Source organism: Sorex araneus, chromosome 4 (assembly GCF_027595985.1).
Source record: "Sorex araneus isolate mSorAra2 chromosome 4, mSorAra2.pri, whole genome shotgun sequence".
NCBI lineage: Eukaryota > Metazoa > Chordata > Mammalia > Eulipotyphla > Soricidae > Sorex > Sorex araneus.
In genome coordinates, this window is record NC_073305.1 from 193,301,216 (window position 1) to 193,369,700 (window position 68,485).

The 68,485-nt window shown below is 52.7% G+C and overlaps 5 protein-coding genes and 1 long non-coding RNA gene across 12 annotated transcripts in view; 2 read left to right on the top strand and 4 right to left on the bottom strand.

Annotated features, from left to right (window-relative positions):
• Positions 1–2,118: 2,118 nt before the first annotated feature.
• Positions 2,119–5,970, bottom strand: LOC129404214 (uncharacterized). The gene is made up of 2 exons (XR_008629766.1): positions 2,756–5,970; positions 2,119–2,445 (listed from the first exon to the last, which is right to left on the bottom strand). It is a non-coding gene; the product is annotated as an uncharacterized LOC129404214 (long non-coding RNA).
• Positions 5,971–9,946: 3,976 nt separating this feature from the next.
• On the bottom strand, positions 9,947–27,616 carry RBAK (RB associated KRAB zinc finger). Of its 4 annotated transcripts, XM_055135062.1 has the most exons (6): positions 27,362–27,616; positions 24,081–24,251; positions 16,876–16,934; positions 13,301–13,427; positions 12,983–13,078; positions 9,947–12,367 (listed from the first exon to the last, which is right to left on the bottom strand). In XM_055135062.1, the coding sequence occupies exons 3-6, from the start codon at positions 16,888–16,890 to the stop codon at positions 10,467–10,469; spliced, it is 2,139 nt and encodes a 712-aa protein (XP_054991037.1). In that variant the 5' UTR covers positions 16,891–16,934; positions 24,081–24,251; positions 27,362–27,616; the 3' UTR covers positions 9,947–10,466. The 4 variants fall into 4 exon arrangements, with proteins under 4 accessions (XP_054991037.1, XP_054991036.1, XP_054991035.1 ...); XM_055135061.1 differs by lacking the exon at positions 24,081–24,251; XM_055135060.1 differs by lacking the exons at positions 24,081–24,251; positions 27,362–27,616 and adding an exon at positions 17,651–18,317.
• On the top strand, positions 20,276–25,089 carry LOC129404204 (speedy protein E4-like). The gene is made up of 6 exons (XM_055134942.1): positions 20,276–22,675; positions 22,806–23,417; positions 23,709–23,767; positions 24,078–24,163; positions 24,300–24,468; positions 24,558–25,089. The coding sequence occupies exons 1-6, from the start codon at positions 22,486–22,488 to the stop codon at positions 24,615–24,617; spliced, it is 1,176 nt and encodes a 391-aa protein (XP_054990917.1). The 5' UTR covers positions 20,276–22,485; the 3' UTR covers positions 24,618–25,089.
• A 107-nt stretch (positions 27,617–27,723) lies between the features above and the next one.
• Positions 27,724–33,737, top strand: ZNF12 (zinc finger protein 12). 4 transcript variants are annotated; one of them, XM_055135331.1, is made up of 5 exons: positions 27,724–27,895; positions 28,521–28,627; positions 29,350–29,476; positions 29,733–29,831; positions 31,582–33,737. In XM_055135331.1, the coding sequence occupies exons 2-5, from the start codon at positions 28,568–28,570 to the stop codon at positions 33,429–33,431; spliced, it is 2,136 nt and encodes a 711-aa protein (XP_054991306.1). In that variant the 5' UTR covers positions 27,724–27,895; positions 28,521–28,567; the 3' UTR covers positions 33,432–33,737. The 4 variants fall into 4 exon arrangements, with proteins under 4 accessions (XP_054991306.1, XP_054991307.1, XP_054991308.1 ...); XM_055135332.1 differs by having other exon boundaries at positions 29,736–29,831; XM_055135333.1 differs by having other exon boundaries at positions 28,521–28,582.
• A 7,242-nt stretch (positions 33,738–40,979) lies between these two features.
• LOC129404233 (zinc finger protein 33B-like) lies at positions 40,980–43,485 on the bottom strand. Its single transcript, XM_055135349.1, is given in 5 exon segments — positions 40,980–41,619; positions 41,621–42,103; positions 42,196–42,206; positions 42,294–42,621; positions 42,623–43,485. Coding segments are annotated over 5 exon segments (1,206 nt in total). The 5' UTR covers positions 42,824–43,485; the 3' UTR covers positions 40,980–41,436.
• Positions 43,486–59,174: 15,689 nt separating this feature from the next.
• The window catches only part of ZNF316 (zinc finger protein 316), a 9,475-nt gene continuing 164 nt past the window's right edge, over positions 59,175–68,485 (bottom strand). Inside the window, exons 2-6 of the mRNA XM_055135329.1 lie at positions 64,128–64,388; positions 63,929–64,050; positions 63,732–63,858; positions 63,519–63,632; positions 59,175–61,555 (exon numbers count right to left, since the gene is read on the bottom strand). Coding sequence (XP_054991304.1) covers positions 59,241–61,555; positions 63,519–63,632; positions 63,732–63,858; positions 63,929–64,050; positions 64,128–64,368 — 2,919 coding nt within the window. The 5' untranslated portion in view covers positions 64,369–64,388 and the 3' untranslated portion in view covers positions 59,175–59,240. The remainder of the gene's footprint in view (positions 61,556–63,518; positions 63,633–63,731; positions 63,859–63,928; positions 64,051–64,127; positions 64,389–68,485) is intronic.

Below are 68,485 nucleotides of genomic sequence, written 5' to 3' on the forward strand. Positions count from 1 at the left end.
ACCAACCACATCCTGCCCTGTCACCTTCTCAACAGATTTTTATGGTTTTTTTATTTGAAATTTTTTTTTTCTTTTTGGGTCACACCCAGCGATGCACAGAGGTCACTCCTGGCTCATGCACTCAGGAATCACCCCTGGCGGTGCTCAGGGGACCATATGGGATGCTGGGATTCAAACCCGGGTCGGCCGCATGCAAGGCATACGCCCTACCCGCTGTGCTATCGCTCCAGCCCCTATTTGAAAAACTTACAATAGCTGTATAAAGATTTTTGTCTTGTAAGTTCGACATCTGGGATTTCTTAAGATTGGCTTCTATTGCTTGCTTTTTCAGGTTTGGTTTTGTTATGTTGTATTTTGGGGGCACACCCTGCAGGGCTCAGGACTTACTACTGACTCTGCTCTGGGATCATTCCTGGCAAGCCTGGGGGCAGCAAATGGGTGCCAGGGTTCAAACCTGAGTCAGCTGTGTGCGAGGCCGTGCCCTACCCACTGCACTATCGCTCTGGCTCCAGTGTTTTATCTTCTATGCATGGGCCAGCCGTGCCTCTTTTCTGCAGACACAGAGGTGCGTGTGTGTGTACTCGTGGGCACATTTACAATACAGTGTGGAAACTGGGACTCAGAGCCCCTCCCGGCTCCTCACAGTCGGGGGTTCACTGTTGGCCTGGGCACTGATTTTCTCCAAGTCCTGTTAAGTTTCTTTGGTGTGTGACGCTGCTGCTGTGTGGTCGTAGTTTCCAGCTAATCACTGCACAGAGCTTTCCTTACGTGCCTTAAAGTGCTGTCTTCCAGCTTTGTCATGGGGCCCCCTCAGTAGCTCAAACTTACCAGCTCTGCCCGGGCCTTCACCTCCTGCTTGTCCAGACTCGGGGTTGGCCAGGTGGCAGCGAGCACTATCTCAGGCGTCTCCTGTGGAAGAGCATTACCTTCTGGATCCCCAGGAACATGCCAGAACCGTTGAAAACCGTAAAAGCTTCTCATAGCCCAACTTCCCTTTCTCATCTTCCCGCTGGTCTCCTTCCCCTCTCCTGATAGCTCTGATTGTGCCATGCGGTGGCTGCCTGCGGCAAAGAATCTGTGCAAAGAATCCCCGTGGAGGCGCTTTCCTAGGCTTTGCAGGTGAGTGTGAAGACTGCTGTCCTCCAGCGGCTATCAGAGTGCTGGCTTTCCAGGTCTGGCACCTGCTGCTCGGGAAACACAGCCCACACTTGGCCTCCAGGGGGCGGGGCTATGCTCTGACCCCCAAGAGTGAGCCCCTGCTGCCTTCAGCCTCCGACCCCCCCCCCCTCCCCTGATGGCTCAGAGCTTTCCCTGGCAGGTGTGAGCCAGTGTGGATAGCGCCAAGTTGGCGCCATCAAAAGGAGCTTCTGAGTTATGGCAGGGAGTGGCTGTGGGGGACCTGGGAGGCCCCTGGACAAGGAGGAACCAGGACAGAAGCGGGGCACCGTCATCCCTCCATCCTGGGGGGACCCAGGTGGCGTGTTTCTGATTGGCAGCAAAAGCAATGCAGGTGTGGGGGTGTGGAGGGTTTTGCTGAAAACCAGACTGCAGGGGAGACGCAAACAGCCCTTGCCATGAGACCCATGGACACCGAATCGTCGGTGACAAAATCTGTCATGGTGGTTAAAATGTCCTGACTTTATCAGCACAGGGCACAGAGCGATTCAGCAGCCGCAACCTCCGAACCCTTTCCTGAGAGGAGAGGAAGGAAGGGTGGCGGCAGTGGGGCAGGGGGCTTCCAGGGCTGATCATTCCAGCAATGATCAGAGAGGGGCCTGGAGGGTGGGGGAAGGTAAACTCGGTTGAGCGCCTACCCTTACCCCAAGAACAATCTTACTGCCTGCTGGGACAGCAAGATTTTGAATAATCCCTCCTGGTGGCAGTAGCCCTATGGAAGCCTGGAGCTGGGCAGCCGGGCACCCCGCTGGAGGCCACTAGGTGTGGGATAACCAGGCAGACAGGAGGTGTGCGGGAGCTAGAGCCAGAACCTCCCATGGGCAAGACACACACCAGGTCCTGAGCCTGGGAACTTGGAGATGGTCAGGTACTAAGAAAAGCACCTCTTTCTCGGGTGGACCTGGTTTGGGGGCTTTCTCCCCCTGAAGAAAACCGCACAACTGCTACAGAAGAACTTTATTTCCAAATTGAGCCAGGGTGAGGGCTGGTGATGGGGAACCTGGGGTGCACAGCCAGAACTGTGGGTCCTGGCCCTCGTCTCTGCAGCTGGGAAGGGATAGGGAGAGGTTTCAGGGTAGGGCTTGGGGGCCCAGGAGCCCTGGACTGGCCCTCTGGAGGAGCCTGTGCTCTCAGTGCATCTCACGGAGCCGCTGGTCCTCCCATCCGGCTTCCTGGCCCGGCAGCCACGTTAGGAGCCGGGTGGGCAGCCAGAGTGAGGGGGCTGCTCCGCGGCTCCCCACAGACCGGCGTCTCCTCCAGTTTGGACACCTGCGGGGAGAGAAATAGTTTGGGCCCTAGGGGTGGCACTGCAGTGCCCTATGCAGAGAGGGTGCCCCTGGACCCCGGAAGCTTCTGGGGACTCGAAGACGGACCCCAAACACACCCCACCCCACCCCCGCCCAGGCCACAGACACAGTTTGTCCTTCCAGGGGGCCTCTGCCCCTCTGGCCTGTCTCTGTGTTCACCCGCTTCTTTCTGCTGCCTCTGTCTCCCGGTGGGGGCCCGCTCTTTTCCGGGGTGCCTCCGACCTCTCTTCGGGCTCCCTCCTCCTCCCGAAGCGGGGCGGGCGAGGGGTTACCTTGGAGGAGGGTCTCCAGGCTGTCCACGAGTCGGGCATCCCGGATGGGCGCGGCGGTAGCCGAGGGCAGGGGCGCGGCCGGGAGCAGCAGCAGCAGCAGGACCAAGGCGGCGCTCATGGCGGGGCAGGCAGGGGGCTGGAGGGCGCAGGCGGGGAGGTTCGGGGTCTCAGCCTCCGTCTCCGCGCCGCCCACCGGGCTTTTTCCCTCTCGTCCCCCTCCAGCTTCCCCGCGCCCAGGCCTGTCTCTCCTCACCTTCCCGATGGCCTGCTGTATTCTCCTGTGTCCGCTCACTGACCGGTCAACCTCAGCACCACAAGGACCGTTAGAGACAAACACGTGGATCTGAGTGGATGCTCGTGGAGGGACGCGCTCTCGAGCTCCAGGCGAGCCGCACGACTGACCACGCCCCCAGCCAAGCCACGCCCACGACTGTTACCCTGTACGCGCCACAATGGCCACACCCCGGGACAGGCCACGCCCCCACATTAAGCCACGTCCAACCCAAGGCAAATCGCACGTGCTGGCCACGCCCACTGCCCCTGGGTCGCCTCCTTATTGAACAGGGTTCCTAGATGGCTGAAAAACTGGAGAGAAGGGGCTGGAGAGATATCACAGCGGGTAGGGCGTTTGCCTTGCACGCAGCCGACCTGGGTTCAAATCCCAGCATCCCATATGGTCCCCTGAGCATGGCCAGGGGTAATTCCTGAGTGCAGAGCCAGGAGTAACCCCTGTGCATTGCCAGGTGTGACCCAAAAAGCAAAAAAAAAAAAAAAAAAGAAAGAAAGAAAGAAAAAAGAAAAACTGGAGAGAATTCATTATCGGTGTATTGGTTCTTTAGAAAAGCTTTCAAAACAAATCTTATTTGCTTTTGGGCGACACCCAGCGATACTCAGGGCTTACTCCTGGCTCTGCGCTCAGGGATCACTCCTGGTGAGTTCTGGGGATCATATAGGATGCCCAGAATGATTGAACCCATAAGGCCCCATGCAAGGCAAGTGCCTGGCCCGCTGTACTTTTTCTCTGGCCCAGCTTTCAAATTGTTATCTTCCATAGTCGTATGTTTCACTCTCATGACTGAAGAGACATTTCCATATCTCTCCTGTTTGAAATACCAATACTTTTGAGTTTGCTTTTTTTTCACATGTCTGAAATTGTCATTTCCCTTGCTTTCGTGGTTTGCCTTACTTTGAAGAATCCTGGATATTGCTGAAATCACCATTTGATGCTCTTTGTGCTGTTCTCTTTAGACTTGCTGAAGCCTTTTGTTACCCAGTAATTCCCAACTCATCAACCATGGCAGAACTAATCCATTGAATTTGTGTGAACACTGAATATTCCTCTTCTTTTTTTACAAGAAAATTTCCCCTAGGGAAACTTTATTCATGGTACTACTTATTTCCCTCCTCAAATAACAGACCAAGATTTCTGTCTTCATAATAAAAGATGAAGCTAGAACTGTGTCATTTTTCCCTTTCAATTTGTATGTCCTCCCAGTTCAAAATGCTGCATCTTTTAACAGCGCACATTTTCTTGATCTGCAGTTAGGCTCGAAGCATTCAAGCCTCAACACAATCTACTTTGTAGTTTTAATCTTTTCTGGAAAAATTGTTAAGTCTGCTCAAACCACTCCATAGCCACTCTGCTTCCTGTCCTAATGCCACTTTCCCTGGGCTTACAGAGAATCCTTGCCTTTTCCTGCACTATGTGATTTTGTGGAGGTAACGCGTGCCACATTTCTTTGAAAAGTCAGCAGGTTTTCAGTAGTTTACTAGCAAGAATGGTATTCGCGAGGAAAGAATATTCCTCTTTCTTTCAGTGTACTTATATGCCCCTTATCTATTCTCATTTGAGGTGTTGGTTTAGCACAGTGGTTGCCGATGCTCTTTGTTGTTTTTTGGGTGCCACACCTGGTGATGAGTAAGCCAGACTCCTGGCTCTGCACTCAGGAATTACTCCTGGTACAGTGCTTGAGGGACCCGATGGGATGCCAGGGATGAAACCCAGGCCAGCTGTGCACCTGCAAACACCCTCCCCATTGTCTTATCACTGCAGCCCTCTGTTCTACACAGCTTTGCTTGACCTCATAGCAACAAGCAGGCAGTCGAACAAGCATGTCTCCGAGTCCATCCAACTCTTCAGCAAGACCGACTCAGTTCAATCCAAGTGAGGGACGAGGGACCGAGCCCATTAAGTTCACTCCACTAAGGAACAAAGTCTGTCCTCACAGTGCCTCGTATCGGCCTTTCCTCTCTCTAAGCCGTGTATTTCTAATTTTCACGATGCAAAATCTTAATCTGTTCCTTCTGCTGTTACCAAACGGATGCTCACATGTAAAAGAATGAGCTGAAGACTTGAGAAGTATAATGTCACAAAATCAATCTCATAGTTGTTAACTGCAACGACAGGGTAAGATGTCCCCCAAATCAGCACTGTGAAAATCCACTGAACAAGACTCAAAATGTTTCCACACCTGTTCTTTATATTGGAGAGACAGTTCGGACTCATGAATATGACAGACCCATTTCAGTATGCAAAAGGGGAGGAAGATCTATCACAATTATAGTGTGTCACTTTCCAACATTGACTTAAAATGTACACTTTTAAAGTCACAGTGTAGGAAATCTTAGTTGCCATAAAAAAGATGTGAACTGTTTATGTTCTGAGAAATGTGTCACTAGATGCCTTCTGCATTGAATGAGCGCGTATAAACACACAGCCATAAACAGCAGACTGCCGTACACTCAGGCTGTGGGGCACAGACCACTGGCATCACTCCTCTCAGACATGGGGACCATCATTGGCTCAAACATTCAGGGACACAGAGCTGTACTCAAAACAGTGGTTTTTACCTTTTCCCACTTGCTGTTAAATATCACTGCTCCCCAACATCTCCACAAAAAAGTAAGCAAACTCTTGTCTCCCTTTCAGAACCATACCTAGACACCTACAAAAGTAAGGCAGACCTATTGTACAAAAACTGCAGACCATTTATTTTTAAAAACTTTGTAAGTTTCGGGAGCTGGAGTGATAGCACAGCGGCTAGTGTGTTTGCCTTGTGCGCAGCCAACCCGGCTTCGATTCTCAGCATCCCATATGGTCCCCTGAGCACCGCCAGGAGTGATTCCTGAGTGCAGAGCCAGGAGCAACTCCTGAGCATCGCCGGGTGTGACCCAAAAAGAAAAAAAAAAAAACCTTTGTAAGTTTCTTTCTTACCCAGCAATGCTCAGGAGTTACTCCTGGCTCTGAATTCAGGAATTACTCCTGGTGGTGCTCAGGGAACCATATGGGATGCTGGGAATCGATCCCGGGTCGACTGCATGCAAGATAAACGCCCTACTTGCTGTGCCATCGCTCCAGCCCTGTAAGTTTGCACATGGAGAAACACAGATATCTTAAGTGCACACAGGACTCAGATACTCAGCACCCAGAGTTAAAGAGACTGGCATCAGATAAATACTCTCCCTTGGCCAAGCTAACTCCTTGCCTGATTTCTAACTTCATGCAGACAAGTTTTGCGTTTTCCTATACTTTGCAGGCCTGGAATCACACACATTTTTGTCTGAATTCATCACTTCACTATTATGAACTTGAGCTGCAGCTGCATGTATTTCTAGTTCATTCTCTCACGGCATTACAACATCCTGTCATGTAAACGTGATACCTTGGCCCGTTCTAGTGCCGATCGGTGCTAGAACTGAACTTACTTTTTCCAGTCTTACAGCATGAATGTTCCAGTGAGTATTCTGATAGACTTGTACATACCCAGTGGATATACAGTTTTGTTAGACTGGAGGAAAATGGCACAGGTTCGAAGTGCCAGCTTCCAAAATAACCCTGTCACTAAGCAATGAAATCCCTGTTCACATCCTGGCTGAAATTAGCTTCTTAGGGCCTGGCGATGATACAGCAGGTAAGGTGTTTACCTTGCATGCATGACACAGGTTTGGTCCCTGGCACTGCATTTGGTCCTGGGCCCCACTGGAAGTGACCCCTCAGCACAGAACACAAAACTCTGAGCACCATCAGGTGTGGGCCCTGAACTGGGGGAAAATCAAAATTTTCATCTCTTTAGTGGCTACGTATAATAGCAAGCTTGAAGTCTATTCTTATGGATAAAACCAAGCGATCTTCATGCTTTTTGGCCACCTCGAGATCCTCTTTATCACGTGGTAGTTCATGGGTTTTGCCCATTTTCCTTGATGTTTTGATCAGGGGTTTGCCTGGCTGTTCACACCCGCCCTGCCACCTGTGGGTGCGTATGGTTCTCCTGGGACACAGCACTGTTTGTTTAGGTGGGCTACGGGGAAGGCTGCTAGGCCAGAATAGCCAGTTGAATGGCTGACAGAACCATACATTCCATCTGGCCCCTTACCGAAGGGTCTGACCAACATATCTACAATCGAGTACCGACAAATGACAGTACCTCCTCTGTGCTCTTTTGGTCTGTTTTGTTTTGGGGTCACATCCAGCAATGCTGTTTATTCCTTGCACAGGAGAACATATAGGATGCCAGATGGAACCCAGGTTGGTCATAGGTAAGGCAAATGCTCTCCCCCGTACTCTCTCCAGCCCCTGTGTACCTTCATATCTTTTTAGTAAAATTTAAAAGTATTGCCAGATTAACATGTTTTATTTTATGTTTTTTTTTAAATTTTTATTTATTTATTTTTGCTTTTTGGGTTACACCCGGCAATGCTCAGGGGTTACTCCTGGCACATGCACTCAGGAATTACCCCTGGTGGTGCTCAGGGGACCATATGGGATGCTGGGAATTGAAACTGGGTCGGCCGCGTGCAAGGCAAACGCCCTACCCTCCGTGCTATCGCTCCAGCCCCCTGGTGTTTTTTGTCTTAAGAAAAACTTTTTTACTATAAGGATAGTTTATTTTTAGATGGGGGCCACACCCAGCGATACTCAGGGGTTACCCTGGGTCGGCACTCAGGAATCACTCCTGGAGATGCTCGGGGGACCATATGGGATGCTGCGGATTAAACCAAGTTGGCTATGTGCAAGGCTTACCACTGTATGATCTCTCCAGCCCCAGGATACAGGGTATCAAGTTTTTTTTTTACCCCCCTAAGAGCTTTATTACTCAGAAATGCAATCCACCTCAATCAATACTCGTCTTCCTGGGACCCATGGTACCCGACAAAGCAGTTATTGGAAAGCAGATTCTTTTCCCCACTACAACATATTCTTAAAATGAAGTCTAACTATTGTGTAGAATTGTCTGAATAAATTGATTCCATCTGAGTTTCTCTGCTGTCATAGGTCTTATGATGTGGAAGTTAAAATCTCTAGCTATTGGGCTGGAGAGATAGCACAAGCAGATAGGGCGTTTGCCTTGCACGCGGCCGACCCGAGTTCGATTCCCAGCATCCCATATGGTCACCCAGCACCGTCAGGAGTAATTCCTGAGTGCAGAGCCAGGAGTAACCCCTGTGCATTGCTGAGTGTGACCCAAAAAGAAAAAAAAAATCTCTAGCTATTACAGAAGGTAGTCCTTACTGTTACTGGCCTTTTGAACTTTTATGTAAACTTTGGAATTAGCTTAATTTTCATCCAAGCATGTGCTAGGATATTAAGACATATTCCCCAGTGATCCTAATTATCTCTATACTGCCTAGAAACCTCTATGTCCAAAATCATGTCATCTGCAAATAGGTTTTACTTTTTGTTTTTGCATTTTGAGTCACACCTGGCGATGCACAGGGGTTACTCCTGGCTCTGCACTCAGGAATTACTCCTGGCAGTGCTCAGGGGACCATATGGGATGCTGGGAATCAAACCCAGGTCGGCCACGTGCAAGGCAAATGCCCTACCCGATGTACTATTGCTCCAGCCCCTAGGTTTTGCTTCTATCTAATCTTTTCTTTCTCTTCCTTTATCTCTGAGATGGATGATTCCAAAGACGACTGGCAGGTATCCATATCTTTTTTCCCGTTGAGAGGCCCTTTCAACATTTCACCATTAGGTACCAAATGCCATAGTTGACAAAGCTCTTTATGCGAGAAAGAAAACTGCCTTTTATCCATGCTTTGCAGAGAACAGAGATGGATGCCAAGCTTGTCACATGATTTACAGGGATTGACTTTCAGATACTAATACCCTCCCATACTTGGTAAAAGGACTTCCCACAGTCATTACATGGTGATGAACTCTCTGGGGTTAGGTGAGATGTGTCTTTTCACAAGAAGTTTTTCTACATTCCATTCCATTCATAGGGTTTCTCTTCTGAATGAGTGCTCAAATGTACAAAACTCAGTTTTAGCCTTTTCTTCCTGAGCATACCCATCTCCATTTTGTATGCCCAGGGCTGGAACATGTGATCACTATGAACAAGTTACTGAAATTAGAATGGAACTGTCAAGACTGAGGCTAATCAGGAGGTACCCTATTGTGTTAATGTAGTTTCCTCTCCAAACTCTTGGAGAGGAAAGCAGGGGAGATAGTGAATTAACCAACAAATGTGTGCTGGAAGTGCATTAATTCTTCCCCAAACATTGGGAATAAGTAGTAAAATCATGACACCATATTACTGTCAAGGGAGATAAAGGATCTGTGTTCCTAACAGGGGCGCAAAGCAAGCACTTCACAACTAAAGGTGAGAAGTTGAAGGATGAGAGGGTCATGTAGGTATGAGCAGCCCAGCTGTCCTCATTTATGAAATACCCTTCAAACCTTTTCTTCTGCTCAAACGCAGTTGAATCCTTTATGCAAATCACTGGCTCCACTACTGCTGAGATATTTCTTAAAAATCCATCTGTGGGGCTGGAGCCATAGCACAGCAGGTAGGGCGTTTGCTGTGCACGCGACCGAGACCGACCAGGGTTTGATTCCCAGCATCCCATATGGTCCCCCAAGCATCGCCGGGAGTAATTCCTGAGTGCATGAGCCAGGAGTAACCCCTGTGCATCGCCGGGTATGACCCAAAAAACGAGAAAAAAAAAAAAAGCCATCTGCAAATGCTCCTAAGGATAGAAAACTGTATAGTAGGAAACACCTCACCAACAATATAGCCTGTTAATACAAATTTGTCTCTTTAAGTCAATGGGAATACTGCCTGTAGATTACTTAAATCTAAACAATTAGAACTGCATAGAATTGCTAGATTGCATTTTAGAAACACTTCATAGAAACTGCCACACTCCTATTTAATTAATGCTACAGTCCTTGTTATCAACTCCTGATAAACTGAAAACTTTACACAATGTTTATTCAGAGCTAATAGCATCTGGTATATTTCCTAAAAACATTTTCGAACAGAAATATGGCTTTTAGTATTATATATTTTAAGACAATATATCTTCCACATTCACTTTACTTCTACTTGATACAATTCCCTGATTTTTAAGTACAATTTGAATAAAAAATTGTTCAGCTGCTGCATAAGTTACTAAGTGCTCAATAAGTTGTAGGATCTTGCTGAAGACTTCACTGTTTCTTACATTTATTCCACTGTAAAAAGTTAAAATAAAAATGAGCTCAGAGCTGGAGCAATAGCACTGCTGGTAGGGCGTTTGCCTTGCACGCAGCTGACCTGGGTTTGATTCCCAGCAACCCATATGGTCCCCAAGCACCACCAGGAGTACTTCCTGAGTGCAGAGCCAGGAGTAACCCGAGCATCGCCGGGTGTGACCCAAAAAGAAAAAAAAAAAAAGCTAAATTTCTCCAAAAGCCTGATCTCCTTCCCAAATAATACCCAACTCCCTACAGGAGATTTTCCATATCAAGCAGGTTCATGCTGCCTCTCCTGTGGATTCTCTGATGGCTATTGAAAGCTGACCTGTGGTGAAATTTTTTCCCACAGTCACTACATTCATAGGGTTTCTCTCCCGAATGAGTTCGATAATGTACAGTGAGGTATGACTTCTGAGAAAACACTTTCCCACATTCATTACATTCGTAGGGCTTCTCTCCCGAGTGGCTTCTATAGTGGACAGTGAGGTTTGACATTCGAGAGAAGACCTTTCCACATTTACTACACTCGTAGGGTTTCTCTCCGGAATGAATTCTATGATGTATTGTGAGATAAGACTTCTGAGAGAAGAATTTTCCACACTCATAACACTCATAGGGTTTCTCGCCTGTGTGCACTCTCTGATGTCGAAAGAGAGAAGAATTATGGGAGAAAGTTTTCCCACATTCACTACAACCATAGGGCTTCTCTTCTGAGTGACTTCTATAATGCACAGTATAGTAGGCCAACTCAGAGAACAATTTCCCACATATGTTACATTCATAGGATTTCTCCCCTTTTGGGAGTGATGGGAAAGCTGCATTTTCCAGGAAGGTTCTTCCACATTCATTACATTCATAAGGTTTCTCTCCTAAAGGAGTCGTGTGATGATCAGGGAGACAGGAAAACAGAGAAAACTTTCCACACTCACTACATTCGTGAGGTTTCTCATCTGTGTGTACTTTCCTGTGTCTAATGAAGGCAGAATTTAAGTTGAAAGTCTTTCCACATTCATTACATTCATAGGGTTTTTCCTCTAAATGACTTCTATAATGAATAGTGAGGTACGACACCCGAGAAAAAAATTTTCCACATTCGCTACACTGATAGGGTTTCTCTCCCGTGTGTATTCTCTGGTGAGTGATGAGTGTTGATTTCCGGTAGTAGGATTTCCCGCACTCGTTACATTTATAGAGCTTCTCTCCTGTGTGTGTTCTCTGATGATCACTGAGGGCAGACTTGCGGGAGAAAGACTTCCCACATTCCGTACATGGGTAGGGTCTCTCGCCAGAATGATTTCTCTGGTGCAGGGTGAGATGTGTTTTTTGGCAAAACGTTTTCCCACACTCACTACATTCATAGGGTTTCTCTCCTGAATGAGTTCTTAGATGCTGAGTAAGATGGAGCTTCTGACAGAAAGTCTTCCCACACTCGTTGCATTTGTAGGGCTTCTCTTCTAAATGGGATCTCCGGTGCACAGTTAGGGTTCCCTTTTGGCTGAAGGATTTCCCACAAACGTTACATTCATAAGGTTTCTCTCCTGTGTGAGCTCTCTGGTGTATAATAAATTTTGACTTTTTACAGAAGGACTTTCCACATTCGCTACATTCAAAGGGCTTCATTTCTGTTTGGGATCTCTGGTAAACATTAAACTCTGACATCTGGATGAAATCTGACCCAGAACCATTCCACTCACAGGTGGACTCTCCTGTAAATGGGTTCTTATGAGTAAGGAAAGCGGTTTCGTTGTCTAAGGCTTCCATGCATTTATTGTAGTCAAGGGGCCTCTCCAAAATGCTCACTTTCTGAATAATACTTTCCTCACTTTGAGAACAAGCTTCTCCATTTTGAGTAAATTCGTATGATTTTTCTCCACATGCTTTCCCACATTGACTACACCCATTGGTTTTTCTTCTTGCATAACTTCCATCACTAATTATTAATTTTGAAGCAGAGTCTAAGTTCTTCCCACAAGATGCACAATTGTGAGACACCATGCCAGAAGAAACCAAACTTTCCGTCTGAGCTCCATCAACTGCAGGCCCTCTCCCTTCACCCAGGACTTTGCTATGGGTGCCAACAGCTTGCCTTAAGTGTTTGTCTTCAATGTCCTGAATCCTCTCTATCAGGTCGTCAACTCTCTGTTTTTTTCCTAAACAAACAAACAAATAAATAAAATTAAACCTTCTAAATCTGAACACACAAGATATAGACTAAGAAGGCATTTGGGATCCTACAGTGGAACTAACTGGGATTTTAGGTCCTGCTTCCATGAACAAACTTACTAGTGTAACAGAGCTTCTTTGTCTCCTAACTTGATACAGACACACTTACACGTGGGACAAGACATCCAGGTTGGGGTGGAGGTGAGGGTGGGAGAAATGAGCAAAGGTTGTAGGAGGTACCTCATGGCAAGAAAGGAAAGAAACTGGATGATAACAGAGGAACAGGAAAGTCTAAAATTTTACAAATTTGCAGACAAGGTAGAGTAGCCTGGTAGGAGCAGCAATGCAAGAGAGAAAGAGAACCAGGATGACTTCTCTACATGGAAACAAAGAAGAGTTTGCATGTAAGTAGGGCCCGAGGGCCATGGGGGTTCCAGGAGACTGACAGAACATTTAACACACTCCAGGGTTATTCTCAAAAGTCAGGGTTTCTCTGTCTGTCTCTCTCTCTCTCTCTCACACACACACCCCACACACACACTCATCTCTCTCTCTCACTACCCCCTTTGATTAGTTTTACAATGTGATAGTCACTAACTTACCTGCATAATTCTGACAAGTATATTCACATTCTGCTATCCAGGGCTCCTCTCCCTGCTCCAACTTGATGATGACATTTGGTTTGGTGCCATCGTACCCTGAGTGAGAGACAGAGCTTCAGGATCTGAGTAGGAGAAGCACGTCACGGAGGCAGATTAGGACGTGACCTCCCCACTGTCACCTTAACAGAACTGGGACCTACTGAAATTCTCTACCTAGATGAACGGAAGGCAGTAAACGGTCTTATTGGTTCTCTCTTTCAACGTGGGTGGGAGTGTGCCCGTGGAAGGCCCCATGCTCGGGCTCAGAGTGCCCCTCACCCAGGGAGACGAGGTGGCCGTAGCTTTCCAGCATCACGTCTTTGTAGATTATCTTCTGCTCGGCGTCCAGCTGCCGCCACTCCTCCTGGGTGAAGTCCACGGCCACATCCCAAAAGGACACAGGCCCCTGAAACACCAGAACTGGGTGATACGGACAAGACACATGCGATGCAGCGTGCACTGCGCTCCTGGGCCAGCCACACGAAGTCCACGCAACTCTGCTAATTAGCAGATGTCGAATGAGACTGAAGACCCACCCGGGGACTGTGGGTCTGGAACCGTCCCCTCCACAGACATGAGAGAAGCGAAATGAGGTAATTAACTGAGCAGGTCACGTCACCTGTTAGCTATGCTCTTCAAATGGAAACTGCGAATTCAGGAATTATCAACTGAGAAAAACAGCCTAAGAGATAAGGAGCAAGATGACCAACTCGACATAAAACCAAACTCACAAAGAAACAACTTTTTCCTACTGGTTTATGTTTTATAATAAATTAAGCATGATACTGCTTTCATGAAATGAGAACATTCTCCCAAGAAATAGCCAGGGAGGAAACCAAAGGCCGAATTAAAATTTAAAACACACCAAGCAGTTGAATTACAAATGAGACAGAGAATCTAATTCAGTGTCTCACGAGAAATGGAAACAGTGGGCCGAGTCCAACTGACTCCACACTTTCCGAGAATGGGGGGGAGGGGTAGGGAGATGGCTCAAAGGGCTAAGCACATGTTTTGCATCAGGAGCCCTGGGTTTGATCTCTGGCATCTCATGGCCCCCCAGCATTGCCAGGAATGACCAGAAGTACTGAAGTGGGTGTGACCCCAAAACACTGACAGAGAGAAGGGGGAAAGAGAACATCGGGCGGCGTGGGGCCTGTAGGAGAGCGCCCGGGAGGCCCTGGGGTCCATGTCTGGCACCGAAAGGCTTTTTTGCCGTATCCACTGCGCTACTGCTCTGGCCGCAGGCAAGGACAATGGAGGTGTGAAGAAAAAAGTGACACGAGCTTCAAAACAGACAAAACCACAACTGCAGAAGATTTCAATCTGCCTGACCTGCTCTTACAGCAGTTTAGACAAGAGCCCGCGCAGGAGGAAATGGGCAAGGCTAGAGCAGCCCTGAACCATACTCCCCGATGCACATTTCTAGAACACGCCACACCTGCAGCACAGCAGGTGGTACTCCCCGTGCACCCCCATCTTCCCCAGAGAGGATACGCTGGGCCGCAGTTGAGGGGCTCTTGATTTGTGCATTTGCACAGCGCTGCTGTGCATGTCACAAAGAAACCCCAGAGGCTGCGATCCAAAGGTTCCTGTGAAATAACTGGCCTGTGTTCTCCCAGTCTGTGAAATGCCTGTGAGGACACCAAGAAAGGATTCCACCTTTTATCAACTGAAAGTTTGCACGAGAAATGCCATTTGTCATGAAAGACCCTTTAACAGGACTAAACAGAGTTACTCCCCAAGAGAGCCGAGAGGATAGAGTGAAACCCACAACAGTAGGCCCAGAACTGCTGGACCAAGGAGAACCATCTCACCCACCTGAGCATCAACCCGTTAGGGCCCCAGGCACTAAAGAACTATAAGAGGCAGGCACCAGGCCAGCAGTACAACACTTGCCTTCATACGCTGACCCAATTCAACCCCTGGCACCCCATTTTGTCCCCCAAGTCCCGGTGTGACCTAAAAATGAAAAATACAAACCAAAACCAACAGCAGAAACACTGCAAGGGAGGCCCCCTAGAAATACTTTTTTATTCTAAGGCAACAGACAGCACTCACGGCCAGAGAAAAGACTCTAACGGGGCAAAAGAGTCTGCCTTGCTATGGCCAACTTGGTTTAATCCCTGCAACTTCATGCACCCCTCCCACAACAGGTACAGCCAAAATGCCCCCCCCCACCACCTAGAAGGGCAGCCTGGGGAATGCCTGGCACTATAGGACTCAAGAAGCATTGCATGCATCCTTACCCCATTGCACCAACCACCAATTCCACAACACAAACAGAAAGAGAATTACCGAGACTACTAGAAAACTTGAAGATGAATTGCAGATTAAACTACTGCTACAATATAAGTATCTGTACCACTAACACAAACAGGAATCCTTCTTACTCTCAGGAAAAGCAATTTGATCTGAAACACTCCAGTCTAAAGGGACCTGACTTACGACATCGGCTCAGAAATAACTAAAGGGAAAAGAAAAGAACTCACAGACTAGCCATGATAAAGCATGTGTGAAATAAGAAAAAGCAAAGGGGACTGGAGAGGCAGTAGAGGAGTTACTTGCATCTATCCCTCCCAGCCCGATTTAAATCACCTGACTGCACATGGTCTCTGAGGACCACCAGGAGAGTGGTCACTCTTGAACCCAGAGTTAAGACTAGATCCTGAGCACTGTCAGGTGTGGCCACAAAACCAAAACTAGGGGGGAAAAAAAGAGAGAGAATTTTAGCCCCAAATCCTTGCAACTTTCCTGAAAATCTGTAGATTTTTCAAAATAATATGTTGAAGAAGATGCTAACAGGGTCCTACAAGGTACTTTAAGTGATAGAGCAGTTGCCTAATATGAGGAAGGCCTGAGTATGACCCCCAACACCATCACTGCAAGGACGCCTGAGCACTGAAGGGTAAAGCATGGTGGCCCCTGGCACACTGGGGGCCAGTTTCAAGCCGCCAGGCTTGGCCACTGGGAACAGCCACCTCCTGCCTCCGGCAGAGAACCAGGTGATGTGCCAGGGGCTCTGGAAAAAAGAAATGCTAAAAATGGGGGCAAATGTAAAGGAAATTATCACAGAGCCCCCAAACATCCTGTACCCATGTATGTAGGCCAGGATTTTCATCCCTGGAATGAATCTGGAAACGTGTCCCTCTGCCTAATTAACAGTCTGGATGCCAGGAAAACAGACCTGAGTTCTAGTAGCACCACAGGCCTGGGCTGCTCTGTGCACAGGCCAGACGGTTCAACGGTTGTCAGAGAAGTTAGCCCAGGTCTAGCAATGTTAAAGGTTCTGAGCCCCCATAAGTCTCCGAAGTCCAGAGATGCCAAAATCCACAGGTAGCTCTTATGACAACAGGCATTTTTTTCAGGGGCAGTTCCCATTTCTTTTTACTGCAATCACAAACCAGCCTCCAAGTGGGTATCACGTGACAGCCCGGATGCCAGCATGAGCCCTGAGTGTGGAAGCACACGTGACGGAGACACTCGGGCAGAGCTGCCCTCACACCGGATTTCCCACGCCCACTCCCTCCTTCACCAACACCATCCCCACTCTGTGGCCAGGACAGTGCAGCGGGGAAACGCTGCTTGCACCCAGCTAACCTGAACTTGACTCTCAACACTACCCTAGCACAGAGTTGGAAGTCAGCCCTAAGCACCACCAGAGGTGGTCCTCCAAGACCAAAAAACAAACGAAAAAGAAAACCACCTACGGGGGGGGGGGGCTAGAGCAACAGTACAATTAGGGTCAGGCATAGACCTAAAACTAAAAAGAACCATAAAATATAAATACAGCAGAATCCACATAACCTACTCTGCATCACGGAACAAAGCGGCAGGTACATGGCAGGGAAACACACCTGAGATCCACTCATTTTCGGTGCTGGAGGAGATCTAGATGGACCGTCACTGGCTGCACCTAAGAAGGAGCAAAACACAAGGCCATGAGTAACCAGGTGTGTCTGGAGGTATCTCGCTCCCCCTAAGACCCCCAAAGATGGCACCCTGGGAACACCACCAAGGGCAAAACAGAAATATGGAGACACACATCAGCTCTTCGTTCTAACTCCAACACGACCTGGGCACTGCCATGATGCGGCTGTGGCCAAGTGTGATAACTAACCCTCTCTACCGAAATTGTAGGGGCGCTGTCTTGCACGCACCCACCCCTATTTGACCCTCAACACCCAATATGGTCCCCGAGCCCCACCACGAATGATCCTGGAGTGCACAGCCAGGAGGAACCCCTGAGCGCTGCCGGGTGTGGTGTGAATCCCCGTTATGCACCGCTGCATCTCCTTATCGTCTTTAAATTCCTTCAAGAACACCGGGAAGGCAGATAGGCGCTCCTCCAAAATCAAGCAACGGGAATAGCGTGATTTGGCTTAAGACACCTGGCTGGGTCCACCTGGACAAATGTCGTGGCTCAGAAACCCGCGATGCAGCGCAGGACCTCGGGCGGGCTCGGACGCGGACCGCGGTCCACCCAAAACCCCTCCCCGCCTCGGAGTCCCGGGGCACGGAAGCAAGGTGCTGCACACGGAGCAGGAGGGACGGTGACCCCAGCCCACGGGGAGGCCTCGCCGCGTTGCCCCCGGCCCGGCCGCGGCCTCGGGGCTGCAAACCCTGACCTACCCCGCGGGCCTTGGGCCGGCGCCGGCGGGCAATCGGTGTCCGGGCCTCCCCGCCCGCTGCAGCTCGCGTCTGGACTGGGCGCACGCGAAGCCGGGTCCACCCGCCCGTCCCGCCGCCCGCAACGCCGGAGGCCGCAGCGCGAGCCAACAGCCACCAGGCGCCGACCGGAAGCGGGGTCGCGCGGCGCCAGTGCGCCTGCGCGAGCCGACGCCTCGGAAACCGCCCGCGAGGCGATGAAGGAAGCAGCAGGCCTGGACTGCATTTCCCGGCAGGCAACGGGCCGCCACGCCCGGAAAAGCCTGACCCAGGGGGCCGATCCTGAGCACGAAGGGTAGGGCGCTGGCCTTCCGCGTAGGTTGGATCCCCGGCACCCCAGAAGGTCTCCTGAGCTCGCCAGGAGCGATCCCTGAATGCAGAGCCAGAAGCAAGTCCTGAGCACCAAACAAGAATTTACAGGCGAAAAAAGCCACCTAACATGTAAAGGAGAAATGAGACCCTGGCAGGCAGCTGTCCAGATCCTGCAGAGCGGGGTAGAGAGGGGTCTAGGATGCAGAAAAAAGGGAAGGGGTTCCTGTTCTTGTCACAACATCTTACCAAACTCTGCAAGCCTTAGTCTCACACCCTCATAGAACTCAGTACACTAGTACACACACACACACACACACACGCACACACGCACACACGCATTTTGGTGGGGGCTGCAGTACAGAGGCTGTGGGTTCCAGTCCAGAACAGAATTGGACACAATCCTAGTCTATACTTCATATCGGACATACACATACCAGTCCCAATGCGGAAATGCCACCTACAGTGAGTGTCTCTTAGCTGTGTCACACACACACACCGAGGCCCAGTGTCCCACCAATCACAAGCACAGGGCAGGTTTGAGGATCATGGAGAACTGTGAAACTGCCAATTCTCATGACCTGTCTTTGGAATCATGAAATGCGGCCTGTGTGCAGCTCCATCCTGGCACCCACAGGAGGAGGCCCATTGCACAGCCCTTGGCTTTTTGTATTTGTTTTGCTTCAGTTATTTTTGTTTGTTTTGTTTTTACGCCGTACCCAGCATGCTATTCCTGGCTCTTCACTCAGAAATCATTCCTGGCGGTGTTCTAGGGAGCATATAGGATGCCAGATATCAAACTGGGATCGGCCACCAGCATAGGAAGATCCTTACCCACTGCACTATCTCTCCAGCCCCAGAAACTACCTTTTTTTCTTCTTTTGGCTTTTGGGTCACACCTGGCAATGCGCAGGGGTTACTCCTGGTTCTACACTCAGGAATTACTCCTGGCGGTGCTCAGGGGACCATATGGGATGCTGGGATTCGAACCCGGGTCAGCCGTGTGCAAGGCAAACGCCTTAACCGCTGTGCTATCGCTCCAGCCCCCCAGAAACTACCTTTTTAAGAGTCAGATAAACAGTACAGTAGTGGGTAGGGTGCTTGCCTTGAACAAAACTGACTCAGGTTGGATCCCCAGAACCCTGCATCCCATATGGTACCCCAAGCCCTGCCAGAATTGATCCCTGAGTGCAATCAGGAGTAAGCCTTGAGCACCACCAGGTGTGACAAAATCACGAGTCATGAAATCCCATTAATCACCGATCTCTCGGGTGGGCTCAGTAACCTCTTATTTTGTCCTTTCCCTGAGATCTTAGAAGTCTATCTCGACTTGGCCCTCCAAACAATGTTGCACTGGGGGCTCTTTCAGGGTCAGGGGAATGAGATCCAACTTGTTACTGGAATTAGCATATGAATACACCATGGGAAGCTTGCAAGGCTATCCCATTTGGGCAGGAAACTCTCAGAAGATTGCCAGTTTCTCCAAAAGGGAGAAGTAGGCTACAAGATATCATGAGGCCGCTTTGCGGCCGCACCCTTCTGAGAGGTTGCTTTTAAGTCTCTATCTGGATGTTGGCCGTTGATGGGATTACACACACCTGGGTTCCTCTGCCGGTACCTTCATACATAAGGCCTGTCTGAACGTGTGGAGGGGCCTCGAGCATGGCTGTAGCTAGGTTCCGGGGGTCTTAGGCTGCCGGGAGATCTGCTCGGGGTGGGGAGGGAAGCTGGAGCCCATCCCCTCCAAGGGGCCTCGGGGAAAACAGCCAGGTGTGCGGGCAAGAGACTCTCTTGTGTGTGTGACAAAAACCAAAAAAAATTTCAAAACCCTTTTTGTAGAGGTATCACTGTATTATTGTCATGCTGTTGCTTGATTTGCTCAAGCGGGCACCAGAACGTCTCCATTGTAAGACCTGTTGTTACTGTTTTTGGCATATCAAATACACTAAGGGTAGCTTGCCAGGCTCTGCTGTTTGGGCAAGATACTCTCGGTAGCTTGCCACGCTCTCTGAGAGGGGTGGAGGAATCGAACCTGGGTTGGCCACGTGCAAAGCAAATTCCCTACCCATTGTGCTATCTCTCCAGCCCATAGAGGTATATAAAATTTAAAAATTAATAGGGGCTGGAGAGATAGCACAGCGGGTAGGGCGTTTGCCTTGCAGGCGGCCAACCCAGGTTCGATTCCTAGCATCCCATATGGTCCCCCGAGCACCGCCAAGAGTAATTCCTGAGTGCAAAGCCAGGAGTAACCCCTGAGTATTGCCGGGTGTGACCCAAAAAGCAAAAAAAAATAATAATTTTTAAAAATAAATATTGTAAATAATTGTGCTAGTATACTATAATTTGTGATCATGAATGAAAATAGACTTGCATAAGCTCTTATGTTCTAAACTGTAATCAAAATTAGGAGACGTTAGGGGCTGGAGCGACAGCACAGTGGGTAGGGCCGCCTTGCATGGGTTCGATTCCCGGCATCCCATATGGGGCCCAGAGCACCGCCAGGAGTAATTCCTGAGTGCAGAGCCAGGAGTAACCCTTGTGCATCACCAGGTGTTACCCAAAAAGAAAACAAAATTAGGAGACATTAAATAAAGGCAATTAGAGGACGCCCCCAAAGCCTCTGTCCCTCTTGAAGAACCTGGCAAGCTATTAAGAGTATCCTGCCCACATGGCAGAGCCTGGCAAGCTACCCGTGGCGTACTCGATATGCCAAAAACAGTAACAATAATGGTCCTCATTCCCCTTAAAGAGCCCCCAGTACGCCATCGGGCTACACTAGCACGCGATAGGGACGAATGGAGATGTTACTGGCACCTGCATGAGCAAAATTGATGAACAATGGAATGACAGTAATACACTGCAAAGTTCTTTAGCACATGTAAAACCCGTGTTTGATCCCCAGCACAGGTAAAAAACAAGATTTTTTTTTTTTCCTGGATCATACCCAGTGTTTTTCAGGATATACAGAATATAATGGCTTTCTACCTAAGAATCACATCTGGCAGTGCTTGGTGGACCTTATGGGGTGCCAGTGTTCAAACCCTGATTAACTGTGTACAAGGCAAACACCCAACGAGCTGTATTATAGCTTCAGCTCCAAGACAAACATTTCTTTGGGGGTAAAATAGGATCTTCTGAATGAGATGGTATCAGAGTGGGTGACTGGATAGACCCCAGAATCTAGACAAATATATATCATTCTATCACTGTCATCCATTTGTTCGTCGATTTACTCAAGTGGGCACCAGTAACGTCTCTATTCCTCTCAGTTCTGAGATCTTAGCAGCCTCTCCTTACTCGTCTTTCCCAATGATTGGAGGCTCTTTCAGGGTTAGGGGAATGAGACCTATCGTTACTGTTTTTGGCATACTGAATATGCCACGGGTAGCTTGCCATGCTCTGTCTGTGCGGGTGAGATACTCTCGGTAGCTTGGCGGGCTCTCCAAGAGGTATGTATGTTTCTGTTACTGTATTTGGGATATGAATACACCATGGGGAACTTTCCAGGCTCTACCATGCGGGAAATAAACTCTCGGTAGCTTGCCAGGTTCTCCAAGAGGGAGAACTGGGCTAAAAGATGTTGCGTGGCCACTTTGCGACCACACGCTTCCAGGAGCTTGGTTTTATAGTCTCTGGATGTTGGCTGTTGATGGGATTACATGGTGCTGGGGCAGTTTCTGGGTGTGACTGCCTAGCTACTGGAAAATGGAGAATCAGAGTGGAAGAGCCCAGTCCTGATCTAAGCAGCCTTGGAAATCTCAGCCCTGGGTCCCACACACCTGGGTTCTTCTGCTGGTTCCTTCATGCATGAGGCTTGTCCAAATGTGTACGTACACACACACACACACACACACACACACACACACACACACACACACACACACGGTATTCCTGGCTTGCACTCAGGAATTATTCCTAGGGGTACTACATGGGATGCTGGGGATCAAGCTGGGTCAGCCATGTGTAAGGAAGACACATCCCTCCCTGCCCTATGGCTCAGTCCCAGAAACATGTGCTTTTGAAAGCGCCAACAGGGTCGGGACTGTCTCCCCAGGGTGGGCTCTCGGGGTCTCTGCCTTTCAACTGGCCACAAACTCCTATAACCTCTCCCAGGCCCCTCATCCATGTCCCCTGGGGAGAAGTATGGCACACATTGTGGAATACAGGGATGGGAACCTCACAGACTGATTGGGGTCTGGTCCCGGGCCAGAGCCACCTATGCACTGCCCCCCAACTTCTGGAGAATCCCCTGGCAGTTGAGGGTTTTCTTTCAAACTGGTTGCCGGGTGGGGGTGCAGGGGGGTTCTGATGACATCAGGGCTTCCGGCTGTGCTGATTGGTAGGTCCCAGACCTCCAGAATCTGAAGCGCAACTAGGCAACAGTAGCCTTTGGTTTGAGTCCCCAAAGCCTTGTCGGCTCAGCTCCTCGACGGCAGCACTGCCATTATTGAGGGAGAATTTGAGCTATCAGGCGAGAGCGTGGACCTGGCATGGCCAGCCTTAGGCAGAGTCCTGGGTCTGAGCCCCAGAGCCCTCAGTCCAGCACCTCGGGGTACCCCCTGGAGGTGTCACTAGAGGACATGATGCCGGGACCTTCAGGTAGGTACTGGGGCCTGAGCAGCAGAAGTGGTGGGGAGATACCGAGAGGTTGGAAGGAGCGGCACACAACAGGCTCTTGGGGTACGAACTGACAGCCAGGACAAGGAGGGAAGCCTGGGAATAGAGATGGGGCTTCCCCTCTGTTATTCCCAAGGAGAAATTCTACCCTGAGGAGGAGATTAGAGGTCACAGGGGTGTGAACCATGACAAGATGTGTGGGAGGAGGTGGAGAAAGGAGAAGTTTGGGGGTCTGAGGGTACATGGACGGGTGAGGAACTCCTGGGACTGAGTCTGGTCTCTCCCTCAGAGTCCTACGGGGGCCCCTGGGCCCTTGCTGGTGACCTCAAGAGGAAGAGGGAGCAACTGCTCTATGAAGAGGAGTTGGAAGAGGAGGAGGAGGAAGAGGAGAGCCCTGGAGTACTGGACATGCTGATGCAAGCAGGTGTGTCACCCCGAGGCCAGAAGAGGAGGATGTGGTCATTGCCGGAGGTGGAAGAGGAGCAGGGGGAGCCGGTGGTGGAGCAGGAGGATGACCTGGAGAAGGTAGAGGAGCAGGAGGACCCAGAGGAGCCGGAGAAAGTGGAGGAGGAAGAGAAGGAGCAGGAGGAAGATGAAGAAAAGGGGGACACAGCCTCCCAGGCTCCGCAGAGTGGGCTTCAGTCCGGCCCCCGGCCTCAGGGTGGTGTTCGGAGGAAGAGGGATCCTTCGGAGGAGGAGGAGCAGCAGGAGGATGAGGAGCAGCCATCTGGGCTGTGCAGGAAGCGGCGGCGACAGGAGAGCCCAGTGCTCCCTGAGCACCACCAAGTCTTCCGCAAGCTGCTGGGTAGGAGCCCTGGGCCCGATTCCCCGCCTGGACACAGCCGGCTGTTAGGAATGTGGTGTCCCGTGGTGGGGAAAGGGTGGCCCTGGCCTGAACAGGGGCTGCAGGGCCGGGCTGCCTGGGCTGAGCCATCCCGAGGAAGGGCTCCCGCACCACTATTCCCACCTGGGGCTGTGAGGGGCCCAGTGTTGCTGCCCCAATGGTGGGGGATAACCCTTCCTCCTGGCTGGGAACTACATTGCAGGTTGGGGGGCAGGCTGTGAATTTGGGGTCCACAACCCTGTCTTCCCACAGAGGATCCCGTGGTGAGAAGATTCCTGGCCTGGGACCGAAGCCTGATGGTCTCTGATAAGGTACCTGCTGGGGTTGCTGAGCGACTGTCCCGGGGACCCGCCAAGCTCACCCTTGCCTGGGTACCTTTGCTCTCTTTGCTCTTGGGGGGCTGAGTGTGAAACCTGGGCAGGGACGGTGCGGTCACTGAGGCCGCATATGCATTTGCCCCAAGCCCAGGTCACACAGGCACTCCAGTCTTGCTGGGTCATGTCCTCGGGGGTCCCTCTCCTCTCCATTCAGCAAATACCCGCAAAGTCCTCCCCTTTGTCGAGTTCCTGGATCTCCTTCCCCTCCGCCCAGCCCTGGTGACCCGTCCCCGTATCTCCCTAGTACCTGCTGGCCATGGTCGTCGCCTACTTCAGCCGCTCTGGCCTCTTCTGCTGGCAGATCCGTCGCATTCACTTCTTCCTGGCACTGTGAGTACCGACCCCAGGAAGCCCCAACACAGCCGCGCCGTGACCCCATCAGCCTCCATCAACCCCTGGGGACCCTCCGTGCGGTTCCCTGAAGGAAGAGGTATGTGTGAACACGGGTGGCGCGCTGTGTCCGCAGCTACCTGGCCAGCGACATGGAGGAAGACAACCAGGCGCCCAAGCAGAGCATCTTCGCCTTCCTGTACGGCCAGAGCCGCCTGCAGCGGCCTCTGTTCCACCGGCTCCGGCTCCAGCTGCTGCGCTCCATGGGCTGGAGAGCCTGGGTGACCCGCGAGGAGTGCGAGCAGGTGGGGCCGAGGCGGGGTTCGGAGAGGGGCTGGCCGCAGGCTGGGGGGGCCAAGCCAGTCGGCAACACGGGCCCCATCTGTCTTCACAGATCCAGGCCTATGAGCCTGAGCTGTGGGTGTGGAGCCGAGACCGTGCCAGGCTGACCTAGAGCCTGGCCAGGAGGCGGGGTGCGGGCCGAGGGGGTAAGTGGGGCCCTGGGGTGCAGACCAGAGCCAGTCTGCTGGGGAAGCCCTGGGGACTGCTGGTGCCTGGGCCTCATCTCCTCCTGCTTAGCCATTGGAGCCTGGTGCTGGCACCCAGCATGCTCACGCCTGCTTCCCCGGGGTGATGGAGAGGTGGGGGGGGGCCCAGCTGGACCCCCAGAGGTCCTGTTCCTGGCACTGAGATCACCCTCGGGTCAAGGCCGAGAGGCTTTAGAAACAGAGACGGAAGCTGGGTTCAGGGTGAGGGAAGGTCCACATCCCCTCAGACTGTCAATGATCTTTTCCATCCATCCAGGGCCTGCCCGTGCCCAGAACATCGCCACCAAGACTGTCATCAGATGCCCCAGACACCGGAAAACTGGCCCAGGGTCAGAAAGAAATTCATCTACAAGCAGCTAATGGTGCCTGGGTTACAGGTGAAGACCCACACAACTGCCCCCCACCCCAGCGGCAAGAGTTGCTCCATCCCCCGCCCCTCACATCACCAGCTGCAAGGTACCACTGAGGAAAAAGTCAATCCAGACTGCCCACTCCAGTCTCCTATATGGACAACCTAGAAGAACCCAGAATATTCTAGAAGGTTATGTTGAGTTGGGGGCACTTGAGGAGTCTGGCAAAAGGCAACAAAAAATCCATTTTCTTTTATGTTCCGTGATCTGGAAAATGTCCCCAATTTCAGATCATGTGCCTGAGTCCACTGTCCTGGGAGGTGAGAACCTCAGTCCCGCTTGTACCATCGGCCCTAGGGGCTTGAAGAAAGGGGCCTGTGCGGGGCAGGAAAGGTTAGGTCTGGCTGTGAGAACTGCTGGGGGGACACTGAGCCCTGCGTGCCGACCGCTGGTTAATGGTGGGTCTCATAATGTTTGTCATAGAAATAGTTGTTTCATAGTTTATACTTAAGGCATCCTAAATTGACATCGCCAGCTAACATGCTGTTGCTATAGTTTTGTGATGCTTATTCTTATTTATTTCTAGTTTCTTCAATAAAGATAATTTTGGTTTCATGTTCAATTCTTTGAGTTTTAACTGGGATATTTAAAATGAATCTTTTTCTTAACGTCTGAGGCTATTCCTGGGGAAGGGTGGTCAGGGGCAGACATGGGCAGAATCAGAGCTCCATTCCATCCCGCGTTTTTGAGTGTCACCCAATATGAATCTTTTTCTTAACGTCTGAGGCTATTCCTGGGGAAGGGTGGTCAGGGGCAGACATGGGCAGAATCAGAGCTCCATTCCATCCCGCGTTTTTGAGTGTCACCTGGGAGAAGAGGGGAGGCCAGGATGCCTCCTGGGAATTGTGGGAAAGCCGCGCTTCTGACCCAGACCAGGGGGTGTGGCTGGCTATGGAGCGGCGATCCTGGCACATAGCAGGGTGCTGAGGAGTCTCAGCAGCAGCCCCAAATGGGCTGGGCCTGGACGGAACACATGGGAGGCCTCGAGTTTGATTCCTGCCACCTGGGTTACTGAGCACCTCTGGATGTGGCTCTGGTTCTTCTGCCTGGAGGAGTGACAGAGGGACACAGAGAGAACAGAACTAGCAGCCAAGCAGCATGAACACAGAGTGGACCCCAGGAGGAGCCAGGGTAGTGGGGACAGCAGGGCTGACCATAGGCCACAGGGCAGGCTCCCATAGGCTCGGGTGTGGCTGTCCAGCCCTCACGTGATGGGGGCGGGGGAGAAATGGGGCCCCGAACACTTCGGAGATGCAGCAGCAGGAGAAAAGGAGAGCTGGGATGGGAGGGGGCTCAGGAGCTGAGGACACACACCCTATTGCTGCAGCATGTGGTCCTGGAATCCCAGGATCCAGAAGCCCCAAGACAAGCTGGGGAGTCTCGGGATGCACCCCCAAGTCCTTTCCCCAGATGAGCTGTGACCACCAGCTGGAAAGTCTGGACCCGTGGGGGTGCTGTGGGGCAATTTCCCATACAGAACCCCTTTCTACAGCCTCAGCAGGCTATTCCAGCCAGTCTGGACAGGCAGGGAGCCTGGGAGCAAATGATTTCCCTTCCCTGCTAGGGACATCGCCTTCCCTGCTAGGACCCTCCCAGTCTCACACTCACACACACCAGTCACACACACACAGCCCCTCCACACACACACACACACACACACACACACACACACACACACACACACACACACACACACACACACACACACACACCCCTATGCCTCTGAAGGCGGAAAATGTCCCTGGCTCTTGGCGACAGACTTGGGCACTTAGAGGGCTGGGGACTGACAGCAGGAAATCGAGCCCCAGGTTGGTCCTGCCCCACATGGCCTTAGCCATGCCCTGCCTGTGAAGCACGTGCCTCGCCGTTTCATAGGTGCCATGACACATTCCTGCAGTTCGTGTCTGCGCCCCCCGCCCCGGTCCCCCCGTCCACATCAGGTTCTGGAATGGCAGAGCCGCGGGCCTGGATCCCGCAGGAGGTCATGCATGGGCATGCAGGCATGTCCAGCCGTGGCCAACGGGAAAACCCCATGTCCCAGCACCGGTGGAAGAGGGCCCGCCACCTCCTCCGTGCAGAACCAAGCCTGAGCTCTGAGCAACGCCGGGTGCGGCAACAAAACAGAACAAAAAGCTGCTCGCGACCCTGTCTGCACTCCCTGGGGGGTCTGTGTCACGGCCGTCAGGCCCAGCGTGGTCCACCCCAACTGCCCCTCGGTGCACGGCTTCCAACCCACTCACTGCGCTCTCGACTCCCTCTGCTCCAGGAACTGCAGCGCCCGGGGAAGCCGGGGAAGCCGGGCGCGCTCTCCATCACTCCCGGGGGCCGTCCGGGTGTGCATCGGACAGAGCCGCTCTCAGGCTTTGCAGCCTCCCGTCGGTCTGCGCGCGTCGTGAGCAAAGTACCAGGGGCCGGGACCGATCGCGCTCGGCATCCGGAACGCGACACACTTCCCCTTTACCCGGAGCGGGTGGTGAGGGACCTTCGGGCCCCGGGGCGCGGTGGCTGCTGGGAAATGAGTCCGGCTCGGAGGCTCCTGGAGGACGCCGGAAATGGGATTCCCGCGGGCCGCGCCGGGCAAGCGTGTGCGCACGCGCGCCGCCCGCTTCCGCTCGATGCCCAGGTAACCGCTCGGCGCCCGCTGGGGCCCTCCGGCGGCGGCCCGCGAGCTGGCAGCGCGGGTTCGCGCGATTCGGCCGGGCCGAGCGCGAGCTGCAGCGGGCGGGGAGGCCCGGACACCGATCGCCCGCCGGGGCCGGCTCTAGGCCCGCGGGGTAGGTCAGGGTTTGCAGCCTCGAGGCCGCGCCGGGCCGGGGGCAGCGCGGCGAGACCTCCCTGTGGGCTGGGGTCACCGTCCCTCCGGCTCCGTGTCTCCGCGTCTCCGGGGACCCCGCGGCGGGGAGGGGTTTGTGTGGGCCCGAAGGGCCGTGGGTGGACCCGCGTCCGAGCCCGTCCGAGCACTTTGCGCTGCATCGCGCGTTTCGTCGTGAAACTCACGCACACCGTTGCCGGGGAACTCGGGTGGTTTCAGTTAAATCCCCGTGAGGTGCGATTGCCGTGAAGAGCCCGGCTCCAGTCCCAGGCCTGCACAAACACAGGATCCTTGGGAGCCGCACCTCGAGGTCCTACAAGCAAACCTCGCTGACCCGGCCGCCTCCACCCGTGCGGCGTGCGGGCCCTGCAGCCTCTCGCTTTGTATTTGTTCCTTTGCTCCTGGATGATGCCATCTCGGTAGCATTACAGTGGGTGATGTGGGATGACAATGCCTAGTCCTTTGAGGGCCGCTGGGAGGTCGGGTTTCTTCTCCCCCCACAGCAAGTGTCATGCAACTTTCTGGGAGCTTCTTCTCAGGAGCAGTTCCTGGCCAGGAGGTCTCATACCGGGGTTTTGCTTCCACAGGTCCATCTTCAGTCAGGCTACCCTGTCTTCTCTGGAGCCTCAGAAACATGAGTAATGCCCTGGTGAGCGCCCTTGCGTTTATCCGGTCATCGCGACTGCAGCAGGAGGTGCGGAGATGGGCTTTGGGAGGGAGAGTGTCCTCCCTGCTGAGTTTAGGGGCCCTCTGGGTGGCTAGATTTTGCAGTCTCGTTGGTGTCTCTGCTCCATGTAATTAACCTTTTAAGTAACCTGTCCAGCATTTTGTGGGTGATGCCTCTGGTGGCCTGACTGCCATGGTCTGGGAAGCAGGACAGACTCACAGTGAGGCGTCCGGAACAGTAATGGGGAGCATTGGGGAGTGTGTGTGGTGTCCAGAGAACTCCAGACTGGACATGCCATGGGCAGCCCTGGTACAGCACGTCAGGCTGGAAAGGACTGACTTGGAGCATTTCTTTAGGGTGGCTCCCCCCACCCTCCTGCACAGGTGGTCAGGAGGAAAGAGTTCAGGGTTCCCTAGTGGGGGTTCGGGAGCCCCACCGTGCCCCCACCGGCAGTTTGTGTGGGCCTGCTCAGTCCGATCCATCTGGCCCTGCAGAAAGTGTGGCTCCAGAGTGATGGTCACTTGTCCACTCGCTGCCTTAGTGATGGTGACACATCACATCGCCTGTGGCTCAGTGGTTCAAGGAGGAACAGTTCAGACAGAATTAGCTGTTGGAGCTCCGGCTTGTCAACTCCTAGGAGTGAAGTGAATGAATCGGTGATAGGAACCCAGGACGCTTCAGGCCGCAGGACGAGCCGCCAATGCCCGGTGGCTTCTCCACGTTACCCATTTCTGTTCTTGGCCTTGCAGGGGCCCGTGTCCTTCTGGGACGTGGCTGTGGACTTCACCCAGGAGGAGTGGCGGCAGCTGGATGCCAAACAGAAGATAATCTACAGGGATGTGATGCTGGAGAACTACAGCCACCTCGTCTCCGTGGGTGAGGGGCACTCTGAGTTCCTAAAGTCCCTGGGCTGAGAGCACAGTTACTGGTTTTAACGCCTGCTCTCCTGGGGCTGTTGAGAGCCATATGGTTTGGGTGTCCACGGTGTCCAGCCCGGCGTTTGGGTGGTTCCTGCCCCCACCCACAAAGTTCTCTGTGGGCGTGCAGCACAGGTGGGCGAGTAGCCTCCTCCACTCCCACCCACAGATCCGTAGAGCCGGCAGCCAGGCTCAAGTGCTCTTGTTTCCATTAGCAGGGTGTCACATCCTCAAGCCGGAAGTGATCCTCAAGTTGGAGCAAGGAGAAGAACCGTGGGCTGTGAATGGCGGATTCCTGCTTCCTGGTTCCCCAGGTGTGTTGCTGGAGGAGACTGGGAATTTGTTAGTGTTGTTTCGGGGTCCCTGCCTTGAGCATTGGCTTTGTCCTTGCTCTCTCCCATCTCTGGACTTCTTTCTACCCCACAAAAATGAGTTCGCAGAACTTTTCTGTGCTCACATCTATTCAAAACCCATGTCTAGGTGCTTCCTTCTCCCTCTTGAATCATGGGTAGCTCCTCTTCTTGCATTTTCGGAAACCTGTTGTCTTGGTGATAATCTGACATGAACATCAGTGTCTGGTGTTACTGCTTTCTTTGCTTGGGGGTGAGCCTGAGTTGAATTAACTAACTTCTGGAAACAGCTCTCAGGTCTCCTGATGGCTGCAGGGGCTGGTGAGCTGCGGTTGCTCATCGCTTCTCCCGCCGTCCATAACTCCTGAGTTAGACTCCTTTTCCCGTTCCTCATGGTCACCCCGGCACTGTCACTGTGAATGGGAACTACTTCTCTACTGTGGCCGGTGCCCCCGGCTTCTGAAATGTCTCATTTCTCAGTTCCCTCCAACATAGTGGACATGAGAACTCTGTCCTGCTGTGCCCACCTGGATTGCTTCGAACTCCTTTGGGTTTGCAGGGTGTGTTGATCTGAAGGTTTTGCCTCCCTCCATGATTCTTGGAATGTTCTGACTCACCGTCTAAAGGGATTTCAGCTCCTTGTCTGTCCGTTTTCTGGCCAGCGTCTCCCCTCCTCACTGCTGGAGGAAAGGGGCGTGTTCCCTCCTCCCCGAGCACTTACATATTAGCACCCGCTTACATTTTGGTTACTTTAGGAGTGGGTGAAATCACTTTACTCCATGATTTTTATGTGTTTTACATTGCATTTCCAATATTCTGTGGGTTTTCAATTAGGATTTTCCAAGCTGATTTGGCCTACCACTTCCTTTTACAGGGAAAATAAAAATAGCTCTCTCTTGAAAATCAACCTTCTGGGACTAGAGTGATAGTATAGCAAGTAGGACATTTGCTTTGTAGACTGCTGATGCTGTTTCAATCCCCAGCATCCCTATGATCCCCCAGAATTGCCAGGAGTAATACCTGGGCAGAGCCAGAAGTAACCCCTCAGCATTGCCAGGTGTGGCCAAAAAAAGAAAAAGAAAAAGAAATCATAAAGGACCAGAAACTGAAATTCCCTAAGGGAGTGAGAGAATTCCGAGAATTGGATCCAACACACCCTGCAAACCCAACGAGATTTTGAAGCTACCTAGACATGAGAGCACAGAGATCTGTTGTCCAATATGCCAGAGGAAACGGAGAAGATTGAAAAGAGAAATGGTGACATTTCACAGGCCAGTGTTTGTTTTGTTTTTGGGCTACGCCCAGCCATGCTCAGGTCTTATTCCCAGCTCTGCGTTCAGGGGTCACCCTCCTGGTAGGCTCCGGAGATCATGGGGTGCCAGGGATCACACCCGGGTCCACCTATTGCAAGGCAAATGTCTTACCTCTTGTACTAACACCCTACTCACTGTACTACCTCTCCAGCCCCTACACCCAGTTTTTACCAAGGTGCTGCAAAGGAGCAGAGCTGAGACATGCTTATGTTTTTCATCAGTTCGTTTCTCTCTTACCCTTCATCTCTGGAGGTGCACCCACATTCCTGTCCCAAACCAAACAACAGGGCAAAAAAGTCCATAGCATTATTGTCATCGGTGCCTGACTAAAAACTCATATGCAAGTCTCATTTCTCACATAGAAAGATGTACAAATCCATGCTCATTTTGCCTGTTTTTAGAAGTCTGGAAAGTTGATGATCTGAGAGCGCGAGCCCAGGAGAATGGAGACAAACATTCAAGGCAGACTCTGTTGATCAGCGACGGAAGTGGGACTGAACAGAAAGGTAATGTTCCCAGTAAAACTTTCAGTATAGAAACAAACTCTGCGCCTTCAAGAAAAATGCCCTGTAAATGCAACGCATGTGGAAAGAGTTGCAAACCTGCCTCAGAATTTATCAGTAGTGATGGAAGCTATGCAAGAATAAAACCTGATGAATGTAGTGCGTGTGGGGAATCCTTGCTCCATATTAAGCATGAGAAGCCTAATCCAGCAACTAAGTCTGATGAATTGGATCAGAATGCGGAAGCACATAATCTTAGAGGAGAAAATCCATATCAGAACATTCGTATTTTGGAGAAACCCTGTCACTATCTTGAATGCCAAAAAGCCTTTCAGAAGGATACGGGTTTTATTAGCCACGTAGGAGAGAAGCCCTATAAGTGGAATGAATCTGAACTAGCCATACTCCAGATGTCAAACCTCAGCGAGCACCAGAATGCTCATATCAAAACAAAACCCTATGAATGCACTGCATGTGGGAAATCCTTCTGTAAAAAGTCCAAGTTCATCATCCACCAAAGGACTCACACGGGAGAGAAACCCTATGAATGTACGCAGTGTGGGAAGTCCTTCTGCCAGAAGGGCACCCTCACTGTCCATCAGCGCACACACACAGGTGAGAAACCCTATGAATGTAGCGAATGCGGGAAGACTTTCTACCAGAAGCTGCACCTCATTCAGCATCAGAGAACTCACTCAGGAGAGAAGCCCTATGAATGTAGTTACTGTGGGAAATCCTTCTGCCAGAAGACACACCTCACCCAACACCAGAGAACACATTCAGGAGAGAGACCCTATGTTTGTCATGACTGTGGGAAAACCTTCTCCCAAAAGTCGGCGCTCAATGACCACCAGAAAATTCACACGGGTGTGAAACTCTACAAGTGTAACGAGTGTGGGAAGTGCTTCTGCCGGAAGTCGACCCTCACCACGCATCAGAGAACACACACAGGAGAGAAGCCTTATGAGTGCAATGAATGTGGGAAGTTCTTCTCTCGCCTGTCCTATCTCACTGTACACTACAGAACTCATTCAGGAGAGAAGCCCTATGAATGTACCGATTGTGGGAAAACCTTCTACCTGAATTCAGCCCTCATGAGGCATCAGAGAGTACACACAGGAGAAAAACCTTACGAATGTAGTGAGTGTGGGAAGCTATTCTCCCAGTTGTCATACCTCACCATCCACCACAGAACTCATTCAGGAGTGAAGCCTTATGAATGTAACGAGTGTGGGAAAACGTTCTATCAGAACTCAGCCCTGTGTAGACATCGGCGAATACATAAGGGGGAGAAACCTTATGAATGTTATATATGTGGGAAATTCTTCTCTCAGATGTCATACCTCACTATACATCATCGAATTCATTCGGGAGAGAAGCCCTATGAATGTAGTGAATGTGGGAAGACATTCTGCCAGAATTCAGCCCTTAATCGGCATCAGAGAACACACACAGGAGAAAAAGCATATGAATGTTACGAATGTGGAAAATTCTTCTCTCAGATGTCATATCTCACTATCCATCATCGGATTCATTCAGGAGAGAAACCTTTTGAATGTAACGAGTGTGGAAAGGCTTTCTCTCGGATGTCTTACCTGACCGTACACTATAGAACGCATTCAGGAGAAAAACCCTATGAATGTACCGAATGTGGGAAAAAATTCTACCACAAATCAGCCTTTAATAGCCATCAGAGGATTCATAGGAGAGGGAATATGAATGTCCGTGATGTGGAGAGACTACTCTGACTTCCAGCCTCTTGTACTGGATAAGAAAGTCTCCTTGGGGTCAAACTCTTGTCCAAGGATTCACCAGGAGCGTGGCCAAGGCTTTGCACACTTGTCAGACTGCAGGTCTGGAAGTTAACAGGCGAGAAACCGCAGTTGTCACGCAGCACAGGCTTGGATGCTGGACTGAGGAGTAAAGATGCGAATGCATTTGATTGTGTCGTCATAGATTTTTACTTGTCAGGGAATTACCAAGAGGAACTTTTTTCAACACAAGAAGTGTGTGTGTGTGGGGGGGAAACTTTGGACATTATATTAAAATGTATGTTTCTGGGGCTGGAGCAATAGCACAGTGGGTAGGGCGTTTGCCTTGCACACAGCCGACCCGGGTTCGATTCCCAGCATCCCGTATGGTCCCCTGAGCACCGCCAGGGGTAATTCCTGAGTGCAGAGCCAGGAGTTAACCCCTGTGCATCGCCGGGTGTGACCCAAAAAGCAAAAAAAAAAAAAAATAAAAATAAATAAAATGTATGTTTCTGATATATATCAAACTATAGGTCAAAAAGGGTAATTGTGAATAATCCTTGTAAATAGGAGTTATAAAATCAGGGTAACTAATCAATTATAGCAACATTAAAACAAATTTATGTGTGATTCTTGAGAATATGCAGCTTTTTTGTTTTTGTTTTTGCTTTTATTTTGCTGTTTCCTTTTTTTAGGATTACATTAAAAAGAATTGTATGTTCAATTTGAGTCCTGTTTGAAAGGGCAGTGTATCGTTAGCAGAATAATTTGTGAACATAAGATCATCCACTCTAAATAGGAGATCCATGTTAGTGGCTTAATATGTCGAGGGGGCTGGAGCCATAATACATCGGCTAAGGCTCTTGCCTTGCATGCAGCTGACCCAGGTTTGATCCCCAGCACCCCAGATGGTCCCCTGAGTCAGGCAGGAATAATTCATGAACACAGAGGGGGCTGGAGCGATAGCACAGCGGGTAGGGTATTTACCTTGCATGCAGCCGACCCGAGTTCGATTCCCAGCATCCCATATGGTCCCCCAGCACCGCCAGGAGTAATTCCTGAGTGTAGAGCCAGGAGGAACCCCTGTGCATCGCTGGGTGTGACCCGAAAAGTAAAATAATAATAATAATAATAATAATAATAATTCCTGAACACAGAGCCAGGAAAAAGCCGTGAGCTCTCTAGGTGTGGTCCTCCACAAACAAAACAAAACAAATATATACATGTGTGTGTTGTTGTTGAACTAACGTGATTATTATATACTATTTTTTTTCTTTTTTGGGGGGGTCACACCCAGCGATGCTCAGGGGTTACTCCTGGCTTTGCACTCAGGAATTACTCCTGGGGGTGCTTGGGGGACCATATGGGATGCCGGGGATCGAACCCGGGTCGGCCGCATGCAAGGCAAACGCCCTACCCACTGTGCTATCGCTCCGGCCCCTGTATACTTTTTTCTTGCATTCTTAACTGGTGCTTATAAATGCATTTTATTATCAGTGAGCTAAACCTTCCAATAAGAAGACAGTGTTTGGGGCTGGAGCGATAGCACAGGGTAGGGTGTTTGCCTTGCACGCAGTCGACCCGGGTTCGATTCCCAGCATCCCATATGGTCTCCCGAGCACTGCCAGGAGTAATACCTGAATGCATGAGCCAGGAGTAACCCCTGAGCATCACTGGGTGTGACCCAAAAAGCAAAACAAGAAACAAAATACAAAGAAGACAGTGTTTTGGGGTTGGAGCAATAATACAGTGGGTAAGGTGCCTTCCCTACATGTGGTCAACCTGGGTTTGATCTCTGGCGCTCCATAAGATGCTCCAAACCCACCAGGAATGACCCCTGTGAGCGGAGCCAGGAGTAAGCCCAAATTCCACCCTCCACCCAAAGTTTTTAAATAATGTTTCTAGCTATATCTGAGTTAGCTCTAAGATATAGGGAAATATGCATGGATGATTTTGAATTGCTAATGCCAGGGGTCTCAATAGTGAGACAGGACTCATTGGACTCTGTCCAATTAAAAATATGCTTAAGACATTCTTGCTTTTATCTTTATTTGCCTTTCTAGTTGAATGCTTAGTGCACAGTGCACTCAGACCTTGTACCTTGGGAATTATCTGACTTGACTTAATAGTACAATAATATATACAGACAATAAGTCAGTATACTTAATACTTGAGGCTCATTTCTTCCCTAATTCTAAGTGTGTTGACACACTTGGCTTGGTAGCATGTGGGATCATACCCATCTTCTCTCCGTACTACTTTTGGCGAAGTTTGGGCATCTGCTTCTCATAGTATGGGATAGATCCTGGTTGAGTTCAGCTATTCATGAAAAACTCTTTTCATTGTCAGTGGTTTAGAGTGGCCACAGTGAGGATTTTAGGCAGGACCTGAGAATGTTGGACCGTCTGTTTAGAAGGGAGTCCTCAGCTCTGCGGGTTCAGTGGGGTGACTGTCTCCTTGTTGGGCTGTGATGTCTGATTATGTTTTCCACATTGGATCGCGATTTAAGCCTGCCAGTACAGAAAGATGGGAAGAACCAGGGGCCTGAAGGGTTAAGCCATTAAACCAACGAGCCTTATAGCTGCTCCATCTCTGGACTGATCTGGTGAATTGATTAAGTCCATCTTCAAACCAGTGGTTATACGATGCTCTGTAGTCTCAACTGATGATACTGTTGTACATTTCAGAATTGTGCATTTTAGAAGTGGATTTCAGGTAAGTCATTTATTTTATGGTGTTTTTGTAGGCACTTGTCGAATATTTTTGGTAAATTTTGCTATAAATAGCTTGAACATTGGTAGAAAGTACGTATGCTTGTCTTCTAGCATTGATCAATCAGCAGAGCTTCCTTCCACAGTGTGACATAGTTTTGGTTTTTTTTTTTTAGGTTAATTTCTACTACTTGTGCAATACTATGGTAGCTGACAGCATGATGTAAGGTCAAGATTTACTTTTAAGTCATTGATTAGCCTCATAGCCTGTTGTTATTGAATAATTGACCCCTCGAACACCATGCTTTTTATTCCATGAAATGAAATGCCTACTTTTCACATATTAAAATCATGGCTCCTGTTTTTCTGACATAGCACTTCCCTTCCATATTTTTCTGGACGTTGTGTGTGCTAAGAGGAATTGAAAGCCTGGTAGATTGTATTGTTTTGTGCTTGAGTTATATATTCATAGACTATTTGTTGAAAGTATATCTCCAAAAGTTTCTGAGACTAGCTGTCAATATAGCTTAAATAAACTTTTAAGTATGCATTTTAAGTAAAATCTCTGATAAGCAAGTTTACCATGCTTTGTTTATTATGAATCACATGCACATAAACAGTGTTCTAGATGTGTGTGCCTGGTTAGATGATAATTCATTTCCATTTCAGTAAGAGTAAATTCAGAGGTTATGGAAAGATTTTGGGTCAAGGCTTTTAAGTTAAGTTGGGGGAAGTTCAAAGTTATGCTCAGTGCACTAGTTCCCACGATGTTTAAGGAGTAGCTGTTTGCAGTCTGGGATCAAAGCATAAAAGACATAAGGCTATCTAGCAATTCTTTCAAAAAATTAAAAAGTTCCTTCAAGCCACATCTAGTCGAGAAAAATATGGGGAAATTCCTTGACTAGATGTGACTGGAATGAATCCTAACAAATTGCTAGATATCCTGATGTTTATGTTTTGATCCCAGATTGAAAATACAGTTCATCCTTTAACAATACAGGGATTAGGGCTGGGAAAACGTCAGTGAATAAATAATTTGATGTTTAAAATCCTATTTAAGGGGCTGGAGCGATAGCACAGCGGGTAGGGCATTTGCCTTGCACGTGGCCAACCCGGGCTCGATTCCCAGCAACCCATATGGTCCCCTGAGAACTGCCAGGAGTAATTCCTGAGTGCACAGCCAGGAGTAACCCCTGTGCATTGCCGGTGTGACCCAAAAAAAGCAAAAAAAAAAAAAAATCCTATTTAAAAAAAATAGATATATGTGGTTTCCAAAAGGAAATTTCCTGTGCTGTTCCAATTAAGAAATAACATTGCGAAGAACAGAGTTGAAAATTCATTTTAAAAAATCAGATAAAATACAAACGATTCCAGAGTTAAGTCTGAATGCACCGCACACTTACCCTGCGCTCAGGGAGACACTGCACCTGCCTAGCACATGGGGGGCCCAAGTTTGATACTCGGTATCATAGGGTCCAGATGGGACCCCAGCATATCCAGGCTTGGGTATCAATGGTCAAACAACGCCAAGAGCCAAGCATGGCTGTGGGTGGCGCGGAAGGCGGCCTCTATAAATAAGAGACCCCCATTGGGCAGCACCAGTGCTCACGTGCATCCCGAGGCTCCTCCGGGTGCGCGTGAGCGCTGGTGCTGCCCAATGGGTGTCACTCGAATGGAGAGTTTCTAATGGCAGTTGTAGCTGCGGTGATACTGGTCATCTTGGCAGGGCCTTGCTTAGGGTCCACCTGCCACAGGAAGCGCCTGGAGGTGAGCCCCAGAATCCAAGGAGCTTGTGGCCCCAGGGTTCTTTGGATAGAGCTCATGTCCACACTCTGTGTGTGTGCGTGTGTGTGTGTGTGTGTGTGTGTGTGTCCCCCACCACCCCCTCTTAGACCAGAGAGCTGCTCCAGTGTCTCTAGGTACAATGACTTCATCTTCTTGGGGAGACCAAGCCAAAGGGTGTGGGGCTACGGCCCATTCTAGAGTTGTGATTGTTACTCCCTGGAAGATGTTCCCTCACCTTTGGAATTTTCTGGAAGCTAAAAATCCTCCATTAGAGTGATCCTCAGCAGGTAGGCGTGAATACTTCGTATGAGGGTGCAGTTGAGAGTATTTGTAGATGGGTTGTGGGAGAGGGCAGCTGTTCCCCCAAGGTATGTTTTTTCCAGTTTCAACCAGTTACCCATGGGTGGCGCTGCCACTGCACACCCCAGGTTCTTTTGCAGGGACACGATGTCAGTGCCACCAGTCTTTGCCTATAGGCAACAGCAGCTGCCATCCTCCTGTGTGCGACCCAGTCTTCACCTCTGCCCACTGATGACCCATAACAGACTGGCAAACAGTGGCCCCTGTGGGGCTGGCAGTGCCCAGCTCTAGCCAGGGGGTAGGGACTTAGGGGCACATTTGCTCCATGGCCACGAGGTGCTTTGTTCATTCCTCTCGGCATATTTCTGTTGACTGGGCGGGCCAGTCATGGCTGAGAGCCTGTGGACTAGCCCCGTGACCTTTGCCTCCTCCGCATTGACCTGAGTCCTTCCTTGGTTCCTGACACAAGAGACGTCACGGATACCTCAGGCCTCTCCAGAGCCGGTCCCTGGCTCCCATGCCTGCTGTGGAGACAGAATCCGCTGGTCACCCAGCTATGCTGTTGCTTCTGTGTCCTCTTAAACCTGGCAGACCAAGGAAACTTGTAAATATTCCATAAAATAATGCTGACCACTTTGACTCTTATTTATCATTACTTGGAGTTTTACACAAATTCTTTCATCTTTAAATGCATTTAAGTAACTTTAACAGTGCCCTTTTGTTTTATCCTACAATACAGGTAAAACAGATCCAGAATCACATTAATCAGGAAATAAAGAGCGGTGTTAAATTTTTATAGGACTATTTTACACAGCTTGCTAAGGATTTATCATGGTATTCCAGCTTTACTACTATTACTGTCATCATTATTATCATTTTGGCCTCTATCAAATTTTTGCAATGCACCGAAACTTATACACTGTAAATTTTTTTCACAACTGTTTGTATATATATATATATATATGTATATATATAAATTTATTTATTGAATCACCGTGAGAGCAGTCACAAAGCTTTTGGGTTTAAGTCTTGGTCATACAATGATGAAACACCCATCCCTTCACCAGTGCACATTATCCACCACCAAACATCCCAGTATACCCCCATCCCATACCCTCCCCTACCTGTGTGGCAGATGATTTCCACATTACTCTCTCTCTACTTTGATTGCATTCAATATATTGACACCAGACCCACCATTATTATTTGGGATTTTACCCCAAAAAGGCAACATTAGACGATTTATTTTCAATTGCTGATTATGAATAGCATATGATGTTGCGCAGCCATGTGATTTTGGAATTCTAAAATTTTGATAATTAAATTGGGAGGGATTTCTGCCAAAAGCCACTGGGTTCTGAGATCTGTTTCTGAGTGTACAGAAACAGAGCCAGAGAAACACTGTAAAATTTAATACCACTGTCATTTCGGTCTTGAGATGATAGTCTTGGTCTTCCTGCTACTTGGAACCAAAAAGAATGTGAACCTTTCGGCCGGAACCGCCAGCACCCAGTAAATCGCCAAAATGACCAACACAAAGGGAAAGCGGAGGGGGACTCGCTATATGTTCTCTAGACCTTTCAGAAAACATGGAGTTGTTCCTTTGGCCACATACATGCGTATATACAAGAAAGGTGATATTGTAGACATAAAGGGAATGGGCACAGTCCAAAAAGGAATGCCCCACAAGTGTTATCATGGCAAAACTGGAAGAGTCTACAATGTTACCCAGCATGCTGTTGGCATTGTCGTTAACAAACAAGTCAAGGGCAAGATTCTTGCCAAGAGAATTAATGTCCGCATTGAGCATATTAAGCACTCTAAGAGTCGAGACAGCTTCCTGAAACGGGTGAAGGAAAATGATCAAAAAAAGAAGGAAGCCAAAGAGAAAGGGACTTGGGTTCAACTGAAGCGCCAGCCTGCTCCACCCAGAGAAGCCCACTTTGTAAGAACCAATGGAAAGGAACCTGAGCTGCTGGAGCCCATCCCCTGTGAATTCATGGCATGAGAAGTGTTTGTTTAAAAATAAAGAGACTCCTGGACTATAAAAAATGGTTCTCTTCAGTACAAGTGTCATGTCTTTCCCACCCCCCCCCAAATTATTTAAAGCAAACGAGTTGTGTCCTAATTAAAAAAAAAAAAAAAGAATGTGAAGATGTATAATGCAGTACAACTGTTTAACCTCAAAATCCACCAGAGGGTCAGAGTGATAGTACAGTGGTAGGGAACTTGTCTTGCATGTGGCTGATCCGGATACAATCCCCAGCATCCCATATGGTCCCCTGAACATCACTGGGGGTGACACAAAAATAAAATAAAACCTACCAAGAAAGCTATTTTGCTATAATTTTACATTTTTTTATATTGAGGGGAGGGTGCTAAGGGCTTACTGCTGGCTCTGCGCTCAGGGATCACTCCTGGGGCTCGGAGGACCAGGTTGTCTGCATCCAAGGCAACTGCGTTTCCTGTTGCTCTAACCCTCCTTGAGAATGGGTTTGGTTTGGGGACACCTGGCAAGCTTGGGACTTACTCCTCTGTCTGTGTTCTGGGATCTCTCCTGGCAGGCTCAGGGGACCATAATGGATGCCAGAGAGCAAACCCAACTTGGTTGTGTACAAAGCAAGTGCCTACCTGTTGTACTTGGGCTCCTTCCTTTAGAATTTTTAAGCATAAAAAATATCATCTAGTTTCATGTCAATATAACTATTCAGTGGTTTATGACTTTATAAATGCTTGGAGTTGTTTTAAAGCTTTTATACTTGTTTTAAAGCCTATTTATACTTGTTGCAAACTTTTTCACATGTGATTTATCTGAAGTATCAGATAAGTGAATCCAAGCATTCTCCAATGGTCAAGAATGTGGGGAGCAGAAGTCTGTAGCAATAACACAGCGGTAGGACATTTGTCTTGCACACAGCCAACCTGGGTTCGATTCTCAGCACCCATATGGTCCCCCGAGCACCACCAGGAGTGTTGAGTGCAGAGCCAGGAGTAACCCCTGTATTGCCGGTGTGACCCAAAAAGAAAAAAAAATTCGTGATTTTCCCACATTCCAGGAAAACCCTCTGACCCCCTCTACTCCATGGATGTTCTCTCATGCCAACAAGGAATTGCCACATTTTACATGCATAAGGTTCCTCTCATGAATTCTCTGATGTTGAGAAAATTTGAATTTCCACAGAAAGACATTCCCCATTGGTTGCAGTTTAAGGGATTGCTCTTGTGTGGATGCTTAGGTGTTTATTGAGAGCTGACTTCTTGTAGAAGGACTTCCCACAGCTGGTGCATTCATAGGGTTTCTCGCCTGTGTGTGTGCACTGATACACTGTGAGGGTTGACTTCATACAGAAGGACTTCCCACACCTCTTGCACTCATATGGCTTCCCCCCCCCCCCCCGTGTGAGTTCTCTGGTGATTGATGAGGTTTGACTTCACATAAAAAGTTTTCCCACATTCGTTACATTCAAAGGGGTTCTTCCCTGAGTGAGTTCTCTGGTGAATGGTTAGGTGCAATTTCATGCAGAAAGACTTCACACATTCATTGCACTTGTAGGGTTTTTCTTCCCTGTGGGTCCTTTGGTGGGTGGTTAAGGCTGACTTGTAACAGAAGGATTTCCTGCATTCACTGCATTCATGGGGCTCCTCCTCTGTGTGTGTCTTCTGGTGTTCGATGAGGTGTGACTTCTGGAAGAAGGTTTTTCTACACTTCTGACATTCATACGGCTTCTGCCCTGTGTGTGTGCGCTGGTGTTTAGTGAGGTGGGACTTCTGGAAGAAGGTTTTCCCACACTCCCTACCTGCGTACGGCTTCTCACTTGTGTGGATTCTCTTGTGTTGACTGAGGGCTGATTTCATGTAGAAGGCCTTCCCGCACTCTGGGTTTGGGGGAGGGGGGCACATGGGTAGGGCTTCTCCCTTGCATGTGTCCTCAGGTGCCCTGTCAGCATGGACTTGTGGCGGCAGGCTTTCGGGCATGCTGCCCACTCATAGGGTTTCTCTTCAGAGTGTGTTCGCTGGTGATCAGCAAGGCTAGACCTCATGGAAAAGGCTTTTTCACACTCACCGAATACGTGGGGCTTCTTCCCTGTGTGGTTCTTCTGGTGGATGTTGAGAAAGGACTTGGCGTAGAAGGCCTTGCCACAGTCCATGCACTTAAAAGGCTTCTGGCCAGTGTGCGTCCTCTGGTGGATGGTGAGAGTTGGCTTTATGTAGAAGGCTTTCCCGCACGCACACTCATATGGCTTCTTCCCCGTGTGAGTCTTCTGGTGTTTGGTGAGGGCTGACCTTTTATAGAAGGGCTTCTCACACTCGACGCACATGTAGGGCTTCTCCCCTGTGTGTGTTCTTTTATGCACAACCAGCAAGGAATTCATGGAGAAGGATTTGCCATACATACTCCCTGCAGCCGTAAGGTTTCTCCCCTGTGTGGATTTTCAGGTGTTTGGTGAGATTGGACTTCACACAGAAGGTTTTCCCACACTCACTACTGTCACAGGGTTTCTTCCCTGTGTGAGTTCCCTGGTGTATGACCAAGGCGGACTTACAGCAGGATTTCTCACACAAGTCCGTGCACTTGTGTGGTTTGTCTTCCATGTGTGTTCCCCGATGGATGCATAGTGCTGACCTGTAGCAGAAGGCTTCCCCACATCCCCTGCACCCGTAGGGCTTCTGCCCTGTGTGGGTTCGCTGGTGGTCAGAGAACTGGGATTTCTGGAAGAACGTTTTCCCACATTTGCCACATTTGAAAGGCTTTCCCCCGGTGTGTGTTTTCTGGTGTTTCGTCAGGTTTGATTTCACGCAAAAGGACTTTCCACGGTCCTGGCACTTGTAGGGCTTCTCGCCCGTGTGGGTCCGCTAATGGTGATTATAGCTGGATTTCGAGTAGAAGGACTTGCCACATTCGGCACACTGGTAGGGTTTCTCCCCACTGTGGATTCTCTGATGGACTCTGAGGGCCGAGCCCTGATGGAAGGATTTCTTGCACTCGGCACATACATAGGGCCTTTCCTCTGGGCGCTTCCCCCCTGCCTGGGAAGGGCTTCAGCCACGGGAGCTCCTCCCCCTCCCTCGTCTTCACTGGGTTTCTCTCCTGGTAGAGGGGATGCAGGGGGGGCATTTCTGGATGGTTCCTGCACACTTACTGTTTTCACAGGGTTTCTCTCCATCGTGTGTCTTCCGACACAGCGTGAGGCGGGCCTGCTGCTCAGCAGAGCCCCCACAGCGAGCGCGTGCAAAGGTTCTTTCTCCCGTGTTCACGTTAGGAGGCCAAGCGAGAGACGGCTTCTTGCTGAAAGTGTTCTTGTTTCCGGGAAATTTGTGGGTGTTCTCGCCTCTGTGAAAGCCCTGGAGTGTAGGGTGGGCTGAGGCTGACTTCGTACCCTCAGGAGTCCCTGAGGGAGGCCGCCCTGTTTGGGGCTGCCTCGAGCCTTTGAGGCTGGTTCATCACTCACCATGTTTCCCCCTGGTGCCTTACACTCAGTGACAGTCTCTTCTGCTTGAGGCCCCCTGTGTGTGTCCATGGCAACCATAGGATGAGGGGCTTCTCTACACCCATTATGTTCAGGAGGGGCTCCCCAAGACTGTGTTTTCTGTAGCTGACTAAGGCCCCTGCCGGGCGACGGAGGCCTCCTGGCATGGCTGTCTGCAGTGTTTCCTTCCCCGCCAGGAAGAGGCAGCTTCCCACACGTGCCGAGTTCAGCCGGGTGCTTACTAATAAATGATTCTGAGACATGTTTTATTCCACTCAGGTCATCCTGACAGTGTGTTTTTCCTGCAGAAACCTGGTTTATGTCCAAATCTGATGTTTCCTTGAGAACATTTTCTCTCTTCTTTGCCAATACTTTGTTGATGAATGAAACTCGCCACAAGTGTTTATCTTGATTTTCTTGATTTTTCTCTTTGAGGTTATCAAGCTTCTTGACATCAAGAAACAAGAAAAAAGTAAGCATTAAAAATTAAAACACTGTTGGGGCCGGAGTGATAGCACAGCGGGTAGGGCGTTTGCCTTGTACGCAGCCGACCCGGGTTCGATCCCCGGCATCCCATATGGTCCCCCAAGCACCGCCAGGAGTAATTCCTGAGTGCAAAGCCAGGAGTAACCCCTGAGCATCGCTGGGTGTGACCCAAAAAGCAAAAAAAAAAAAAAATTAAAACACTGTGGTCCCCTGAGAACCACCAGGGGTAATTCCTGAATGCAGAGCCAACAGTAACCCCTGAGCATTGCCAGGTGTGACACAAAAAGCAAAAAAATAATAATAATAAAAATAAAACACTGACTACATAAGTTATTATGTCACTAATGTTCAGATCCATGATGATAGGATGAAAATCCACCATGTATTTACTGCTGGATCAAAAAGAAAAATAATTATTGGATTTGTTTTATTTTGTTTTGGTCATACCTGCCAGTGCAAGGGATCACTCCTAGCATACTCACTGGCCCATATGGGGTGCTAGGAATCAGCCTATGTGCAAGGCAAATGCCCTGCTCACTGTATTCTCTGGCCCCTGAATTTTTTTTAACCCATACGTATGCAACTAAGGGCATCAAAATGATGAAAGAAGAAAAGACAAACCAATGGATATTGGAAATAAAACTAAGCTACCTGAGGAGAAATGGTTGGGATGTGGGGAAAAAAGAAAACATAAGGAATAACAAATATGAGATTGTTTCTCCTGGTGAATTCCTGATACACTGGGCTTCTCAATAAAGAATAGAGAATAGTGTACTTGGCCTCGGTACACTCACGCTCACACTGCAGGTACATGGATTTCTGCAGAGCAATCCCCTCAAATCACACCTTCAGCAACTTAAGCTTTCATGTTAATGATTTTCAAAGCAACCCTGAGCTCTTGAGCATTAAGTTAGAAAACTTAATCCTCATATCCTTTGATTTTAACCCTGATCTGCTTCACCTTTGAATGCCTGCTTAAGATACTTTGTTTTTCGGGGCTGGAGTGATAGTATAGCAGGTAGGACGTTTGCCTTGCATGCGGGCGACCCAGGTTCGATTTCCAGCATCCCATATGGTCCCCTGAGCACCGCCAGGAGTGATTCCTGAGTGCAGAGCTAGGAATAACCCCTGTGCATTGCCAGGTGTGACCCAAAAAGCAAAAAAAAAAAAAAAAAAAAAAAAGATACTTTGTTTTTCTAGGTTCCTATAGATTTTTCTAGTCTTATCTCTATATTAAACTAGGGCTAGAGAGTACAATGGATAGGCCGCTTGCCTTGCATGCATGCAGCCAACTTGGCTTCAGTTCCTGGCACCCCATATGGTCCCCCAAGAGCACCAGGAGTAATACCTGAGTACTGAGCCAGGAGTAACCCCTCAGCATCACTGGATATGCTTCCTTGGCGTATATCCACACAAACAAAACCTAGACAATTGGCTGTGTGAATGGTTGTTTTCCTTTTAGAATAGCCTCCTAATCTCTCAGGGAATCCTGGGATGCTCTCCCAGGATGCTCTCATAGGAGGCATCCTGAAGCAAAGCTCGGGGTGGGGTTGGGTTTGGTTTTTGGGCCACACCTGGTGATCTCGGGAGTTCACTCCTGACTCTGCACTCAGCAATTACTCTCGGTGGTACTCAGGAGACCATGAGATGCCAGGGATCAAACCTGGGTCGTCTGCATGCAAGGAAATGCCCTGCCCACTGTACTATTGCTCTTGTTGGGAGCCAGTCACAGGAAGGTTAGGATCGAAGCCCTGCGCCCAGACAGGAGCACTGAGCTCAGAGTAGACCTGTGCTGCCCTGTGTGCCCAGGAATAGCCCAAAGATAGATAAAAAGCTACTTACAAGGTTTCCCTGGGCCAGCACATGAGATGCCTCAGCAGGCTGGGCTCAGACTTTGCGCCACCAGGTTCATGGAGCACTGGTGGGAGCACTGGGCCGAGAGGCCTTGCCGGGCACCACCAGGTGTGGCCCCAAATTCTCCCAACAGTTTCCCCAGAAATGCTGCTTCCAGTTTCCTTAGCCAACACCCCCTGTTCCACTTCTCAGTGCTGCCTGAAGCCCAGGGTGTCGCCCTCTGCCCCCTATGCGCTCAGTCATGGCTGCACCTCAGATCCCCAGCCCTGTTTCTCCCCTGTCTGCCCCCAAATCCTCACCGTTGCCCCTCAGAACACGAGCCTTCAGAGCTTCAAAGGCTGGAAATCACCTGCCGGCTGCTCCTGGGAGCTCACACGCTTTGGAAGCACCTCCCAGACCCCCCAAGCAGGCTGCTGCCCTGTGCAGCAGGACCGAGTCCCCAGGGTCCTGTCACATGCACGGACCTGAATGGTGACATCAGCAGCTCGCCCAGCCTGAACTCAGCCACCAAATTAGAACCCAGAGTTTCAAGCAGAGCCTCCGGCTCACCAACTGCCCCATTTCAGAAAACTCACTGCCCCCCTGGAAATCTACCTCCTTCGGGTGAACAGAAAGTGTCCCCCAACCGCGCTAGCATCTCTGGGGTCTTCTAGCACGCCCACTGTAACATCCACTTTGGCAAACACCAACTTAAGCAGTGCCCTCCAGTTAAATCCTGCCAGTACCCAGCTTTGCTCAGCCCCCATGTGCCACTGAGCCCCTTGGGGTGGGCAGTAGCTACCTTCACCCCCACCAAACCTCCTGCTCTCTGGCTGGTGCTCGCTTCCATTCGGGCCCACCCACCAGAGAGGGCTCCGCCAGGACAAGCTGCCCACCTTGCTAGAGGGCCCCTGAAGACATTGTGGGCCTGGGCCCCTCTGGCATCAGCCCCACTCACACGAGAACACCACTGTCACGAGTCTCACAGAGCCCCAAGCTCCATACCCACATGCTGCCAGGTATGCCCCCTGTCCCCAAGAAGAACTGGGGGCTCTTTTGGTCCAGCTGTTTTGGACTGGACACCCTTCATTTAGCACTCATGCGGCCTGCACACCATCGCCCCAGCCTAGCCTAATTCTCATCTGGGGCCTTGCTGACATGAGCCCAGGGGCGGCACGTTCACTGGCAGCTCCCCAACACCAACAACAGAAGCAGGCTTGGACAGAGAGTTTGAGGACGGATAGAGATCCGGCCTTATATGTGATTCGCCCCAGTTTCATTCCTGGTAGCCCATAGAATTCCCTGAGCTCCACCAGGAGTGGTCCCTCAGTACAGAGCCCAAAGTAAGTCCTGAGCACTTCTGGGTGTGGCCCAAACCCCACCAACCCCCCAAAACCAGAAACGGCAGGTAGCAAGAATAGCGAATGTATAAATGGAAATGAATGAATGAATACAGGGAGAGGCACAGAGGCACGTAATAAAAAGAAAGCAGAGTATGAAGGCGGAAACAGCAGAGAAGACAGGCTGGAAAGGGCCTAAGCTGCGACAGGGGAGAGCACACGAGAGTGAGCAGGAGCACCGGCACCTGGTAGAGGAGTGCTGGGCAGAAGCCAGGGAGCAGTCACTGCGCCGGGTACTCTTGAAGGCCACTGGCTACAGTTGACAGACTCAGGTTCTGAGTAGCATACCTCCTGCCCGGTGCCCACTGTAAGACCCACTTACCCTTGCCACGCCAGCTCCGGGGGACACTTAGTGGCTCTTCTCCCCGCTCCAACCTGCAGATCACTTCTGGCTTGATGCTGCAGCACCCTGTGAGGACACAAGGGGTCAGGGCTTCGGATAGAAGCCTGAACATCGGGGATCTGGGAGGTGCTGTTTCAGGGCAGGCTTGAGCCTCTCGCTGGGGAGGAAGGGACACAGACCCATGGGCCCCTCAGCAGTTGGAAGAGCCCGTCTCACCCATGGGGACACGCGCGTGGCCCCCTCACCCACGGAGACCAGGTGCTCGTAGTTCTCCAGCATCACGTCCCGGTACAGGGTCCAGCTGAGGGTCGCTCAGGCGCAGCTATTCATCCCAGAAGTCCACAGCCACGTCCTTGAATGACACGGGTTCATGGTCAGCACCTTCCTGCGACTCAAGCCACGGAGAGAAGCCTTGCACACAGCTGACACAAGTTCAATCCCCAGCACCCCATATTGAGACAAGCCCTGCCAGGAGTGACCACCGCTGAGTGTGGCCCCGAAACACAAAATAAGATCTACCTAGGGCAGTCAGCTATGAGGGCTTCCTACTGGGTCCTCTGCTAAACACCAAAGAGCAAGGCCAGAGCAACAGCACAGCAGGGAGGGCGTTTGCATTGCACGTGGGCAACCTGGGTTCAATCCCTGGCATCACATATAGTTCCCCCAAGCACCGCCAGGAGTAATTCCTGAGTGCAGAGCCAGGAGTAACCCCTGAGCATCACTGGATATGACTCAAAAAGGAGAAAAAAAACACACCAAAGAGTGTGGTGAGTGCAAGTGAGTGTGAGGATGAAGTTCTGACCCCTTCCCTGGGCTTAGTCCCCCTACAGCCCCCAGCAGCCCTGCCCCTCTGAGCCTTGGGAACCCCCCACCGCACACATACACTTTTTTTTTTTTTTCAGTAATTTGGCGACAGCTCCTACAAATCACCTCATTTGCTTTTTCTCCTGGTTCAAAGTTGGACAAGGACAGGCTGGCTGGTGCAGGGTTGATGGCGGGTGGGGAGGGGCCAAGTAAGGGGGTCACCTTCACAGCAAACCCAGGGGCTCTGACCGAAAGCACAAGGAAATAAACAAATCAAACACAAAATCACTTTAGAGAGAGCAGCTGTGAATAAAACAAAGCTAGAGAAGGCGAGGCACCAGCGTAGCGGTACTGCAGGGAGGAGGCAGTGGGAAATAAAACCAAACGCCGCTTTAAGATGCAGAGTTGACAATCCTAGGGCTGGAGAGAGTTGCAGGAGGGGAAGGCGCTTGCCTTGTAGCCCCAGAATAACATCTTGTCCCCCAGTACCACTAGAGGTCACTCCTGAGAAGAGCCAGGAACAGCCCCTGAACACTGCCAGGCGCAGCCACCTTCCCTCCAAAAAGTGGGTAAGAAAAAGAGGAGCAGGTTCTGTAACGGCCATGATCCCAGAGCACACAAACGAATCTCGGAACCAAGTGGCTGTTGGCAGAAATGCCTCCAGACTTTGCATTAGGCCACCTTCTCCGGGCAACCCCAGACGGGAGCAGATGCCTTCCCTACACCTGTTCCCCGGGAAGCCCAGCGGCCGCCATCTTCCTGAACTCAATGGAAAATCCAGGTACAGGCCAGCAGTGACAACACACACCAGGCCTCATGGGATAGGGGAAGAGCCGGTCCTTCTCCTCCCCCGTGCCATCGGGATCCTCAGATGACGTCCATGAATGGCCCCTGGCTACTGATTAAGCCCCGTGACAGCCATGATCCCAGAGACACAAATGAATCTCAGAACCCAGCGGCTCTTGGTAGAAATCTCTCCAGACCCTAATTATTAAAATTTTAGAATTCCAAAACATCATATGCTACTCATAACCAGCAATACAAAACAAACTGTCTAACATTGCCTTTTTGGCAGGTCTGAGTGTTGGGGGAAAATTCTAAATAATAATGGTGGGACTGGTGTCGAAATATTGAATGTAATCAAAGTAGAGAGAGTAATGTGGAAATTTTCTGCCACACAGGTATGGGTAGCAGTGGGATGGGGGGTATACTGGGGTTTTTGGGGATGGAGAATGTGCTCTGGTGAAGGGATGGATGTTTAATCATTGTATGACCACGACTCAAACATGAAAGTTTTGTAATTATCCCATGGTGATTCAATACATAAATTTAAAAGAGAAAAGAAAAATAATCTAAAAAAAAAGAGGAGCAGAGTGACCCAGATCAGAAATTAAAATATGGACTTTACTACCAATTCAGATATAAAGAGCACAAGGGGCAGAGAGCACAGGGGTCAAGGTACTTGCCTTGCAGGCAGCCGACCCAAAACCACAATAAGATGCCACAAGAAAACCAGTGACAGACATGACTGATGCCCACAACACCAAAGTGAGCCCAGCAAAGCAAGCCATGGCACCAGTGACTGCATGCCAGGCCACAAAACAGATGAGATTCAAAACAGGGACCAGGGCTGAGAGATGGTACAGCAGGAGGGCACTTGCCTTGCAGCAGGCAGAGCCTGGTTTACTTGCAGAATCCCCTCCGGCTCCACGAGCACTGCCAGGAGGGACCCCTGAGTGACAGCCTTAAGGAATCCCTGTGCACAGCTGAAAACTCAACATGAAACCACACTCCCAGCGGAAGGCTAAAACCATGAGGTAAGACAACTCACAGCGACTGAGCATATGCCCCGAAATCATTTTGTTGTTTTGGGACATATCCCAGCAGTTCTCAGGGAGTCAGTCCTGGGTGTCAGGGTTTCCTCTGGGGTGCATAGGCTTTGCATGTGGGAGACTAGGGTCTGGTCCTTGGGCACTTCATGGTCACCTGAGCACTGAGCAATGCCGAGTATGGCCCAAGACAAAATTCAGATATGTGGAACTGAGCTTGACACGTAGACAACATGGATAGTTGAATCTTAAAAACACTTGATGAAGTCAGAGATGCCAGATTGCAAGGGACATGACCAGCTGATTGCACAATTATAAAAAATCAGGAAGGGGCAAATCCATCAAGACAGCAGAGCAGTGTCAGGGGTAGGAGCGATGGGCAGCTACTGCTGAGTGCTGGGGAGCAGGGAGGGTGTGGAGAGACCACGCGGTGGCTGCAGGGTGAGCGCACGTCATCAGTGCCATGGAGCCCAGCGAGGGAACTCAGTCATGGCAGCAGGGGGCTGGCTGGCTGGCCCGCAGCACAATCTGAAGAAACCAAGCACAAAGAGCATGGGTGCATTTCCCAGAGCCTGTGGTGTAGGTCGGCCCGTACTGCTCAAGGATAGAGTCCACTTCAGCCTGCAGGGACCCCCGGTCCATTCCCAACACCGAAATAGAACCGGGGAAGCTCCAGCCAAGCCCTGGCTTCAGTTCCTAGTGGCAGCACCCCAAGTTCTGCCTCCGCGCCCGCAAAGCTCGCTCTCCACTGGCCGGGCCACAGGCCTTTGTTTCTATCCTGGCTTTTGTGCCACAGTGAGTGGTGCTCAGGATTTACTCTGACTCTGTGCTCAGGAATCACTCACTTTTGGCAGGACTCAAGGGACCGTGTCGGGTGCTGAGGATGGACCTGGTCGGCCACATGCACAGGAAGGGCCCCACGCACTCCGGCCTCCCGCAGGTCTTTCTACTAAAGCCACCAGCTGGTTTCCCTCTGGTGTCAACAAGCCGGGGGATCAAATGTGCCCACCTCCCCACAGGGACCCAGGGCCGATGGTCACCTCTGCCTACTGGTCAGCACCAGGCGGATGCCTCACTGCCCCAGATGGAACGACCAAGTGACCACTACAGCTCTTTCCCTACATGTAGACATCAAAGCCAGGGGGCCCAGCTGACAGAAAATAGACCCAGAAGGGGGAAGCCGCTCAGCTGGGGGCCGCTCATTTTCTGTCTCGGTGGAGAATGGGGCACCTGTGAGCAGCACCTGAAGGAGGAAAGGGGAGCGGTCAGGAGACAGGGCAGTGCCGCTCCCCTGAAACCTGCCCACCAGCAGCGACCTCTGACCCCAGAGGAGGGCACAGCCCGACTCCTTTGTGCCCGCAACAGGACTTTGTGGAGTTTGAGCCTGCAGTGCCTGCAGTCCCTGGACATCCATGGCCCCTACGCAGTGGGCTACAGCTGCTGGCGCCGGGGTCAGCCCCAAGACCCTTTCACAGACCTTTGTCTACCAGTAGCCCTGTTAGAGAAGCCGCAGGAAGCTTTGGGAAAGGGAGCAAAGGCTTCAGAAGATGTGAACACAACTTTGCAGAAACTGCTTCTCCTCATGGGGTTGCTGTTTCCCCAAAGGATCTTCTCTGACCAACGAAGAGCAAATCTGGCCTCACCAACGCATAGCTCAAGTTCAAATCCCTGGTGCACCTATTGGGTGAAGCACAATCCCAGCATGGGCCCTGGGCTTCGCTATCTGTGACCGCCCACTACCAGGAGTCCATGCCACTGGCGGTGGGGCAATTTCAGACGAATCCAGCATGCACCCCCCTCAACCTTTGTGCTTCAGCTAGAAGTGTGGAAACACACACACACACACACCCTCCCGCCCCGCACATGTGCAAACATCACAGGCCAGGTGGGGAGCAACCCACCCACCGCAACAGCAATTCAACTTCTAAGGAGAGGCTCGGGCAAAGGGCAGCGTCTATGTTCATGGAAAGGATCTATTTCCTGGAGATTCATCTCAGCAGGATGTGTGTGTATTGGGGGTAGGGGGGAGGTCAGCACCAAGCCAGGAGCTGGCGGCCCTGCCTCTCTTCACCTCTTACTCCTGGAGACAAGTGCTCCCTCCCAAGTGCTGTTGCTGGGTTTGGGGGTTTGGGCTGACTTCCCATCACCCCCCACCGCCCCGCCAAATGAGACAAAACCAGCCAAGCGGGGCACAGATGAGGACAGCCTGACTCCCACCCCCACCGGAAAAAGCGGGTGAGCGCCTCTCAGCAAGGAGCCCGAGGAGGGGGGCAAACAGCTGCCGCCAGCCCCTCTGTCCAGCAGCGAGGATGGACCAGCTCTGACAGGGCGCGGGCCGTGGGCTCCCATCCCCGAAGACACTCACCTCCTGCGGCTGGGACAACGCCGACCCCAGCCCCCACCCCAGCCCCAACCGGGGCCACCACCACCCAGATGTCAGCACCTCCAGCTGCCCAGACCCGCCCAGGACCACCAGGCGCCCGCCCCCTCTCAACTCCGGTCGCCTGCTCACAGAGCCGGATCGAAGGCCACGCCCACCGGACCCGCCCCCTCCGCGCTCTCCGCCAATTCCACGACTTCCCGACATGTACGCCCCGCCCACACGGCGCTCACGCCCCGCCTCATTTTCTCCTGCCCCACCCCTCTCCCCTGCACCCTCCACACTACCTCTGCAACCCCGACTCCTCCCGCCCAGAATCCAGCTCCTCCTCCACAATCTCTAGTCACCCCGGGCCCTCCCCACACTCCCACGGAACCCCCGCGCCGCCCCCCACACGTCCACGTTGCCTCCATCACTCCCACCCCTGACACTCCGCATCTCCCCAGTGCTCCACACTCCCCCCGCACCCTTTCCACAACCACCTGCTGCCCCAGCCCGCATCACCCCTTTCCCAGCTCCTCCTTCTACAGTCCTTTCCAGCTCAAAGCGGGAGATCCGCCGGGAGCTGAGGGGTCTCCTGGCAGCTGCAGAGCAACAGAGAGGCAGGAATCCGCCTGAATAATTTCACCGATTAGCCCGGGTTGGCCGGCTGGCTTTGTCCGGATGTTGGGGCTGGAACCCTGGCCTGCCATGCATGCAGGATAGGCTCCACCACAGATGCATGGCCATCACCACTCCCAGGACGGTTTTTAACAGAGGATGAAACTAAAATAAGGGAAGGGGGTGTTATGGTGAGTAGAGGTGCTCTGGTTCTTGTTCTCAAGCAGCCAAGACTGAAAGCAAACAAGGGACAAGAGATGGTGCGGCTGGATTCAGAGGAGGCTTGAAGGGAAAGAAAGGATCGGGAAGAAGCGCCAGATTATGCCGCAGAAGCTCTAAATTATGCAAGGAGCTGAAATCCTGTGAAAAGGATTTCAGAGAAAGTCAGAAGTCCTTCTCCTTCATACCTTTTTGACAAAGGTGGCTGGATGAGCATTTCCTTATTATGTTCCAAGATCATGGGCCAAAAAAACCCAGGGAAAAAGATGCTGAGATGATTGTCTCCTGGAGTCTGACCCTAACTCCTGACGTTCCATACCCGTGACTCCCTTTCTTTAGCGCCATATTTCTAAACTCATCCTGCCTGCTTCCTGGCTGGGGGACACAATTTAAGGTAAAATACCCAAAAGGTAAAGGTAAATTAAATGCACAGAAAGTAAAACAACTTGTTCTCCCAAAGATGAACGCCCTGACCATAAAGCGTGTACCTTTCTGACATTTTTATCATAAAGAAAAATGTGAAAAGGTGTTGGGGAACCGGAGGAAACAGTGTGGGCAAAGCATTTTGTTCAAAGAGAAAGAGCCACTGGGGTGGGTGTGAAATAAGGAATCGGACTATATTGGGAACAGTGAGTTTCTTGAGTAGGACACTTGCTTTGCACACAGTCAATACAGACTTGACCCTCAGCACTCCGTATGGTCCCCGGAGCTTGCCAGGACTGATCCCTGAATGCAGGGCCAGGAGTAACCCTGAGCACCACCAGGTTTGGTCAAAGAAAGAGAAAATAAGAAATAAAAAAGGAAGAGAGAAAGAAGGAGAGAGAAAAAAATAATTGGGCTATGTTACAGAAGCCTGTGATTACATTGAAATATGAGCAGGGTTAAATTGGTTGCTCACGTGTTAGAGGAAATAATTTTACCTTGGTTAAATATTTTAAAGTTGAAAAGCAAATGTGTAAGATGAATTTTGGAATAAAAATCCATGAATGGGAAATTATAATAATAAAGGGGAAAAAACATGAAACTAAAAACCAGTTTTATTTCAGAAAGTTGCACACCACGGGGGCTGGAGAGATAGTGCAGTGGCTATGGTACTTGCCTTGCAAGTAAGCAATCCAGGTCGTAGTTTCTGTCATCCCGTATGGTTCCCTGAGCACTGCCAGGAGTGATTTCTGAGTACAGAGTCAGGGGTAATCCTGTGCGGTATCAGTGGTCCAAGAACCAATATATATTTTATATGATATATATAATATATATATTATATATGTAAAGCTAGTAGAGTAGGCAGGGCACTTGCCTCACATGCCAACAACCTGGGTCAAACCTCACCCCACATCTTCCTCTCTCTTCCACGTTTCCATTTTCTGCAAGTCTGGAATGAGTCTCTACTCCTATCAGAGGAATGGCTTAGTGTGTATCACAAAATAAGTGAGCAGCGGTAGTGGCATGGTCTCTCTCACCCGCCACATAGATTTGGTGGCCATGAGCCACTTTCCCACCCTAGCCTGCTGCTCAATAGATTTCTAGACGGAAAGGTTTTTTTTTTTTTCTTTAGAGAAAAATACCAGTACCGGGGCCTGGAGAGAGTGCAGGGGTTAAGACACTTGGCTTGCAAAGAACAGACCCTGGTTTGATCCTCAGCACTACATATGGAACCCTCAACACTCCCAGAAGTGACCCCTCAGCACGGAACGCACAGTAAGCTCTGAGCACAACTGGGTGTGTACCAAAATGGAAAAGAAAAAGAATCCCCTCTCCCCCACCCTGGGCACTTAGCTTCCTAGCACCCATATTATGTTTCTTCAGTATCATTCCATAGAAGGAACCAGGGCCATTCCAACCCAAAAAGGATTATAGGCACAGCTGCATCCAGGAATACCAACCAGCGTAGCAGTAACCCACCTGTGTATCCCAGACCGACGCCCTCCACCAGGCCTCCAGAAAGCCAGTACTGGACCTGTCCACTAAATTAGCATCATTGGGTTAGACCCTGACCCTGAAAGAGCCTCCAGTACAGCATCATTGGAAGGACGAGTAGAGAGAGGCTTCTAATATCTCAGGGCTAGGATGAACGGAGACGTTACTGAGACCACTTGAGAAATTCGACGATCAACGGGATGATGATGATGATGATGATGATGATGATGGGTTAGAGCAGTGATGTTTCAGGGGTGGACATCACATGAATGGGGGGTGTGCATGGCATGACATGAACAGAGGGCTGACTAGAACAGAGAACCCAGAAGAACATAAGATCAAAAAGGGCCACAGTGGACAAAAAGAGAAAAAACTGAGAGGAGGAGGAGGTTTCTGAGGATTTGGGCTTGCCGCTAACGAGCGGCAAGTCACTCAAGCAAGTGGTCAGAGGAATGGCCCTACAGCTGCTGTGTTCAGGGGTGAGCTCGTGAATGAACGAGTAGACTGGAAGCAGATCTGTTGGCTGCTTGGGCACTCCAGTCCCTGGGTCCAGGAAAGGAGCAGAGATGAGCACTGCACTGAGGGCTCAGATCCACAGCCACAGAAACCCCGCTCCACAAAAGCCCACGTGTTTTCAGCCCCCAACTGACATGCTAAAAAGTGAGTGCTGGAGGGGCTGGAGCAATAGCACAGCGGGTAGGGTGTTTGCCTTGCACACGGCCGACCCGGGTTCGATTCCCAGCATCCCATATGGTCTCCCGAGCACCGCCAAGAGTAATTTCTCAGTGCATGAGCCAGGAGTAGCCTCTGTGCATCGCCAGGTGTGACCCCAAAATCCAAAATAAATAAATAAATAAATAATTGATTAATAAATAAAATAAATAAAAAGTGAGTGCTGGAGCCATAAACAGAGTTAAGTCACCTTGCACGTGACTTTGGCTCACCCCCCAGCAGCACATGGTTGCAAGACATTGTTTTGTGTTTGAACCACTGTCTGGGTTCCCCCAGATTATCAGGTAGGAGCCCAAAGCCACACACACACACACACACACACACACACACACCCCACTGTCTGGGTTCCCCCAGATTATCAGGTAGGAGCCCAAAGCCACACACACACACACAGACACACACACCACTGTCTGGGTTCCCCCAGATTATCAGGTAGGAGCCCAAAGCCTCCTGAGCAGCACTTGAGTACACACACACACACACACACACACACACACACACACACACGGAACAGAGCGATGCAGCCATTCGCTGCTTCGCATGGTGAAGCATAGGGTTAAACCTTCCCAGCCTGGGCTTCAGGCCACATCTCAGTGGGAACTGGTTGAGTTGTTGCCAAACGTCCCAACACACTCACAGCTCAGCCCCACTAGAACTTCTCTCAGGGATCCTGACAACGCACAGAACTGCAAGAAGCACCCTTGTAGGTGTCAGTAGCAGAGAGAAACTGAAGACAACTAAATCCCCAGAGTCGCAGAGTACCAACAGAACAAAATGTGGGGTGGGTGCAGCAGCTGAACTGTTTCAGTTATTGCTAGTTCGCTCAAGGGCCATGAGGTGCCAGGGATTGAACCCAGGGCCTCATACATATAGCTCAAATGCTCCACGACTCAGCTCCATCATCTGGTTAAATGAGATAAATAAGTGGTGGGGTACACAGCCTGCACCTTTCCAGTTCTGCATTTGCCCAGACACAGACCAAACCTGCTCACACACTGGGGCAGTCCGGCAAGTTGGGATTCTGACAGCGAGCGACTGCTGGGTCATAGGGTCAGGAGAGATTAAATAATGAACAAGGACCATAAAGCTTTATTTAATAAATATAACCAAAAATTTCAAAATACTTTATTCCATATGTAGCCAATTAGAAGAAAAAGAATTAGGAGGAAATGTTTGAAGGATTTAGATGAAAGGGTCAGGCAGAAGTCTGGGGAGATGCGGTTTGAGGAAGCAAACCGCATTGGAGGAGGCGAGAGGCACCCCAGAACCACCTTTATGGGTCACACATTTTGGGTCACTGGGGGAAGGTCCCCTGAATCCTCCCTGGCCAGACGAGAGACACTAAACTGACATTTGCAGAATGTCAGACTCTGGGCCTCCTCTGAACCTGAAAGGCAGTGTGCCACCGTCTCTACTATCCGCAGGGCTGGTTTCTGTGCCCCGAAGCCCAGGCTCTGCTCTGCCCCATGCTGCCCTTTCATGCAGCCGGAGCCACATCTGGACCGAGCCCTGATGCTCCACGCCGGGCTTTCCCTTTTTACAACTGATATTCGGGCTCTAATGCCTCCAGTTACCTTTGAAAAGAAAGTTCATTTTATAGTTCACATTGTTGAAATCTGCAGGGGAAGGACTGGAGGGTGCTGTGGGGTTGTGGGGAGCCCCGGGAGGCAAGAAGTCAGTTCAAAGGCAGGCTGGAGACCCTGGAGGTGAGCCTTCGCAGACCCCAGGGTTTGGATGGCAGGAAGGGGGCTGGCCCCTTCTTCGGCCCACAGGGAGGCTGTCCTGAGATAAGTGTGGTATAGGGAGTACATGGCAGTGTCGGGGACCTGCTGGGCATTCCCCATAAAACTAGGTGGACCGGGGAACAGGGTATGGATTTCCCGAAGGTACCCGAGCAGCCTGCAGTCAAGCTGGTCTGTGGAGGGTTCCTGACGGGCACCGAGCATTTCTCACTATGGGAAAAGTTTGTCCCTCCTGCTCTGGCTCCAGGGGCTTGCTGGACCCTCTGCCTTGCCTCTGAGACACTCTTAGCTGACCAGAGGGGAAGCACTGCAGGGGGACTGGGATCTACTTGATTCCTGCCACTCCCCCACCTCTACCCTACCCCCATCTCTAGAGTTGGACAGACCGAACCAGGCAGTAGGGGCCCCAGAGCTTCGAGAAGCTTCTGCTCCCACTCACTGACCCCACAGGGGGAGTGGCAGCCGCCTTATGTCAGGTCTTGCATAGTTGGGCGCTTCGGGCCACCCTGAGGGTACTGCAGAGCTGAATGGAAGCTCGGAGGGGGGGGTCAGAGGCAGTCCTTGGACCCCCTAAGGGGCAAGAGTGGATCCAGCCAACCTTGGGGTGTTCCTGGTTGTTGAATCTAAAAGAGGACACAATGTCCCCCTGCTCCAGTTGAGGGGGCAGCCCAGGCAGTGGAGGATGGTGGGGGTCCCCGAGGATCTGAGGGTGCCGCCCCCCACTGCAGCGAGAGTACTGAAGGCCTTAAAGAAGCTGCCGTCAAGACCTGGCCTGAGGGACTTGTGCCTGATGGGGTCCTGGCAAGGAAAGAGCCAGGAGCCAGGGACTGGGGCAAGTAAGGCCTCAAACCTTTGCACCCCCACGACCCCCAAATCTACTGGCTGGGGGGGGGCACAAATTTGCCTGCCTGCGGGAAGAGTCCCCTAGACTCTCTGTGGTCGATGGAAGGAAGCCGCTACTACAGCTGCCGGCCAGAATCAAAGCTTTCCCATCCTTGGAAACCACCAAGTCGCTAGCACCACGGCAGAACTTTCCAGAAGGCCAGGCAGTCCCTGGAGCATTGGGTAACGCTGCACACTGGCCCCATGCCCTTCCCACACTCAGGTCCGACACAAACTCGTGGACGGAGAAAGGTCCTCGCCTGCCCCCACCCCAACTTTTGGTCCCCCCCCCGCCCGGCACAACCCCCAGGGATGTTGTCGGCCCTGCATCTCCCACGACCCCCCAAGGCCCGCCCCACTCCAGCCGCCTCCGCCTCACTGGACACTGCCCTCCAGGGCGCCCGAAGTTCCCGCGAAGGCGGCGGCGGGCTCGGAGCCGAAGCTCGTGCCGCCCGCGAAGTCGCGCAGGGCGCCGCTGCGGTCCCCGGGCGCGGGTGCGGGCGGCGGCCTGGGCGCTGGTGGCGCTGGCGTCGCGGCGGGCCCGGCGGCGCCGCGGTGCGTCTTCATGTGCGTGAGCAGGTGCGAGCTCTGCGAGAAGCGGCGGCCGCAGCTGGCGCAGGCGTAGGGCCGCTCGCCCGTGTGCGTGCGCTGGTGCGTGACGAGCACCGAGCGCTGCGAGAAGCGCTTGCCGCAGTCGGGGCACGGGAAGGGCCGCTCGCCCGTGTGGCCGCGCCGGTGCTTGGCCAGGTTGGAGCGCTGCGCGAAGCCGCGGCCGCAGTCGCCGCAGCGGAAGGGCTTCTCGCCCGTGTGCGTGCGCCGGTGCCGCTTGAAGTCCGAGCTGTGGCCGAAGCCCTTGCCGCAGTCGGGGCAGCGGTGCGGCTTCTCCTCGGCGTGCGCCCACTGGTGCCGCGTCAGCGCCGCGCTCTGCCCGAAGCGGCGTCCGCACTCCCCGCAGGCGTAGGGCCGCTCGCCCGTGTGCGCGCGCCCGTGCGCCGTCAGGTGCGCGCGGCGGCTGAAGCCCGCGCCGCACACGCCGCACACGAACGGTTTCTCGCCCGTGTGGCCGCGCACGTGCGCCGCCAGGTGCGAGCCGCGGGCGAAGCGCGCGCCGCACTCGGGGCACGGGAAGGGCCGCTCGCCCGTGTGCGTGCGCCGGTGGCGCGCCAGGTGCGAGCCGTACACGAAGCTCTTGCCGCAGTCGGCGCAGCGGTGCGGCCGCTCGCCCGCGTGGTAGCGCTGGTGCTTGGCTAGCGCCGCACGGCGCCCGAACGTCTTGCCGCAGTCGGAGCAGATCCACGGGCTCTCCTCGTCGGCCAGAGCGGCGGGCGCTGGCTCGGCCAGCAGCTCCCCGAGAGTCGGCCCAAAGGCGCGCAACCCCCCGCTGCCACCACCGCCGCCCCCGGGCCCGCCGGAGGTAGCGAAGGGGTCGCACGCCAGCCCCGCGCCCTCCACCAGGGAGAGGCGGCCCCCCAGAGCCCCCGGCAAGGGGCGCCCGTCGGCCGGCAGCCGCTCGCCAAAGTCTGGGAAGCCCAGGATGGGAAAGCCGTCCGGACGCAGCCAAGACTTGGGGTGCACGGGGAAGTGGAAGCCCAGCGGGTGCGAAGACGCTCCTTGGCTGTCGCCCAGGCCGTTGCCCAGCCCGGGGATGCGCCTGTCCGGCGGGGGATCCTCCTTGCTCCGGGGGACGGGCGGCGCCGGGGGCTCCCCAGCCACCTCCTTCTCTCGCGCGTCTGCGTCCGTCTTGCCCGGCTCTCGGGGCTCCGGAGGCTCGGGCTCGGGCTGCGGCTTCTCGGCGTTCCCCGCAGGCCCCCGCGCCTCGCAGGGGCCCCGGCGTGGGCCGCTGCCGCCGCCGCCGCCGCCAGGCTCCGCGCATCCGCCGCCCCGACGGTGGCGCTGAAAGTCTGCGCGGAGGCGGAAGGCTTGGCCGCAGTCCGGGCAGCAGTGCGGCCGGTCGGCCGTGTGCACGGCCTGGTGGCGCGCGAGCGCCGAGCTCTGGCTGAAGCTGCGGCCGCAGTGCGCGCAGGGGTAGGGCCGCTCGCCCGTGTGCGTGCGCTGGTGCGTGACCAGGTAGGAGCGGCGCCCGAAGCCCGCGCCGCAGAAGGCGCAGCGGTACGGCCGCTCGCCCGTGTGGATGCGCCGGTGCGTGACCAGGTGCGACTTGTAGACGAAGCGCTTGCCGCAGTCGGGGCACGGGAAGGGCTTCTCGCCGGTGTGCGTGCGCTGGTGGATGGCCAGGTGCGAGCGGTACACGAAGCCCTTCCCGCACTCGTCGCAGCCGAAAGGCTTGACGGCCGCGTGGTAGCGCTGGTGCTTGGCCAGCCTTGAGCGGTGCGGGAACACTTTGCCGCAAACGTCGCACGTGGTCTCCGGTCGCCCGACGGGGGCCGCCCCCGCGTCAGGAAACGCCCAGGGCGCCAGCAGATCTGCACCCGGCTCCCGGCCAGGCGGGAATGGCTTGGCCACGGCCCCCTCGGCCAGCCCGCCCAGGCCACCCGGCTCAGGCTCCCAGCCCCCCGGGGTCTGTGCCGAGTCTGAGTCGTCGGGGCCCCACGTGCCCGGCACGTCCCCCACGCCGTAGGCCGCTGACCACAGCCCCGGGGGCTCATTCTCCTCCTCGGCCACCTCTGCCAGGAAGTCCTCATCGTCCTCCTCCTCCTGATCGTCCAGGTCATCTGTCCAGAACCAGGCTCCTGAGGACGAAAGGCAGAACAGCAAAGCGGGAGAGAGGTCAGTGCAGACACTCCCTGGGTCACGTGGGGCGAGAACTGTGCCAGGGTTCTCCTGAAAAGTTACCCTCGGGGGTCTCTCCAGACCTTTCCAGGGCAGCCACCTGCTGAGCAGGAGCTCTGAAGGGAGCCCCCAAGGACAGGGCCGGTGGTCACAGGTCGGGTGGCCAGGCTGTCTTCCTGCCGCACTCCCGCCTCACTGAGCAGAGTGGGGGAGGGGCGCAGGTGCCCACTCAGACACACCCAGCAGGCACCAGGGCTCAAGAGGGCCACCAGCCATGCACCTGCAGCCCAAAGACAGCTCAAGGTCACCTGTCCCTGTGTGGCCATGTGGTCAGCGCTGGCAGACTGCCCTACTGGTGGAGGGGGGCAGGTGTGGGCTCTGTGCTGGGCCTGGCCACCTGCCAACTGGACCCCATGGCTCCAGAAGGCGAAGGTGGCCCAGCAGAGGCAGGGGCCTGCCAGGACAGTCCCCTCACTGCAGATGGCACCAAGGGGAAGCTGAACCCCCCACCCCAGGCCCAGGTCACAGCCCTGACTCGAACACCAAGTGGGGTTCCCTGGGTCCAGGTGAAACAAGGGCTGGGCAGGTGCCGAGGCTGCAGTTTGGGGCCACTCTCGTGGTCCCTGGTCCTGGACCCCAGGGCAGGCAGCTCTGACCCCCTTCACCTGGGGGTACGAGAGGGACAAGCAGAGGAAGAAACCCCCTTGGGCACAGCGGCACTCTGAAATGTCAAATGCCCCCAGGGGCATTGTTGGAGGACAGACAAGGCCAGGGAGAAGCAATGACAGCATGTGTACTGGGAGGACCCGTGGGGGGAGGGGGAAGAGGAGAGCAAGGGGAGAGGGCAGTGTGGGGGTGGGGGGAGGGCAGCGGAAGGGAGAGGAGGGGGGGAGGGGGAGGACGAGGAGAGGCATCAGCTCCTCAAAGACCGAAGGCACCAGGTCCGTGAGAGCAGTTGGGCTGCTGGGTGAGGTGGGGGCGTGGCTCCCGAGATGGACGCCAGCCCCTGCCCAGCCTGAACCAAAGGGGAGCAGGTAGGAAACGGGATTCTCAGGGAGGGCCTGGGAGGGGACCCCTGTGCTCGGGCTGGAGGAAGGCAGGGGAAGGGGTCAGGAGAGGTGGGGGCCAGGAGCAACAGGACCCACTGGGGACAGCGTCCGTGAAGGTGGGGGACACAAGGGTAGAAAGGCCAGGTCAGTGCTCACAAGTGGCTGGCAGAGCAGAAGGCACCAGGAGACACTGTGTGCCCTGTGGGAGGGTGGCACAAGGCCGCGCCACACCCGCCTGCCCACGCAGAGCCGGCAGCTGGCCCCTGGTGAGCAGCCGTGCCCCTGCCAGGCCAAAGGGGTACTCAAGGCTGTACCTCGGGACCCTCCCAGGAGCATGGAGCCAGGAGCTTCTAAACCGAAGTTGTCACCTCCAGGGGCTCCTAAGAGGCAACCCCTAAAGGGGCATGCCTCTCGCTGGACCCTCTGCAAGAACCTGTGCCCCTTCTCATCTCTGCCAGCGCCACCCCGTCCTGAGGCGCCAGGCAGGTCCAAGGGGGTCCCCGAGATGAGGAGCTCAGGTGGGAGAAGCATCGAGCCTGGCTCTCCCCATCCCTGCCCGCAGCACCTGACCCTGCCCGGGATGGAGTGACAGGACGCAGCGTGACCTGGCAGTGGGTCAGACACAGCCCACTGTCAGGGACCACCGGGACCTCCCCCCCAGACCCTCCTCTCAGGACAGAGACGGGGCCACCACAGACGGAGCACCCCAGGGCAGTGGGCTCCAGTGTCTGTCCCTGAACTGACCCCTCTCCCACGGGGACCATCCCGGCCCCACCAAGCCTCGGAGCCCAACAGTCCTCAGGCCTCCGTGGGCAGTGGAGCCCCTCAGACAGGCCCCGCCTCGGGCGCACCCCCACCACTTGGCCCCTCGCACCTGTGTAGACGCCTGTGACGATGTCGCCCTCCTGGGGACGGGGACTGTCGGGCACCCACGGCGCCTCCCCCTGCTCCAGCCGGAAGATGAGGTCGGGCTTGGGGATGGGGTAGCCTGTCCAGGAGAGACGGCGGGGCTGCAGACCTTAAGGGCCACGGCCCGGCACCCCCTTCCTGCCCCACCCTGCGTGCCCACCCCGGGCGAGTGCCCTACCCAGGGACACCAGGATCCCGTAGTTCTCCTGCATCACATCCCTGTACAGGCCGCGCTGCGCCGCGTCCAGATGCTCCCATTCCTCCAGGGACAGGTACACAGCCACGTCCTCGAAGGTCACCAGCCCCTGCTCCAAGGGAAGGCTGCGGTCAGCGTTCGGCCGCGTGAGCCCCATGCCTGGGGCCCGCGTGACTCACCTGAGACCCTGATGTCAGGGAGTCCTCGTCATCATCGTCATCCCCCTCCGCCTTTCCCTCGTCCTCTTCTTCCTCCAGGGCCTCGTCCCTGGGCCAGGCCAGAACCCGGGAGGCCTGCTGGGCTGCAGGAAGAGTCAGGGCCTGCGGGGGGAAGGGGGAGGAGCCCAGGGACCACCCGCCTCGCAGCCCCCTCTCTTACCCTTTTCTGGAACCACTGAGGACTTGGCGTGGCCACGGCGGCTGCAGTGCTCCCGGGCACCCCCCAGTAGGCGCCCCGGCTCTGCCATGACCCGCTGCTCATCCTCGTCGTCCTCCAGCTCCACCTCCACCTGCCCCACAAGGGCTTCTCCCCCGTCCTCCCGCTGCTCCTCCCCTTGGGCCTCCGGTGACCCGCAGCCCCACCGGCCCGCTCTCTCCAGGGCTGCTCGCAGGGCTGCCATCTCCGGAACCGCAGCTGGGCCTGCAACAGATCAGAAAGGCAGTGAGCAGCCAGTCCTGTTCTCTACTGGGGGGCGGGGGCAGGGTCCCGGGAGATGGGGCCTGCACCCCAGGTCTTCATCTCTGAGGACCTCAGGAGGCCGAGAGCAGTGGGGGGTGTAGGATGATGTGGGTTTGCCCTTCCTCCCTGGCCGCAGGGGGCTTGGGTTTGCTGATTGCTCCCCCAGCCTGTCAATTTACTTCTGTCTCCTGATCAGACTCTGCTGACTTGTAAATATTGTATTTCTCTTCTTAATGTCCTTTGCATGGTTAGTGATTTCAGAGTTTGGGAGAGACGAGAGATGGAATAAACGGCAACTGATCACCAACCCGCTTGGCCCTCGTTCCTCCTTCGTCCACCCAAACTCTCTCCACAACTCTCTCCCCTACTCGCCCCAACTCTCTCAACCCTCTCTCAGCTCTCTCCAACCCTAACTGGCGCCACACGGCTCTCCCGCTCAGGCCCCATCTCTCTCTCTCTCTCTCTGCCACCCGCAGCAACTCTGTCTCTCACAACCCCACTCCCAGAAGTGCAATCAACATGTTTCTCAAGCCTTCCTGACCCCCTGCAGCCCACCAGGACAAAACAGCACGTAAAGTGTGTTTCTCCTTTCCTTAGACCAGTAACTTAATTAACATCGTAATTCTACTTCCTAATATTTGCCATTCTGTATGGACACAGTAATAGACACATTTAGGCTTATAGGGTGACTCTCCGGGGGTCATTTCACCATAGACTCAGACTACAGTGCTCAGACCAAATTAATTATTCCTAACCCCAGCAGGGTTCGAATCTAGTTATTACTTTTTATTTAAATTTTTTTTTTAAACTGAATCACCATGAGAACAGTTACAAAGCTTTCCAGTTTAAGTCTCGGTCATACATATAATGATCAAACACCCATCCTTTCACAGTGCACATTTTCCACCACCAAGAGCCCCAGTATACCTCCCATCCCACCTCTCTCCCTCCTGTGTGGCAGATGATTTCCACTTTGATCACATTCAATATTTGGACAAAAGACCCACCATTATTATTTGGAATTTTCCCCCAACAATCAGACCTGCCGAAAAGACATCATTAGATAATTTGTTTTATGTTGCAGGTTATGAAAAGTGTATGATGTTGCGCGGCCGCAAGCGGCTATGCGATTTTGGATTTCTGATCTTTTAGTAAAAAGTCTGGAGGGGCAAGGGGCCGGTTCCACCCCCACCCCAGGAAGCCCCGGTCTCATCACTGCAGTCTCATACCTGGCTGTCCAATAGGCTCTGAACCGCACCACCAGAGGGAAAGGGCAGAAGGGACAAACACCCTTCCCCACCTGGGGTGGCACGGCGCCCGTAGTTTAGTGCTCAGTCCAGATGCATTTCTGCCAAAAGCCACTGGGTTCTGAGATTGGTTTGTGTGCCTCTGGGATCATGGTCATTTAGGAGCCCTAGTTATTACTTTTAAGATCATGACAGAATTCGTCCATTACCGTGCTCTTATAGTTAAGTATTATAGCACTTTGGCCTGGCCCATTTTGATGCCATGGTTGCTCACAGCTTGCCCTGTCCCTCATCCAGCCCTCATCAGCACCCTGTTTTGGGGGATCTAGGAAGTAAGGGCAACTGAGGCTTAAGTTGATAGAACAGATGTCCAGGAGGTAATATTACCTGGAGTCAATTAACTCCCAAGTTACAGACTTGTTTTTTAACTGTCTTCCTGTGTCCATACAAAAAGCAATTGCTCTGAAATAACTAACCATGCAAAGGACATTAAAGAGAAGGAAAAAACAATACTTACAAGTCAGAATCTGATCAGGAGACAAAGGTAATTGACAGGTTGGGGAGTAATCAATAAACCCAAGCCCCCTGCGGCCAGGGAGGAAGGACAGACCAATGTTCTCCTATATAGGGCCACACGGGGACGGGAGGAACAGTCCTGGGTCCAGGAGCGGCACGGCAGGGGGGCCTGCCCGGGGCTCAGCATATCTCGGAGACTGGTCACAGCTCCCTGTCCCCGCCACAAGCTCCGGGCACAGCCCTGGGTGCCCACAAACTCCAGAGCAGATCCTAGCCCCCAGCACCCACCCCCAGGCCTGCAGACCCCTGGGACTCCTGTCGAGAGAATCAAATGCATGCGAACAGCAACTTCAGCCCCTGTTTCGGGAAACACCAGCAATACCGGGTCACTCGGCTCTCCCTCACAGGGGACAGCATCCCCCACAGAACCCCTCAGACGTGGGCCAGAGAGATAGTACAGTGGATACGCCGTTTGCCTTGCACGCGGCCAACCCAGGTTTGACCCCCGGCATCCCATATAGTCCCTCCCCCAAGCACCACCAGGAGCAATTCCTGAGTGCAGAGCCAGGAGTAAGCCCTGTGCATCACTGGGTGTAGCCCACAAAGAAAAAAACAAAAGGAAAAGAAAGAAAAAAACAGAACCCCTCAGATGAGCCAGGGCAATCCCCAAAGTAACCCTGGACAGTGAGAATGGGCCAATCATGGAGCCGCTCTCGCTGAGACCCCTATCCAGCCCCCATATGTCCCCTCTAAGCTGGGTTTGAGGACTTGCTCTGGTGTGCGTCTCTAAAGACCAAGGCCACCTCCAGCGCCACCTTCACTGACACGCTCCATCCCCTTGGCAGGCTCAGGGACCCAAGTCCACCTTCAGGGTCACTGAAGACAAAGTCTCGAGAGCAGAACCAGGTCTGGACAGCCTCCCGCACCCACTCAGCCTGCAAGTGGCGCTGCCAGCACGCAGGCCCAACTGCTGTCCACCTTGCCTGAGGAGGCTTCTCTCAGCTAGGCCTCAGACAGAGCCTGGCACTGGCAGCTCCGACTCCTAGCACCAAAGCAGCAAACCCCACAGCACTGGGCTTGAGGGGCCCCAGGACCTTTGCATGTGCAGCTCTGCTCCTTGGAACACTCCTCCCCTCATCACAAGTCCTGGGGAACAGCCGATCCAGACCCACTGCACACGGTTCCCTGCCCCCACAGCAACACCTTTCTGACAACTGTGCACCCACTTCCTGGTCCCCTGCAGAAGCAGCAGAGCCCTGCGTGTTCCTGCCTGTGTGAGACAGTGAGCCCTCAGGATACGGCTGTAGGGAGAGAGGCTTCAGCCTGGGCCCGCTCCCCACAAGCCGGAGTCTGCAACCTGGAGGACCTTGCCCAGAGGACGGCCTGGGGAGATTCCGCACCCTGAGGGCTGCAGGAACCCCCAGATGGAGCAGGACCAAGCACATCCGAGAGGGGCCTGTGGACCAGACTGGTCTCCCGTCCCCTTGCTCCCCGTGTCTCCTCGTCAGTTGCCCACTTTGCCTCCTTCCTCAGGCTTCAAAGTTCACTGGCATGGGGGAGCAGAGGACCCCAGGGTGGCTCTGAACCTGAGTTGCGTGAGGGCACCCCAGGGTCTCACGGAGGCCCCCTCCGGGAGGGGAGCACACACAAGGTGACGCGAGGGGCCAAAGGCTCGATGGGCACAGGATCAAGTCTGGGAGCTCAAACAGGAGAATTGGGGGGCACGATGCGAGGCCTCCAGGGCTTGCACCCCTTCTGGGAAGTCTCCATGCCAGGCTCCCGGGACCCCACGCGGGGCCTGAAGACTCGGGCTCCCACATTCTCCCAAGTCTGTTCCCGGTTAGGTGCCCCCCGGCCAACCGGCTCCCCGCACCAGCAGACACTTGTTGAACCAACCCATGTCTCTGCGCCCCGGCGCGGGGGCAGGGGGGCTCCTCCCACTTGTGCAGCCCCCCGCGGGGGTCCGGCCGGTGGGGAGCAACCAGGGCCCCCAAGGTCACACCCTGAGCCCGCCACCTCATCCCTCCTGCAGAGGCCGGCAGGGGCACCCCTGGAGGGGCGTGTCTGACCCAGGCGGCCCCCAGCCTCGAGCGCCTCCCGCGCGCCCGCCGCGACCCCGGGGGGCCCAGGCGCCCCCGCAGCCGGCCGCGCCGCATGGACCCTGGGTGCGGCCACCAGAGGCCCGGCCCGCGCGCGGCTACGGCCCGCGCCCCGGCCCCGCGCCCGACCCCGCGCCCGCGGCCCACGCCCCGCGCCCTGCCCCGCGCCTGCCCCGCGCCCCGCGCCCCACGCCCC

Bases quoted from the DNA above. Each gene is read 5' to 3' on its own strand.
- RBAK (XM_055135060.1), bottom strand. From the start codon at position 17,912: ATGCAGTCCAGGCCTGCTGCTTCCTTCATCGCCTCGCGGGCGGTTTCC. The intron at 16,935-17,650 runs GTAGGTCAGGGT...GCTCCTTCTTAG, and splicing joins GCCGGCCCAAGGCCCGCGGG to GTGCAGCCAGTGACGGTCCA. The intron at 12,368-12,982 runs GTAAGTTAGTGA...TTGTTTGTTTAG, and splicing joins TACTTGTCAGAATTATGCAG to GAAAAAAACAGAGAGTTGAC.
- LOC129404204 (XM_055134942.1), top strand. From the start codon at position 22,486: ATGGCCAGCCTTAGGCAGAGTCCTGGGTCTGAGCCCCAGAGCCCTCAG. The intron at 23,418-23,708 runs GTAGGAGCCCTG...GTCTTCCCACAG, and splicing joins AGTCTTCCGCAAGCTGCTGG to AGGATCCCGTGGTGAGAAGA. The intron at 23,768-24,077 runs GTACCTGCTGGG...GTATCTCCCTAG, and splicing joins GCCTGATGGTCTCTGATAAG to TACCTGCTGGCCATGGTCGT.
- ZNF12 (XM_055135331.1), top strand. From the start codon at position 28,568: ATGAGTAATGCCCTGGTGAGCGCCCTTGCGTTTATCCGGTCATCGCGA. The intron at 28,628-29,349 runs GTGCGGAGATGG...TTGGCCTTGCAG, and splicing joins CATCGCGACTGCAGCAGGAG to GGGCCCGTGTCCTTCTGGGA. The intron at 29,477-29,732 runs GTGAGGGGCACT...TGTTTCCATTAG, and splicing joins CAGCCACCTCGTCTCCGTGG to CAGGGTGTCACATCCTCAAG.